This window comes from Entelurus aequoreus, linkage group LG06 (genome assembly GCF_033978785.1).
Source record: "Entelurus aequoreus isolate RoL-2023_Sb linkage group LG06, RoL_Eaeq_v1.1, whole genome shotgun sequence".
Taxonomy (NCBI): domain Eukaryota; kingdom Metazoa; phylum Chordata; class Actinopteri; order Syngnathiformes; family Syngnathidae; genus Entelurus; species Entelurus aequoreus.
Genome location: NC_084736.1, coordinates 43,910,697 through 43,982,785, shown reverse-complemented (window position 1 = coordinate 43,982,785; position 72,089 = coordinate 43,910,697). Strand labels below are relative to the sequence as shown.

Below are 72,089 nucleotides of genomic sequence, written 5' to 3'. Positions count from 1 at the left end.
ATATATATATATATATATATATATATATATATATTTATATATATATATATATATATATATATATATTAGTATAGTATATTATTATTCCAACAATAATAAGTATATTATAAATTATGAAAATAATACAATTATAATTGTTGTTAATGTAAGTTATGTTATATTAATATATTAACTATTATATATGATTACTATCAAATAAGTATAATTATTACTCAAATAAAACTGTTAATAATATGTAATGATTTTTATTATATTAATAATTATTTTTGTGTGTGTTATTTTTTATTGATTATACAATTAATATTGTTTGAAAATATACTATATTATTATTATTACATAATTACTATTTTACTACCAATAACAATAATTGTATTGTTATATAATTAAAAACGATTCAAATAATGATTGTATTATTATTTGTAGTTATTGCTTTGTTCTAAAAGTGAAGTTTAGCTAAGAAGTATCATGTAAGAATATAAATAAAGCTGCCTTCTTGTTGAAAAACTAATGCAAAAACTGAAATTTAATCCAAGTCCAATATCTTTTTAAAAAATAATTTAAAAAAAAAAGGTCAGAGAAGCCTGATTATGAATAACAAAATGTTTTCTTCAAATAATTAAAAATAGTGTTGCCAACAGAAGAAGAAAGGTCGACTTTTAAAATGCCATCAAATGTTGTGCTAGCAGACATTTATGGATGTACATTTTTATTATATTTAAAATGTTGGTACAGTTGCAGTAAAATAAGGAGATTGGACAAAACTGGAAAGTGCATATCTTTTTAAATATTTGGCTTTGTTTTCTGATTTTGGCAATGTTGTCATTGATTTACGTCGAAGTTCAACTGAGCCTTTCTGTTTTTTTGCTCTCTCACATCCTTTTTTCTCAATGCTTGGGGAAAAATATTACAACAGTATTTTCAGAATCAGAATACCTTTATTGTCATTGTATGGAAACAACGAAATTGGACAGCAATCCAGCTCAGTGCTTTTAAAACAACCTACATAAAATAGTCTTAAGACAACAAACAATAATAGAACAATTTAAAATGTAAAAACATAATAAAATGCTAAAAACATATTGCACAGTAGATCTCTATCAGAGGTAAGCAAGTTAATAAAGTGGTGAGTGTTCAGGTACGTGCAGAGTTTAGGGCAGTAACAGCTCTAGGATAGAAACTGTTTTTCAATCTATTTGTCCTTGCTTTGATGCTCTTATAGCGCCTCCCTGAGGGCAAGAGTTCAAGCCAGTGGTGACCTGGGTGGGATGAGTCCCCGAAGATGCTGTTTGCGCTCCTGTTGCAGTGTCTCTTATACAGCTCCTCTAGAGATGTAAGAGGACATGCAGTGATCCTCTGGGCCGCGTTTATGACCCGCTGTAATCTCTTTCTCTCTGCCACCGTGTAGCTAGAAAACCACACGGAGATGCCGTAGGTCAGTATTGACTCAACGGAGCAGCGATAGAAGGACAGGAGCAGTTTATCAGCCAGATCTATTTTCCTCAGCCTTCTCAGAAAATACAGTCTTTGCTGACCTTTTTTCTGGAGTGCAGTGGTGTTGCTTTTCCAGGTCATGTTGCTTGAGATGTTCACACCCAGGAACTTGCACTCTGAGACCCTTTCCACCTCCTCTCCCATGATGTAGATGGGCTGGATGGGCTCAGTGATTTTTTTCCTGAAATCAACAATCAGCTCCTTAGTCTTTGTGGGATTGAGAATGAGGTTGTTTTGGCATAGTGGTCTGACAGTGCCTTCACCTCTTCTCTATAGGCAGTCTCGTCCCCTTCCTTGATGAGCCCCACCACTGTAGTATCATCTGCAAATTTGATGATGTAATTGCTAAGATGGATGGGAATACAGTCATGGGTGTAAAGACTGAAAAGCAAGGGGCTCAAAACACAGCCCTGTGGGGCACCGGTGCTGACGCTGAGGGTTGAGGAAAGATGGTGTCCGACCTTCACTCTGAGGGCGGTCCGTTAGAAAGTCCTTGATCCAGTAACAGATCTGTTGAGACAGGCCTAACTCCAGCAGCTTGGTAATCAGTCTGCTTGACAGAATGGTGTTAAAGGCACTACTGAAGTCAATGAAGAGCAGCCTGACATAGCTTCTTGGCTTTTCCAGATGTGTAAGTGTGGAATGGAGAACTGTTGCTATGGCATCCTCTGTAGATCGGTTTGCTCTATATGCAAACTGGTGAGGGTCGAGTGTAGGTGGTATGAAAGCGGTGATATGGCTTCGGACCAGTTTCTCAAAACACTTCATGATGGTTGGTGTAAGAGCTACTGGCCGGTAGTCATTTGGGCTGCTGGCGTTTACCTTCTTTGGCAGGGGGATTATTGTGGAGGACTTTAGGCAAGGTGGAATCACGCCCTGTGATAGGGACTGGTTGAATATCTTAGTAAAGACATTCGCCAGTTGGTCCGCACAGTCCTTCAGAACCCTTCCTGTAACACCATCTGGTCCCGCCGCTTTCCTTGGGTTTACAGCTCGCAGTGTGCGCCTGACCTCCTGCACCTGCACCGTGAGGATGTCGCTGCCGTGCACTGGTGGCTGTGGTGAGGCTTCCGGTGTCTCCACCTCAAAACGAGTAAAGAAGTGGTTTAACTCCTCAGCCGATGAAGCGTCCCCTCTGGCTGCGGCGCGGTTGCTGGTTTTGTAGTTGGTGATGTGTTGGACCGCTTGCCACATCTGCCTTGTGTTATTACTGCTGAAGCGACCCTCAATCTTCTGCTTGTATGTCGCTTTAGCCCTCCTAATGCCTTTGTCCAAACGGATTCTTGACGCCTTGTAGAGTGCCTCGTCTCCATTTCTGAAAGCTCTTTTTCTTTTCTTCAACAGGGATTTTGACCACTCTGGTCATCCAGGGTTTCTGGTTAGGGTACACCCGGATACACCTGTCCACTGTGACTGTGTGATGTAGCCTAAAACTAGGCTGGCCATATTCTGAAATCCCAAAAAGAGGACACATATATGCGTGCCAAGGCGGGCAGCACGCCAAGGCCGGGACTTGGTGAAAATTGGCCAATGATACTCGAACTTGCTTTATAAATAATATACTTATTTAAATAAAGCATTTTTTTTCCTCTGTTGACAGCAGTGTTGGCGCTAGGAATTTTCAAAATGGGGTCCCAGGGTCCCATCAAGTCATAAAAATGGGGTCCCACAGTAAATTTTTGGGGCCCCACTTTTTTGTAAGCGTTTTGAAAAAAAGTGATAAACGCATGCATTATCCTGTTATATCTCACATTCTATATTGTGTTTTGGAAAAAGGTTGTCATAAACGTTACTTAATTCATTAAAAAATAATAAAAAAAGAAAACAAATTTGTATACATACTGTATGTATTTGTATACGTATGTATTCAGTTATAAACATTCATTCACTTTCTTCTTTCCGTCATGGATCTAAACTTTACCGCTGCTGGTAGTTTTTTCTATGTTTTTATTTAATAAGTTGTAGGTGTATTTATTTCAGAATAAAAGTGTAAGAAGTTTTTGCTTCGGTCATGAAATTATGATAATGGTGTGCCAGGGCATACATACATTTTATATTTAACGCTTAAATCTCTGGAGTCTACATCAACTTCAAATCTATTCCTCATTTCAAAATGTTGTATTTATTTATGTTGTTTTTTTGTTTGTTTGTTTTCCGCCCTTTTTTGTCAAACAATACGGCAAACACAAAATATGCAAAATCTTCCACCAAAAATATTTGTCCAAGTGGATTAATTGATGTGAAGTAATCGGAACCTTGGATAGGTCAATAATTCATAATAACATTGATTTTGATTCAAAATTATGTTTTGAGCAATGACAGTTTGAAAGAAAAAAAAACATCTTTGTTTTATTAGTCAACATTGCAACTTTTTCTAAAATTACATTTCACATTTAAGCTTTTTTATTTCACTTTTGTTATGTTTTTGTTTATTTTAATAGTATTTTTAGAATGTGCCGTGGGCCTTTAAAACATTAGCTGTGGGCTGCAAATGGCCTCCGGGGCACACTTTTGACACCCCTGCTATAGATAATAACAGATTAAATCTGATAAATCTATCGATAAAAAGCAGAGCCTAGCGACGCATGCGCGTTTATCATAACTCTCTCGCTCTGTGTCGCCGCCCCTCCCTCACGAATGCTGCTGCGCGCACACCTTCACAATTTGTTTGGTTTTTAACCCCTTCTTAACACTGGACGTACATTGAAAATACACGCAGCGGCAACCCAAACTCAAAATGCCGGACATTTGAGGCATTTAAGAAACTCCGCCCGGACAGGCTCGCAAAAGAGGACATGTCCGGGGAAAAGAGGACGTATGGTCAGTCTACTAAAACAGACGAGGAGTACATTTCCAGGTCCTGGTGTGCAAAGATGTCCCAGTCGGTGCTATCAAAGCAGTCTTGCAACTGCTCCGTAGCTCCATCTGGCCACGTTTGAACAGTCCTTGTTGTTGGGGGAGCTTTTTTCCTGAGGGGGGTGTATGCTGGTGTCATGAGCAGGGACATGTGATCTGAGAAGGCAAGGTATGGTAATTATATGGCCCTATAGCTCTGCTTTATGTTAGAGTGGACTTTATCCAGGGTGTTTACACCTCAGGTGGCACATTTTACGTGCTAATGGAATTTGGGCAGTACTACTTTAAGCTCAGCATGGTTGAAATCCCCCCTCTGGATGCTTGTTTAGCTGAAAGCTAATTGCGTCATACAAGTGAGTAAGGGCTGATCTAGCATTTGCGTCAGGTAGTATGTACACAGCAGTTACCATGACAACATGTTGCATACAGTAAAAAAAACATTTGAATTATGAGCAATGTTACAAAGATGACACTGTAAGCAGGGTTTCCCTAAGGGTGTATACTTCCTGTATTGCCATCACATGAACATATACTGTACAATATCAGATAGTCCCACCCTGAGTCCTCTATAGGATGAAGTCCAACTCTCACCTTGAATATTAATACCTGACACATCTAGCGTGACTCAACTGCTGATGAGACTGTACAATAACTGTAAACATGTCATTATTTAAGAAGCTAAATGCTTTGTTTCTTCTCTACAATTGCCTTTCTTTTTTTTTTTCCTAGCCTGTACTTGATTTGATTAAATTATTGTGTGGATTTTTTGGGTGTAAGACTCCATTTTTTGCTCTCACGACTTGTAAGAATATCAGAATTGTGCTAACTTTTCTGATGTCATCATGCTAACGTTAGCATGCTAATGTTTTATGCTATCGTGTTAGCTCATTTTAATAAATTAAACTTAAAAATCATTGATTTGATCCTTTGTGCTATCTTAGTAGAAGTATGCTATTTTTTTTATGTTATCATGCTAACATTAGCATGCTAATGTTTTATGCTAGCATTTTAACTATTTGTATTCATTCAGACCTTAATATCATGGATTTGATCCTTTGTACTATCTTACAAGTATGCTAACTTTTTTGATGTTATCATGCTAACATTAGCATGCTAATGTTTTATGCTAGCATGTTAACTATTTTTACTCATTCAGACTTAAATAGCATGAATTTGATCCTTAGTACTATCTTAGATGTATGTTAACTTTTTTGATGTTATCATGCTAACATTTGCATGCTATTGTTTTTAATGCTAGCATTTTAGCTCATTTTAACCATTAAAACCTAAAATTCATGGATTTGATACTTAAATGATAACAGGGTTGTACTTGTATAGCGCTTTTCTACCTTCAAGGTACTCAAAGCGCTTTGACAGTATTTCCACATTCACCCATTCACACACACATTCACACACTGATGGCGGGAGCTGCCATGCAAGGCGCTAACCAGCAGCCATCAGAGGCAAAGGGTGAAGTGTCTTGCCCAAGGACACAACGGACGTGACTAGGAAGGTAGAAGGTGGGAATTGAACCCCAGTAACCAGCAACACTCCGATTGCTGGCACAGCCACTCTACCAACTTCGCCATTATCCCAAAAGTATGCTTACTTTTCCGATGTTATCATGCTAACGTTCGACTGTTGAACAACTTAAGCTGTACATCAAGCAAGAATGGGAAATAATTCCACCTGAGAAGCTTAAAAAATGTGTCTCCTCAGTTCCCAAACGTTTACTGAGTGTTGTTAAAAGGAAAGGCCATGTAACAAAGTGGTGAACATGCCCTTTCCCAACTACTTTGGCACGTGTTGCAGCCATGAAATTCTAAGTTAATTATTATTTGCAAAAAAAAAAAAAAGTTTATGAGTTTGAACATCAAATATCTTGTCTTTGTAGTGCATTCAATTGAATATGGGTTGAAAAGGATTTGCAAATCATTGTATTCCGTTTATATTTACATCTAACACAATTTCCCAACTCATATGGAAACGGGGTTTGTAAAAAAAAGGAAGATTCTTGGACATTTGCAGTCCCTGTATTATATTGCAAGATTTTTTTTGTGATTGTCCAGGCCAAAAATTAATTTGCGGAAAAATTTGCAACGTTTTGATGTTGTTGTTTTTTCAATAACATCAAATGAATTAATCGTATTGTTGTCAATTATTGTTTTATTGTTCATAGTTAATATTTTATATCCCACGTAAAACAGGAGCGATGTTCATATGTTTGTCAAAGTTTGTTGGTGACGAACCCCAAGATGCAGAGATGATGGCAGGCATAGTGCGAGAAAACATGATTTAATTAAAGACTTTGGCAAAAAACAAACAAAAGGGAACAAACAAAGGGCGCGCACAAGGCGGAGAACAAACTAGGCTATGAACTAAAATAGCACAAAGGCTAACTGTGGACAAGAAACAAAAACACTTACTGTGACACGAAGGAACTATGACTTGAGAGGAGTGGACAAAAGTAGACAAATAGTGACAGGTAGAAGTGACAAGTATTATAATGACAATAATCCAGCAGTGACTGGAGGGCAGGACAGGTTTAAATAGGCAGCTGGCTGACTGGCACCAGGTGTGGCCACGTGCCAATCAGCCACAGCTGAGGGGACAAAGCACTCAGGAAGACAAACAGGAAACAGAACCAAAACAAGAGCGCTGACAGGAAATACAACTAATAGAGGAAAAACTAAAAACACAACCAAACTGTCAGGGGCAACCCTGACAGTAGCCCCCTTCCCATAACGGATACCAGACGTTCTTAGACAACCCCCCCCCCCACAAAAAAAACAAAAAAAAAAACAGTCCAAAGTCAAGGGAGGGTGGAGGGAGGACAAGGAGGTGGGCCGCCAGGCCAAGTGTCCCCGCAACCAGCGGGGAAGAGTCAGGTGGCGACGGCGTGTTGAACGCCACGGCAATTGGCGAGGCGGCTCGACCGCCGGCGTGGGAGGACCCACCGGAGACGATGGTGGCGGCGCCCTCTGCTGGCCCACCGGAGAGGGTGGTGGAGACCCCTGCTGGCCCGCCGGAGAGGGTGGTGGAGACCCCTGCTGGCCCACCGGAGAGGATGGTGGAGACCCCTGCTGCCCCACCGGAGAGGGTGGTGGAGACCCCTGCTGGCCCACCGGAGAGGATGGCGCCATCTCTTGCAGACCCACTGGGGTGAGTAGCTGTGCCTCCCCAGCTGCACAGCCACGCATAACCCCCCCCCCCCCCCCCCCCCCCCCAAGGGACGGATCCCAGACGTCCCCAGATAGGCCCACAGACGACAGGGGTGGGTGGTAGAGGGCTTGAAAAGCGGCCAAACTTTTCTTTAAATTAGCCATTAGTTCTAAAGCCTTGTTAAGCCTCTCTGCCATGGGCATCTCTGCGAGGTTTGTGTTAGGCTGGATTATTCTGTCAAAGTTTGTTGGTGACGAACCCCAAGATGCAGAGATGATGGCAGGCATAGTGCGAGAAAACATGATTTAATTAAAGACTTTGGCAAAAAACAAACAAAAGGGAACAAACAAAAGGCGCGCACAAGGCGGAGAACAAACTAGGCTATGAACTAAAATAGCACAAAGGCTAACTGTGGACAAGAAACAAAAACACTTACTGTGACACGAAGGAACTATGACTTGAGCGGAGTGGACAAAAGTAGACAGAGCTACAATGACAAATAGTGACAGGTAGAAGTGACATGTATTATAATGACAAATATCCAGCAGTGACTGGAGGGCAGGACAGGTTTAAATAGGCAGCTGGCTGACTGGCACCAGGTGTGGCCACGTGCCAATCAGCCACAGCTGAGGGGAAAAAGCACTCAGGAAGACAAACAGGAAACAGAACCAAAACAAGAGCGCTGACAGGAAATACAACTAATAGAGGAAAAACTAAAAACACAACCAAACTGTCAGGGGCAACCCTGACAATGTTGTTAATATTCAGTGTTTTACTGTTCATAGTTAATATTGTAAATCCCACGTAAAAGAGGAGCGACGTTCATATGGTAAATGGTAAATGTGTTATACTTGTATAGCGCTTTCATACCTTCAAGGTACTCAAAGCGCTTTGACACTATTTCCACATTCACCCATTGACACATACATTCACACACATTCACACACTGATGGAGGGAGCTGCCATGCAAGGCCCTAACTACGACCCAACAACACACACAGACGTGACGAGGTTGGTAGAAGGTGGGGATTGAACCAGGAACCCTCAGGTTGCTGGCACGGTCACTCTCCCAACTGCACCACGCCGTCCCCATATGATGTTTATATTATGTGTTTTATTGTTCAAAAGTTCATATTGTAAATCTCACGTAAAAGAGGAGCAACATTCACATGTTGTTAATATTCTGTTTTATTGTTCATAGTAAATATTGTAAATGCCACGTAAAAGAGGAGCGATGTTCATTTGTGGTTAATATTTAGTGTTTTATTGTTCATAGTTAATATTGTAAATCCCACAAAAGAGCGACCTTCATATGTTGTCAATATCCAGTGTTTAACTGTTCATAGTTAATATTGTAAATCCCACAAAAGAGCGACGTTCATATGTTGTCAATATCCAGTGTTTAACTGTTCATAGTTAATATTGTGAATTCCACGTAAAAGAGGAGCGACGTTCATATGTTGGTATGCTTGCTCTCTTTGTTTTGTCCTGTCTACACTTTTTTGAAACCTCTTTCTTTGCACTGTCCTCCAAATCTAAACATCAAACATGGAAATGATCAGCTGGACTCTCGACTCAATTGACAAAATCTTTTCAACGAGGAAAAGAGGTTCTGGGGAGCCTGGCTGCCCTGATGGAACCATTGCTGCAGGGTACATGAGAGATTCCTGGGATAAATGGAGAATCATGTGCCTCTCAGTCCTTTCCATCGAGGACGTGGAAGACATCTACCTATTTAGAACCGTGATCACGGGCCACCTGCTGATTGGGCTGGGCATTGCTCTGGTGTATCGTCAAATTCGTAAGACGATGGCAGCCACTCAAGGAGCCCAAAGGCTGTTCGTCGCAATGGAAGGATTGGGCCGGGCTGTGGGATCACAGTCTGGGGCGATTTCTGAACTGAATCGCAAGATGGATCACATCATGGAAAAGTTGATTGAAAGGGGAAAATTGGATATGAGGGCCGGCATGGAATAGAACAGACAAGCCATTGTAATGTCTGTTCGCGGAAAAACAAAATCCTAATCTATGATTTGACTCTCTCGAATAGCCTTGATGCAACAACTGGAGTATGCTGTTCTGAAAACATCCCCCCGAGGACTCCTCAATGATGGACGCTTTTGACCTCCCTCCCACCTCAACGACACCTGGAGTCGAACTTTTGCTTGCATGTAGAACGGCCCCAGGCCTATGGACACTACATCAACACACCCAATACAATGGGCATATACACACCCCCACCCCCACCCCCACCCCACGCCTTCACCACCGCTTGATTCCCCTTCGGGGTGATAGACGGCTGGCAGCGTAAAAGAGGAGCGACGTTCATATGTTGGTAATATTCAGTGTTTTATTGTTCATAGTTAATATTGTAAATCCCACGTAAAAGAGGAGCAACGTACATATGTTGTTAATATTCAGTGTTTTATTGTTCATAGTTAATATTGTAAATCCCACGTAAAAGAGGAGCAACGTTCATATTTTGTTAATATTCAGTGTTTTATTGTTCATAGTAAATATTGTAAATTCCACGTAAAAGAGGATCAATGTTCATTTGTGGTTAATATTTAGTGTTTTATTGTTCATAATTAATATTGTAAATCCCATGTAAAAGAGGAGCGACGTTCATATGTTGTTAATATTCAGTGTTTTATTGTTCATAGTTAATATTGTAAATCCCACAAAAGAGCAACATTCATATTTTGTTAATATCCAGTGTTTTACTGTTCATAGTTATTATTGTAAATTCCACGTAAAAGAGGAGCGACGTTCATACGTTGTAAATATTCTGTGTTTTATTGTTCATAGTTAATATTTTAAATTCCATGTAAAAGAGGACCGATGTTCATTTGTGGTTAATATTTAGTGTTTTATTGTTCATAGTTAATATTGTAAATCCCACGTAAAAGAGGAGCGACGTTCATATGTTGTTAATATTCAGTGTTTTATTGTTCATTGTTAATATTGTAAATCCCACGTAAAAGAGGAGCGATGTTCATATGTTGTTAATATTCAGTGTTTTATTGTTCATAGTTAATATTGTAAATCCCACAAAAGAGCAACATTCATATGTTGTTAATATCCAGTGTTTTACTGTTCATAGTTATTATTGTAAATTCCACGTAAAAGAGGAGCGACGTTCATACGTTGTAAATATTCTGTGTTTTATTGTTCATAGTTAATATTATAAATCCCACTTTTTTTAATTTTCATGTACATTTTGGGTGTCCCATACAGTAAAAAACTGTAAAAATCCATTCCGTTTTTTTGAGGTGGTCTGTCATCGGACATTGTGACTTTTGGTATTAGTGTTCCTGAAAAAAAGGGACCCAAACTCACATACTGTACAGCAGATTTTTACAGCTAAATGTGTAAATATCATTTATACACACACACACATTGGCCCCCCCAGACACATTTTTTTCTCTCAATGTGGCCCCCGAGTCAAAATATTTGCCCTGCTCTTAATTGTTCTTAAAAGTTTTAATTGTAATCCACCAGTCATTCTTTCACTGATATGGAAAACATGATTTAAAAAAATGTACGGTCTTAAAAACATTCATCCATAAATAGTCTTCACTTTAGTTGAAAACTACAAAACTAAGCACATTTTTCAGACATATTCAGGTGAGAATGTGTTTATTTTCCTGGGTTTCCTGGGCGTGATTGCTAACAACAAATAATAAAAGATGCATTTTTGGCCCTTTTTAAGGAGTGTTATGTATGTGCTGTTTAAGTTGTAGTGCTGTGTGGACGCATGATTAATTAATGTTCCTGCCGCCTTAACGAGGTGATGCCCATGAGTGGGCAGGAGGAAGGCGGCACTTTGATATCCTTCATTTAAATCTGGGTCAGCCATTAATGACTTCTTTCAGATGGGAAACATGCATCATTATCGCTTTCTAAAAAGAGGAATGAACTTGTGGGGACTCAGTGTGTGCATGTGAGTGTATGTGTGTGTGTATGTGTGGGTATGTGTGTGTGTGTGTGTGTGTGTGTGACAATGTTTAAATTAAACCTTGTGGGGACCCCTTTGTAGTGTGAGGACCACAGTCACCCCTCACGCTTCGAAGTTTGCAGCTTTATTTAATCACAGAATTTTTTAAATATTGATATAATTTTAATTAATTAATTTATTATTATTTATTATTTTTCGGTTTTATTCGTCAATTCGAAATAGTTTTGGTGTTTCATTAACTGGTAACATTCGGAGAGTTCAAGGGGATTGGTGTTACGTTTCGGTGTGGCGCTGTTGGCCTGGACCCCAGGGTGCAGAGACGACAGGAGAAGTGCAGGTACAATGTATTTATGTATAAAAAAAAAAAGAATTAGTGCAGCAGGGAAGTGTACAGGAAGCAGAGGGGAAAGTTGCATGATTAGGTGCAAAGCAAAAGGCACAGGGAACTGGGGATGGGTGCAGAATGGGTACTTTTATAGGCACCGGCCAAATTCTGTCGGTACTACAAGGTATCGATTCACGTAAAATCAAACTGTGCCATATTTTGACATCTTTTGTTGAACGTGACGTCACATCCGGTTGCGTCAATCACTCAAGCAAGACTCAGGACGGACTCAGCCAAACCCCCTCGAAGCAAAGTTGCAATTTTCAACACCAGCAATAATTCTTGGTAGAACATGCTCAAACATAAAGTAAGGCTCCACTCTTCCAAAATGCGCTAGCCTGATGCTAATTTACATTGAAATTGCCATAGACAGACTACTATTAGCGTTAGAAACTTTACATGGTGATTTCAACACCTCCAAATTAGGTGATAAAAACTACAAATAAGATGAATATTAAACTCAAACAGCTGATTTAATGAGTACAATACTTAAAGTATAAACACTATGTAAGGCGCAACATAACACATTAGGCTTAGCCTATACAGTACTGCCATCTAATGTCTTGGAAGTGCAACTGCATTGCAAATTAGACTTAAATGTAACCAGACAACAACTGGACACATTTTACATACATTTTTAAAAATATTTTTACTGCAAACATTTATTAACACAAAAATATAAAACATTGGTGCCGGTATCGATTCCCAGGTACCGGAAATCTGTACGGCATTGGTCCAAATGTGAACGGTACCCTTCCCTATAGGGAACCCTATGCAGCATGGAAGCAAACTTGGCAAAATGCTCCAGTCCAGTCCAGAAGACAGGTGCGTTCTGATCGCCAATTAGGGACAGGTGAGGGACAAGACAAGAGACGCGGCGGAGGCAAACAGGAAGTGGAAAACAAAAATAAAAATGCTGGACAGGAAATAATACAGAAAGTAAGGAAACTAATAAGTTTGACGGATGAACAACTTATAAAGGCAAGTCCTTGTCATATCAATGTATCTGTCAATATATGCTAAACTATCTGAACACAGCTTTGTGTTATTAGTAACAAAACATATTCTACGTAATTCTGCCCTAAACTTTGCATTTTCAACCACACGACTGTCTCTTTTAACTGCAAATATCAACACTGCAGTAGTGTTGGCCACTAAACAAGCATTTGGAAGGCAAACGCCTCGGAGTCAAATAACATGGTACCTGACACATGCTAACTTTTTTTATTTTAGTTTTTTTTTTTTTGCATGCATACATTACACAGTCATACAACTTGGTACTTGACACATGCTAACTAATAGTATGCTAACTTTATTTTTTATTTTTTGCTAATTTTGCATACATACACTTCAGAGTCATATAACATGGTACCTGACACATGCTAACTTTTTTTATTTTAGTTTTTTTTTTTTAAGCTAATTTTGCATGCATACACTTCATAGTCATATAACTTGGTACTTGACACATGCTAACTTTTAGTATTCTAACTTTTTTTTATTTTTTTTTTAGCTAATTTTGCATGCATACCATGTTCGTCCTTCGTTTTCAAAGATGACCAGGTAACTTCACGTTGATTTGTGTGTGTGAAGATGGCTGATGAGGCCAATCCTTGCGCGGAATGACCGGCTGCAGTGAGGGCAGGTTATGGCTGGGGGGCGGCTGGCTGAGAGGGAGGAACTGTCTCTGGTCTTGCGGAGCTGTCGCTTCTGTCCGGCTTCATGGATGCGTTTTTCCTCGAAGTCTGCTACACCATGCCAGACTGCAGAGCGCCAGTTTGAACGGTGTTGGGCATCGGCTTCCCAGGTCTCAGGGTCCAGACCACAGCCCTTGAGACTGGCCTTCAGGGTGTCCTTAAAGCGTTTCCGCTGTCCACCGCGTGAGCGCTTTCCATGGTGCAGTTCACCGTACAGGAGCATTTTTGGTAGGCGTTCATCTGACATGCGGCAGACATGGCCAGCCCATCTCAGCTGGGAACGCTTGAGGATGGCACAGATGCTCTGCATCTCAGCCCTGTGGAGGACCTCAGTGTCTGGGATCTTGTCCTGCCACCTGATGTTGAGCAGCCTCCTGAGGGATCTCATGTGGAAGGCGTTAAGCTGTTTAGCATGCCGGCTGTATACAGTCCATGTCTCACAGGCATACAGCATGGCGGGTAGGACAACAGCACAGTAGACCTTAAGTTTGGTCCGTAGGCTAAGCCCTCTGCGCTCCCAGATAAAACTGCGCAGTCGGCCAAATGCAGCACTTTCATGCGCTATCCTATGCATGACCTCCTCGTCGATGTTGCCCATGCGTGACAAGGTGCTACCCAGGTAGACAAACTTTTCAGCAGCTTTGAGGTCTTCACCATTTACACTGACGAGGGGCTCAGTGTACGGGTCTCCAGGAGCAAGTTGATGCATAACCTCTGTTTTCTTTGTACTGATGGTGAGTCCAAAGTCTAAGCATGCTGTGGCAAAGTTGTTCATGCTCAGTTGCATTTTCAGCTCGTTGGAAGCATTCAGGGCACAGTCGTCCGCAAAGAGGAAGTCGTGAACCTTGGTGGTCTGTACTTTTGTCTTTGCCTGGAGTCTTCGCAGATTAAACAGCTTGCCATCAGTGCGGTAGCGCAGGTCTATCCCCATGTCCCCAGACCGGAAAGCATCTGTCAGCATGGCTGAACATCATACTGAACAGAGTGGGTGCCAGAACACAGCCTTGTTTGACTCCAATTTCCACATGGAAAGGCTCAGATGATGCCCCGTTGTCCTGGACTTGTGCCTTCATTCCATCATGGAATTCACGGACCATGTTTATGAAGATGTTAGAGCAGTCAAACTTGGCCAATATCTTCCAGAGGCCCTCTCGGCTGACATTGTCGAAAGCCTTCGTCAGATCTATAAAGGTGGAGTATAGAGTGACGTTCTGTTCTTGGCACTTCTCTTGGAGTTGGCGAGCGGCGAAGATCATGTCGACTGTACCACGACCCTGCCTGAATCCGCATTGGCTCTCCGGTAGGAGGTCTTCGTGTTCGAGATGTACCGTCGGGCGGTTTAGCAGAATTCTGGCCAGGATCTTTCCTGCTACAGACAGCAGAGCAATGCCGCGGTGGTTGTTGCAGTAGGTCTGTTGCCCTTGCATTTGTATAGATGGACGATGGAGGCGTCTTTGAACTCCTGTGGCAGCTTCCCTTGGTTCCACATGGTTCAGAATAGGTCTACCAGAGGTAGTCCACCAGCTGTGTAGATTTCTCCTGGAATTGCATCAGCACCAGGTGCTTTGCCATTTAGAAGTCCTCTGATGGCTTTGATGACCTCAGCTTCCGTTGGTGGTTCGTCAAGGGAGGTGTGCAATGGCTTCGTCATTAATTGCTGAGGGGCGGTTGAGAACACCATGGAAGTGCTCAGCCCAGCGCTCAAGGATCTTCTCTCTGTCTGTGACCAGTGTGCTGCCATCAGCACTGAGGAGAGGAGGAGATCTTCTTGTTGTCATTCTGGTCTGCATAGGACTGGATCTCGTCAGATTTTCGGCAGAGCCAGTTGTCCTGCATCTGACGCAGCTCCCGCTGGATGGTTGCTTTGATGTTCTTGAGGGCAGACTGTTTTTGAGAGGATGTTGGATCACTGAGGTGGGCTTTGTGCAGACGATGTTTCTCCTGGAGAAGATCTCTGATGTGATCATCGTTCTCATCAAACCAGTCCTGTTGCCTGCATTGAGAGCAGCAGTGTAGATGGTGTCTCTGTACGCAGCCCTGTCCTCCTCGAGGTTCCCTGAGGGTTTCAGGTCCTGCAGTTTGCTGGTGAGCTCTTCAGTCAGGGATTGCTTCACAGAGGCATTGGTGAGCCTGGAAACGTTCAAGCGCTTTGGAAGTTTGGAACCTTGAGGCCTTCTGGGAGGATGGATCTTGATGTTCAGCTTAGACACAAGGAGCCTATGGTCAGTCCAGCACTCTGCACCGCACACCGCCTTTGTAACCCTGACATCCTGTCTGTCCCTTTGCTTCACAATGACATAGTCCAGTAGGTGCCAGTGTCTTGAGCGGGGATGCATCCATGAGGTCCTGTTGCGCTTTGGGAGGCTGAAAACTGAGTTGGTGATCAAGAGCTCATGTGCCGCACAGGTCTCCAGCAGAAGGGTGCCATTGCTGTTACAGCTGCCCATGCCATGTTTGCCGAGGACTCCTTCCCATGACTTGTGATCAGTGGCATTGAAGTCACCGAGGATGATGAGCTTGTCTCCCCTGGGCACTGCCGCGATGGTAGCGTTCAGGTCTTCAGAGAACCTCTCCTTCACATCGTCTGTGTTCATCATCGTGGGGGCATAGGCACTGATGAGTGTGGCAAAGTGTTTTCGTGGAAGAGGCAGGCGCAGCGTCATCAGGCGGTCACTGACGCCTTTGGGAAGTGCAGCCAGCTTACTGACCAAGTTGGATTTAATGGCAAAGCAAACTCCTGCCTCACGCCGCTCTGCTTCAGTGCAGCCTATCCAGAAGAATGTATAGCCAGCACCAGTCTCTGTCAACTGTCCCTCTCCAGCTCGACGTGTCTCGCTGAGAGCAGCGATCTGGATGCCGTACCGGTCCAGCTCTCTGGCGATCAGGGCAGTTCTCCTCTCAGGTCTTGATAGGTCACCAGCCCTATCAAGAAGTGTGCACACATTCCATGCGCCAAGGGTGATCGTGTCATTTTTTTCTTTTTTCTTTGTTTCTTACCGCTGGTAATGGGACTCCTGCCAGCTGCGGCTAGCTGGCCAGGAAGAGGTAAGGCAGGAAATTTTTGGGGCACCTTTTCTAGCCCGTTCCTCATGCCAGGAGGTAGGCAGTGCATACCTAAAGAGGGCTGCCTAGTCGCTCGGGGGGCTGCTGAAGTCCAGTGCTGCCTCAGTCATTGGACAGCGACCCTATGGCTCGAGCCGCCTGCGTGCGAGTTTGTGACTATGGCTTCCAGTGAAGTCCACACCTGCCACTTGGCCACGTGCCCGATGCCGCAGGACTTGGGTGAGGGTGGGGGAGATTGCGGGGGTTGTGTGTGTGTGAAGTCATGACTTGCGCGGTGCATTGGATTTAAGTGAGGGTGGGTTGCGCAGCGCCGACCTCACTCTCTCGCCCGAGTCCACCTGTATCCAGTGGCAAGACAGAGTCGAGACGGCTGGAGATGGATCCAGGTGCAGTGGATGGCCTGGACACATTATAGCATAACACATCCAGCCCGTAGCGCTCCACAGAGCCTGCTGGTGTCGCCATTCAGCCCGTTGAACCTCTGAGGGTTTCTTCCGCGCAGTCAGCCGAGAACCAGTCTTCTATCCTAGTGTGCTGGCTAGGCTAGGCCCCACGAGAAGTGCCATACAGGCATGCAGGAGGACCAGGACTATAAGTAGGGATATTTCCTTAGCTAGAGGACCCTTGCTGAAGTAAGGTGCTACCTCTCTACAGCCTGCGGTTGTAGTTTAACGTCATACCCAGGACGTTACACTTCATGCATACATACACTTCAGAGTCATATAATTTGGTACTTGACACATGCTAACTGTTAGCATGCTAACTTTTTTATTTTATTTTATTTATTTATTTATTTTTAGCTAATTTTGCAAGCATACACTTCATAGTCATATAACTTGGTACTTGACACATGCTAACTTTGTTTGTGCTAATTTTGCATGAATTCACTTCATAGTCGTATAACTTGGTACTTGACACATGCTAAGTGTCAGCATTCTAACTTTTTTTAGCTAATTTTGCATGCATACTCTATAGTCATTTAACTTAGTACTTGACACATGCTAACTGTTAGGATGCTAACTTTTTAAGCTAATTTAGCATGCGTACGCTTCTTAGACATATCTCTTTGTACTTGAAACATGCTTGAAACACTAAATTGTCAGATAGCTTGGTGCTTCTACCATGAATTGATTAACGTGGACCCAGACTTAAACAAGTTGAAAAATGTATTAGGGTGTTACCATTTAGTGGTCAATTGTACGGAATATGTACTGTACTGTGCAATCTACTAATAAAAGTTTCAATCAATCAATCAATGCATCATGCTAACTGATAGCATGCTAACTTTTTTTTAAAGCTTTTTTTTACATGCATACTCTTCATAATCATACCTGTATAACTTTGTACACGCCTTTTGTACAGCATTTTAGCTGTTAGTATGCTAACGTTAGCATTTGAATTCAGCTTGCACTTTTTAGCATCCACATACAATGTCCCCTAAAATTTCCTATTGTTTTTTTTTATGTAGTTTTTCAGAATGTGCCAATAAATAACAATCTACGGGTCACAAATGGCCCCCGGACCGCACTTTGGACAACCCTGGTCCAGCCAGAGCACTTATTATATAAATGCTAAGTCAAAAAATTTATGCAAATTGCACATTCTGAGAATTATTCAGATTTCTATGATTTTTCCAAGCCCAGCGTCCATTTTCCTCCCAGCTTTTGTACGAAGCTCGGCTGCTTCTTCACGCCTCTCCATCCATTCTGTCACTCCGCCGTAAGGGAGGGGTCAAAAGGTCACGGCAAAGTAGAGCGAGACAGCCGCGTGCGGAGTGGAGGACAATGCGTTGGCCAAGACAAACAAGAGCAGCCATCTGAGTGGAGGTCACTCAGCGTTGGAGGAGAAGTGAAAGGAACTAAAAAGCTCTCTCTGTGGACACTTCAGCCCACTCGGACAAACGCGTGGAGTACTCGGGTCAGGAAGGGAGCGTTTTTTGCAGCTTTTAAGCTAATGCTGATCTCCATTTAAAAAGCTCTTTAGTTCACATTTATAAATGACAAACCATTACACTTTTTTTTATTTGGTCAAGGACTTTTTTGCTTGAATGGACGAGCAGACACATTTCACAAAGACTTATTTACATCCAGCAGGGCTGGACACAACTTTATGTTCCCTGACAGGACTTCTCTGTTTTCATGGGAATATTCAAGTATCATTTAGCTAGAATCATGTATCTTCTCTCTATTGAGCCTAATATCTCTGCACATGAATAAAAAAATACATGAATGAATATATAAATTGATACATAAATAAAAATAGCTTCAAGCACACGTGAAGTGAAAACCATTTCAGAAGACTACCTCTTGAAGCTCATCGAGAGAATACCAAGAATGTGCAAAGCAGTAATCAGAGCAAAAGGTGGCTATTTTGAAGAAACTAGAATACAAAACATGTTTTCAGTTATGTCACCTTTTTTTGTTCAAGTACATAACTCCACATGTGTTCATTCATAGTTTTGATGACTTCAGTGACAATCTACAATGTAAATAGTCATGAAAACAAAGAAAACGCATTGAATGAGAAGGTGTCACACACACATGCACACACTCTGTATGAGTATTTACATATATATAGATATATACGTGTGTGTGTGTATATATATATATATATATATATATATATATATATATATATATATATATATATATGCATATACTATGTGTATATATGTATGTAGTATATATATGTATGTACAGCATACAGCAGGATTGAAATCTGTAAAACAGTACTCAATACGTGAGTGTAGAGTTGTATATAGTATACTATATATGTATGTACAAACCCCGTTTCCATATGAGTTGGGAAATTGTGTTAGATGTAAATATAAACAGAATACAATGATCTGCAAATCCTTTTCAACCCATATTCAATTGAATGCACTACAAAGACAAGATATTTGATGTTCAAACTCATAAACTTTTTTTTTTTTTTGCAAATAATAATTAACTTAGAATTTCATGGCTGCAACACGTGCCAAAGTAGTTGGGAAAGGGCATGTTCACCACTGTGTTACATGGCCTTTCCGTTTAACAACACTCCGTAAACGTTAGGGAACTGAGGAGACACATTTTTTAAGCTTCTCAGGTGGAATTCTTTCCCATTCTTGCTTTATGTACAGCTTAAGTTGTTCAACAGTCCGGGGTCTCCGTTGTGGTATTTTAGGCTTCATAATGCGCCACACATTTTCAATAGGAGACAGGTCTGGACTACAGGCAGGCCAGTCTAGTACCCACACTCTTTTACTATGAAGCCACGTTGATGTAACACGTGGCTTGGCATTGTCTTGCTGAAAAAAGCAGGGGCGTCCATGATAACGTTGCTTGGATGGCAACATATGTTGCTCCAAAACCTGTATGTACCTTTCAGCATTAATGGCGCCTTCACAGATGTGTAAGTTACCCATGTATTGGGCACTAATACACCCCCATACCATCACAGATGCTGGCTTTTCAACTTTGCGCCTATAACAATCCGGATGGTTCTTTATCCTCTTTGGTCCGGAGGACACGACGTCCACAGTTTCCAAAAACAATTTGAAATGTGGACTCGTCAGACCACGGAACACTTTTCCACTTTGTATCAGTCCATCTTAGATGAGCTCAGGCCCAGCGAAGCCGACGGCGTTTCTGGGTGTTGTTGATAAGCGGTTTTCGCCTTGCATAGGAGAGTTTTAACTTGCACTTACAGATGTAGCGACCAACTGTAGTTACTGACAGTGGGTTTATGAAGTGTTCCTGAGCCCATGTGGTGACATCCTTTACACACTGATGTCGCTTGTTGATGCAGTACAGCCTGAGGGATCGAAGGTCACGGGCTTAGCTGCTTACGTGCAGTGATTTCTCCAGATTCTCTGAACCCTTTAATGATATTACGGACCGTAAATGGTGAAATCCCTAAATTCCTTGCAATAGGTGGTTAAGAAAGGTTTTTCTTAAACTGTTCAACAATTTGCTCACGCATTTGTTGACAAAGTGGTGACCCTCGCCCCATCCTTGTTTGTGAATGACTGAGCATTTCATGGAATTTACTTTTAAACCCAATCATGACACCCACCTAGGGATGATGTTTGATCAGAAATTATCGAGTTCGAGCCTGTTATCGAATCCTCTTATCGAACCGATTCCTCATCGATTCTCTTGTCGAGTCCAGATAGGTTGTTGTATATGGAAAAAAAACACACAATATTTGGTTTAACAAAAGCTCACTTTTATTATATAAGAAAACAATTTAATCTAATAAATAAATAAATATTGACTTTTACCCCCCTAAAAAAATAAAATAAATAAATATCAACTGTTGTTACCCAAAGTATATTAAGTGTGATTTTTCAGAAAAACAAATATATACAGTAACACAAAAACAACCTGTCTCTGTGATCACTATAGGTGTATAAATAATAATATAGTGTTTAATAAAATCAGTCCCTTGGGCACAAAACTGAAAATAATACAACTCTCCAAAAAGTGCAATTCTGCTGCTATTTGACATAACTGTTTGTTATGATGCTTTGACATTTTTGCACTTTATTTCTTTATTGAAAGAAAATTCTATGAAGAGAAAAGTTGTTTGCAAATGTGGTTACAATGCTAAAAAATGAAAAGTTAAAGCTAAAAAAAGAAATACACTTTATTGAGTTAACATTATTTCTTTATATAGGGGGAAAGATGTTATGAGCTAGGGCAGGGGTTGGCAACCCGCGGCTCCGGAGCTGCATGCGTCTCTTTGACCACTCTGATGCGGCTCAGCTGCATACTTGCCGACCCCCCGATTTTCCCAGGAGACTTATGGATCTCAGTGCCTCTTCTAGATAACTCCCAGGGCAAATATAATCCTATTTTCACTGTAATTACTAAATTAAAGGCGTGCCCTAATTGCACTGCAGTAATTGTCCTCTATAGCATTTACAAACAGCGTGCCAGCCCGGCCACATGTTGTATGTAGCTTTTACTTGCACACGTGGGAGACAGCAAAGCATACTTACTCATCAGCCACACAGCTTACACTGACGGTTCCCGTATAAAACAACTTTAACACTGTTACATTACAAATATGCGCCACACTGTGAACCCACACCAAAAAAGAATGAAAAACACATTTCTGGAGAACATCCCACCGTAACACAACATAAACACGACACAACCAATACCCAGAATCCCATGCAGCCCTAACTCTTCCGGTCGAGATTATACACCCCCGCTACCACCAAACCCCCCCACACATCAAACCGCCCCCCCCTCCGTGCGTCGGTTGAGCGGAAGAGGTTAGTGCTGCATGTGATTCTGGGTATTTGTTGTGTTGTGTTTATGTTGTGTTACAGTGCAGATGTTCTCCAGAAATGTGTTTGTCATTCTTTTTTGGTGTGGGTTCAAAGTGTGGCGCATATTTATAACGTAACAATGTTAAAGTTATTTTATACGGCTACCGTCAGTGTAAGCTGTGTGGCTGCTGAACTAGTACGCCTTGCTGTCACTTACGTGAGCAAGCTGAAGCTGCATTCTACATGTGGTTGAGCAGGTACACTGTTCGGGCAGGCTGTAGAGGGCGCCAAAAGCAGTGCTATCACGCCCTGATATTCGGGAGTCTCCCGGAAATAATGAGAGTATTGGCAAGTATGACGCTATCAAGCACCATTCATTCAAAACTCGCGCCATTCATTCAAAACTCGCAGGCCGCACTAACATCAAATTTCCATATTAAAGTGCGTGCCGGTGCGTGTGTCTGAGACCCCTAGTTAACATAACACAAAACAATTTAAGCTTTGTATGCGGTGTTTTTCATTTTAAATTTTAAAACATTTTTTGTGGCTCCCATTATTTCCTTTAATTTGTGAAACTTGCCAAAATGGCTCTTTGAGTGGTAAAGGTTGCCAACCCCTGAGCTAGGGAATATAACAACTACGTTACCCAGCATGCAACGGGAGTGACGAGCATGCGCGGTAGCCCCGAAAAGTGTTGCATATCGTCACCAGGCAGCTAAGAATGAGGTTATTATGAGCACGCTGTGAAAGTAAACGTCAAGAACTCAGCCAACACGCCTCGTCTGCATGATTTATAATTAGACGGACAACACATATACAGTGTGATTTTGTTTTGTTTACAAGTAAAGAAAAACAAAAGTTAAAAAAGGGAGATGGCATATATGTATGTGCTGCGGTTGCTTTAAGAACGTTGCGACAGCTGCCGTAAAGGAGGTGCGTTGCTAGCCTGGTTGTTATGTTTCAGGTTGGTCGTAAAAGTGTTTGTGTATTTTTACCCTGCTCAAATTTCTCAGTAAAGTTATTCATTGGATTATGCCTTTTTGTTTTGAACTTTATTACACCTTGGACCGCTTTTTCCCGTCCATTTTTTTCCTGCTTTCCCTATTTGCGCCTAATGACTGAGCTACGTGACGCCATTTCTTGTGATGTCACATGGAGCATTTCTGGTCGGGACGGGATTCGTTCCGAGGGATTCGAATAAAGAACCAACTCTTTTTATTTACTATAGTGGTCTCGATAACGGGTACCGGTTCTCAAAAAGGGATTCGAGTCCAAGGACTCGGTTCATTTCTTATCAAACAACCGGGAAAACCGGTTTCGAGTATCATCCCTACACCCACCTGTTCCCAATTTGCCTGTTCACCTGTGGGATGTTCCAAATAAGTGTTTGATGAGCATTCCTCAACTTTATCAGTATTTATTGCCAATTTCCCAACTTCTTTGTCACGTGTTGCTGGCATCAAATTCTAAAGTTAATGATTATTTACAAAAAAAAAATGTTTATCAGTTTGAACATCAAATATGTTGTCTTTGTAGCATATTCCACTGAATATGGGTTGAAAATGATTTGCAAATCATTGTATTCCGTTTATATTTACATCTAACACAATTTCCCAACTCATATGGAAACAGGGTTTGTATATACTGTATATTTGTATATGTATATATGTATGCACATATATATGTACATATGTGTATGTATATGTGTATATATGTATGTATATATATGTATGTATATATACTGCATGTATGTATTTATATATGTATATATATATATATATATATATATATATATATATATGTGTGTTAGGTCAGGAAAAAACACAGAGTCTATATCATCCCTACAAGCCTGTTTTGCAGGTTTCCCCAATATTGAGCACTGTATAACGGATAAACCACAGAAACCCTTGTAAGTGTATGTGTGTGTGTGTGTGTGTGTGTGTGTGTATGCATATATATATATATATATATATATATATATATATATATATATATATATATATATATATATATATATATATATATATATATATATATATATATATATATATATATATATATATACTGTATATATGTGTATATGTATATATACTGTATGTATATATATATACTGTATGTATATATACTGTATGTATATATACTGCATGTATATATATATACTGTGTAAGTGTACGTGTATGTGTGCTGGAATGACACATGTGGCCCGTCACTCCTTTTTGACATGGTCCACCCCATGCTCTAAATGTGGCATACCACATAATTCAAACGTGGCCCACTACATCACTTAATGCGGCACGACAAATCATTTAAGTGGCCCACCAAATCATTTTAATTGGCCTGCAAAAGGCTTGGAATAATAAAAAAAAAATGTCTGGATAAATGTATTTGTTCTTTCCGTTTTGACAGAAAAATGTTGCACATATGTTCAACACTTTAATATTATCCGATATTCCAAGTATTTTTTTTCGTGATCAAAATAAACATATGCATACCTGCTTGTCATCTTGACTTACGATTTAAACGCAAGTTATCCATCAATTCATTAAAAAAAATGGCAATCAAACAGTTGCCTTTGCCAATTGTGTGACAATTGCGTTTATATTCATATTTAGTCACTGTTACATTAAAATTAGTTCGTTCTCCCTGAATATTGCATTCAATTAATGTGCCCGCGTTTTAAGGCGCTCTGTTACCATCTAGTGGTAAAATGTAGAAATACAATTTTCTTGCCTTACAATATTACTGTGTTTCAGTCGGTGTCCACTACAGTGGTGTCATGGCGCTTTGTCGCCATCCATCCATTTTCTACCGCTTGTCCCGTTTGGGGTCACGGGGGGTGCTGGAGTATGTCTCAGCTGCATTCGGGCGGAAGGCGAGGTACACCCTGGACAAGTCGCCATCTAATCGCAGGGCCAACACAGATAGACAGACAACATTCACATTCACATTGTACATTTTGACACGTACAATGTGTTGCCCTCAGTGTCCTATGATTATAATTCGTTTCGATCAATGTACTACTCGTTAAAATATGTTATTATTCCCCATACAACACGGAATAAAGAAATAAAGCATGAATAAAATATAATAATGATTTACATTGAGCCCAATTGGTTGCCATCTGCAGCCACCAGGGGGCGACGTAGGTTTTAATCAGTGCTGGCGCTGACAACCAGGAAACGAACAAGAGCCTTGCTAGTCTCGCTAGCGAACTTTGTCTCGAAAAAAAGCGTCAAAATGCTTCTTCAAACGGCCAGGCCGTTGCTGCTCCGCTGCGGAAGCTTTCCACTGGCTTGTACAAGATCATACTACGCCGAAAAAGTTGCGCGACTCGGCTCTCAGCCTGATAAACACTCTGCCGACTACCAGGTATGCTAGATGCTAGCCTTGGAGCTAACAGTCCACCTTGCTAACACTGTCATGGTCAACATGTTGACTTCAAACACCTAACTCTTAATCCATTGGAAAATGTTTCAGGACAGTTATAATGTGCATATTTGTACAATTAAGCCATCGTTATGTAACAGTTAAAACTCCGTTGAATGCTCTGAAGTCAGTAGTTTGTATATTGTAGGGAATGTCTACAGTGTCAATAAGCATCCTGACAATGTAGTCCATGCAAATCATAGGTCATCATGTTTGCTTTGTATATGCATTATATTATTCATGCTCTGTGTAACATTATGCACTTATTATTCATGCACATTATTCATCCCCAAATTCAAGACTCTCATTGGAAAAAACGCATTCTACTATTTTGCCACCACACAGTGGAATGCACTACCAACAGACCTTAAAATTCGAACTACCCTACTAAATTTTAAAACTGCCATCAAATCATGGCTCAGCTCAACCTCTACCTGATCTGAACCAAAATAGATCCCCAGCAACTCTTCGAAGCATCAAACAGGTTTATATGTGGTTATAGTCTATATATATTTTTTTTCTCAGTCTGGTTTGCACACTTTTGGAGTCAACATGTACATAGTGTCATGTACATAGTGTATATACCCCCCAATTATTTGTATATATTATTTTTAAAATCACCTGACATGTATACTGTGTATATGTACATAATTGATCAATTTTTAAACGTAATTTTTTATATATCTTTTATCATTGAATGTATCAAATGTAATGAATATTTAATGGACCGCAATGGAAACAAGCCTTTTGGCTTTTTGTGCCATCCATTTGCCTTTTTAAAGCATTACATGGATTCAATTCTTTAAGACGTCAATAAACTTCTCAATCAATCAATCAATCAATCAATCAATGTAACATTATTCACATATGAAAAACCCCTGTATTCCCACCTCCACAGTCCATAACTGCATATTAAGTGCATCATACCAACTTATATGCACCTGTATACTATAAAAGGTGTGTTCCTGGTTTCATCTTTTTATTTTTTTTATTTTCCAGGAGAATTATGAGCGAATGCAAGCTCTTGTTGAAGAATTGAAAAGCCGCACAGAGAAGATTAAATTAGGTGGGTGGTTCTGCAAATATATGATCATAATGGTTGTGTGGTCTCTATTTATGTTGTGTTTGCGCTATGTATAGTCACTCAGTATCTCATTTAAGCAACTATTTGTATATTCTAGAGGGACATTACAGTATAAATGAATCATAGTTATACTCTAAAGTAGTCAGTATACAGCGTGTATATCAGTATCAATGTTGGCGTTAACGCACTTTTTGTGTCTTTTTACGCATTGAAATCATTAAGGACGCGCATTTCCGGAAGTCTGGGCGTCCCCGAGACGCAGATTTTTAAAAACGTTTTTACCGACCCTCCGGTTTGCTTGTTTTTTTATCGAATATCACTTTCCGTCTGTGTTTTTGTTTTGATTATACTTGCCGGTGTTGTGCCAAAATGGGATTGCCTGCCAAAAAATTATTTCCTTAGCGGGAACGCGCACCGCTCGCTTATTAACCTGCATTGCTTGGCTCGTCTGTCCACAGCGGATTACTAGGTGTTAGGCAAACAGTTTATCTATGTGGTTATTGTAACGCTACGTGTTTGACATTATTTAAGCTTTTATCGTGTCTGGAAAATGACCGTTTGCCTTTTCTGCGGTATTAATGAGATTTAAAGGACTGTTGTTAGTCCGATGTTGATGTGAGAAAACCTCTTTCTTGTTTGGAAGATAAATACAATTTTAATTGTTATTTGACCCCGAAGGGAATAAGCAGTAGAAAATGGATGGATGGATTTCTTCATGCACATAACAAACATTTACAAAGTGTTTGGATGTATTAATTTATGTAAACAATTTATTAAATGTAATATTGCCTGAAAAAGAGTGAGTCAATGTAATATTTTGATATTTACACATCGCATATTTACACACGCATATTTTACTAGAATACCCTTATGAGCATTACATATATCAGAATCAAGTACCTACTGTGCTGTTTACTTGTTAAAATGCACTTTACAAAGCTAAAATCTAACCAAACGACCACTTTGTTGGGTGTCAAAAATTGATTTCAAGTAATATTTTGATACTGACACATCTTATGTTTGCATATTTTACTAGAATACCCTTATGAGCATTACATATATCAAAATCAAGTACCTACTGTACTTGTTGAAATACCCTTTAAATACATTTTTGACACCAGCAAAGTGGTCGTTTGTGTAGATATTTGCTCTAAAAAGGGTATTTCAACAAATAAACAGCACAGTAGGTACTCAATTTTGATATATGTAACGCCCATAAGGGCATTCTAGTAAAATATGCAGAGATGAGATGTGTCAGTGGTCCTCGCCCAGCCAGAGAACTTTGATTTTGGGACGGCAGCGGTAAAGTTTAGATCCATGAAGGAAAAAAGAAGGTGAATGAATGTTTAAACTGAATACATTTACATATGCAAAAAAATGTGTTTTCTTTTGTACTATTTTTTTTATGAATTAAGTAACGTTTATGACAACCTTTTTCCAAAACAATATAGAATGTGAGATATAACAGGATAATGCATACATTTATCATTTGTTTTCAAAACGCTTACAAAAAAGTTGGGCCCCAAATATTTACTGTGGGACCCCATTTTTATGACTTGATGGGGTCCCTGGGACCCCATTTTGAAAATTCCTAGCGCCAACACTGAGTATACAATATTTATTGAAAATGCCAGCATGCACTGTGACATTATGAAGCATCACATGATTCTTGGGTAATTTGGGCCGAATGGCAGACATGTTTTATTCATCATTTGACGATTATACCTGTATGTCCTTTAGGTGACTTCCATGATGCAAGTTAGTGTAAAGTGGTCACATAAGAGTCACTCAGTTTATTTCTGTTTCTTTACAGCAGGGGTGTCAAACTCAAATACAGAGTGGGCCAAAATTTAAAACTGAACAAAGCCGCGGGCCAAGGTTGAACAAATTAACCTTTTAATAGGGACCCAAACAAGTTTTGCATTGAATATTGAACAAGCAAGGCTTATATAACTTTATAGTGACATGCAAAATCGAGTTTCAAATAATAATAATAATAATTAAAAAATATCAATGGCATATCAAATACAATTTAAATAAAAATCGAATGCCTCTTTTCTATTTGCAGCCTTCTGAGGTAAATATCAACATTAACTTTTTTCACAGGCTAATAAATTTGAAAATAAAATAACAATGAATAAACCAACCATTCAGGACTTTAAACTGCTCAGTTTGCAACACACTGATCTAATCTGATGTGCCCAAGCCAGATACCTGCCATCTTTTCTTGTATGCTAGTTCATTAATGTCGGGGCTCAGGCTTTGAGCTGAGGCAACCTTCATTATTGAACGAAGGTGTTCATCAGTCATTATATCTCGTAGTCCACAGTCTTGGGGGCGTGCCTTAAAGGCACTGCCTTTAACGTCCTCTACGAGCTGTCGTCACGTCCGCTTTTCATCCATTCTAACAACGTGCCGGCCTAGTCAAAGATATGTGCGGCTTCTGTAAGCACACACGTGAATGCAACGCATGCTTGATCAACAACGATACAGGTTACACTGAGGGTGCCCATATAAATAACTTTAACACTGTTAGAAATATGCGCCACACTGTGAATCCACACCAAACAAGAATGACAAACACATTTCGGGAGAACATCCACACCGTAACACAACATAAACACAACAGAACAAATACCCAGAATCCCAAGCAGCCCTAACTCTTCCAAGCTGCTGGGGGGGGCAGAGTTTGACACCCATGCTTTACAGTCACTGGACTTTATAGACTTGCACATGGAGTTTCACTATGCCAAAGTCTATTGATGCTCTAATGCAGGGGGGGTCCAAACTTTTTCCACTGAGGCCCGCACACTTTAAAAATCAAAGCAAGCGGGGGCCATTTTGCTAAATTAAATTTTCAAAACCAATACAACATTTTTATTTTTTTAACCTTTAGGCTCCCCTCAAGTTTGGTGCCAGGGACCTAGAAGGTTCTCAGTCATAAAAATGTTAAAACATAAGTCTTATATATATTTTTTTTACACTTAAATCTTTAGATACATTTTAGAAATATCTGTTGATATGAAGTTAAGATTTTTTGATTTGTATGCACTTTTTGTTAAAGAAAACCCTGCTTTTTTTAAGGCACAATCACAAAATATGCCATATTTCCCCCACAAAAAACGTCAAAGTGGAATGTTTGATGTGAAGTACTTGGAGCATTAAATAAGTCAATAGTTTCTAACATTCATTTTGATTCAGTATTATTATTATTCAAACAACGGCAGATTAAAAAAAAATCCCGTTAAAATTCTCTGGGATCCAAAAGGGTCCCCCAAAAAGTGTCAAAAATAGGGCATACCGTACATTATTTTTTAAATTATTTTACTTTCAGCGCTTAAGTCTTTAGTGCAGTGGTTCTCAAACCTTTTTCACGGAGTACCACCTCAGAAAACTCTTGGCTCTCCAAGTATGACCAACATTTAAGTACAGTAGCATAGTATGCCCAAGTATTCATTAAAAACTAGGCTTTTATTTAACATTTAGTATTTTTGGCCACTGTAACATTACACACAGTTTGAACAGTAACACTGTGTTTGAATATAGGAAAATAAAACACTGTACTTAATAATGAATAAAATTGATTGCACATAATTGGCACACCCCTAGATGGAGAATCACTGCTCTAGATCAACTTCAGATCTATCTTTTGATGATAAAGTTGTTGTTTTTTATAGGTTTTATGTAGTTTTTGTTATAGAAAACTTGAGTTTTTTATGGCAAATGCACAAAATATGCTATATTTTACCCCAAAAATATTTCAAAGTGGAATATTTGAGCCTTTAGTAGGTCAATAATTTTTAACAACTAATTTTGATTCCTTAATATTTTTTGGTTATCGACAGTTTTAAAGAAAAAACTTTGTGTGTTATTAGAGCCAACATTGTAACTTTTTCTCGTTAGATTTCACCTGTATGCTCTTTTATTCCACTTGTTTTATGGTTTTTATTCTGTAATAGTATTTAGTTAGAAAGTGCTGCGGGGTCTTAAAAAATTAACTGTGGGTCGCAAATGCTCCCCAGTCCGCACATTGGCCACCTCCGCTCTAATGTAATCTCGTTAATACTTCTGATAATGACAATACATAAATGCATATTGATTGCAGGCGGGGGAGAAAAGGCCAGAAAGCTTCACACTTCCCGTGGTAAACTCTTACCCAGAGAGCGCATCGACAGACTTCTGGATCCAGGGTACTCTTAGAACTTACCGTCTTCACACAACACCAACATGTGCTTGGACTTGCTTCCACCAGTGACACCACATTGTTGTTCATCAGGACTTATTCTTGCGTTTGCAGGACTCCTTTTTTAGAATTTTCCCAGTTCGCCGCATACGAGTTGTATGGAAAGGAGGAGGTGCCAGCAGGTGGTATGATTACTGGCATTGGGCGAGTGTCAGGGTAAGTTTTCAACGTCATATTAAATGTTTCCACCCGACTCATCAGCTGGAGCGAAGCTGGCTGAACAGTTTGCTCCTTACTGCAACATTAGTTCTTTTGTCTGCTGCAATATACTTGGTAATCAATAACTAGGGCTGGGCGATACGGCTGAAAAATGTATCACGATATCATTTGAAACCTGGATGAAGGAGAACATCCGTAGACATATCACGATATAAGTGTTTTATATGGGTCGATATTGATATTTGTTAATATTTTTATGAGGTATCGCAGGATTGTCAAATCAGGGCCACATTGCAGTTATGGCTGCCCTCAGAGGGCCACTTGTACCTGGGAATAATATATCAACACAAATTGCCTCATTACACAATTTTGTTATTGTTACACAGTACAGGCCAAAAGTTTGGACACACCTTTCATTCAATGCGATTTCTTTGATTTTATGACTATTTTACATTGTAGATTGTCACTGAAGGCATCAAAACTACGAATGAACACATGTGGAGTTATGTACTTAACAAAAAAGGTGAAATAACTGAAAACATGTTTTATATTGTAGTTTCTTCAAAATAGCCACCTTTGCTCTGATTACTGCTTTGCACACTCTTGGCATTCTCTCGATGAGCTTCAAGCACACCTGTGAAGTGAAAACCATTTCAGAAGACTACCTCTTGAAGCTCATCAAGAGAATTCCAAGAGTGTGCAAAGCAGTAATCAGAGCAAAGGGTGGCTATTTTGAAGAAACTAGAATATAAAACATGTTTTCAGTTATTTCACCTGATGGCAGTAAAAGCACATACTTAAAACTCAAGATATGCAAGAGTTGTGCCGTTTGATCAACCGAGAGTTGATATATTGTTACACGTTGTTGTTCCTGCTTCTTAACACAACTTATTTTTATCTTTCGGGGTTATTTAGACCACAAACTAATGTTTATAATGTTTGCCAGGGTGGAATGTGTCATTGTGGCCAATGACGCAACAGTCAAAGGGGGGACGTATTACCCCGTCACAGTCAAGAAGCATCTTCGTGCACAAGAAATAGCCCAGCAGAACCACCTGCCTTGCATTTACCTGGGTAAGGTACCATTACTTCCGCTAGGGGATTACTGTATGTAATAATTTCCTGTTGGTTGGTTTGCCTGTCTGTCACTTAGTTGGTTAGCAAAATAACTCAAAAAGTTACGGCTGGATTTTCATGACATTTTCAGGGAATGGACAAAGTGGGAAAAGGAGCAAATGATTACATTTTAGGCCTGATCTGAATAATTTTTACTACATTACTTTACAATTACGCTTCTGTGTGTGTGCACTCAAGCGGCACTGCAGAGACAAAGGCCTTGTTCACACTGCGGGTCAATTCCGATTTTTTTGCCAATACGTGACCTGTATCAGATTATCTAATGTCCGTGTGAACAGTGCAATTCTGAATTTTTCATATGCGACCCAGGCCTCTTTCGTTATTGGAAATAAATCGTCAATATATTAGGGTTCTACGGTATACCAGTACTAATTAAGTACCGCGATACTAATGAATTGAAATCAGTACTATACCACCTTTTGAAAAATATCGGTACCGTTCTTTCATCTGAATGCCGCTGTGCGGCGGAGATTACAGAGCGAGGCACATGATGTTGAGTGTGTCAAAACGCACACACAAAGTGCATACAAGCAATAACATTGTAATGGGGAAGAATGGCAAAAATGACAATTCTACTGGTTAATAAAGAGTGTGCATGAAGTACAATATGGAGGTATTTGGGCTTCAAAACCAACAATAAAGGTGACGCTTTAAACAAGGGGGCGCCGAGCTGCAAGTTTTGCTTTAAAACAGGCCTCGCCAAACGTGGCGATTAGTATTACCACCTTTGCTTCAGACGTAGGTAAGCATTTAAATAATAATCATTCAGATCTGCACAATAGTTAGAAAGAGTGACAGGTAATAATATAGTTGTTACACCTGTTCTGCTGTTCGGCTAGTCAAGGAGCACAGGTCAAACGTTCCTTCCAGGGCAGATGTTTTCATCCGTGGTAACACCCTTCACTTTACTCGGCAATGGGTCTGCTAAGCTCCCCTTTCCGGTCAGAATGACGAGGCCGCCGATTTGTGACAATCTGGTTGCTTTATTATTAGTTCTGCATGACACAACCGGACCCGTTCATCACTCTACTGCGCAGTGCACTTTTTACCTTTCTCTCTCTTTATTCGCCCACTCACTCACTGACGTCACGCAGCCAACACATTGCCATTCTTGCAAACACACATACGCTACTCTCATAACATAGTTAACCAGCTCCCCTGCTGTGCACATGTAGATACGTAACATGTAGATACGCAACGAGTAGATACGCAACATGTAGATACGCAACATGTAGATACGCAACATGTAGATACATAACATGTAGATACGTAGACGCGCACACAGCTGCTTGGCTTGATGCCAAATATTAGCGGAGTTAAGACCGCCCAATTTGCGTCAACTAATGCAAGTGAAATGACTGAATTGTGTAACAAATTCCTACAATTTGTGTTTTATCTTTAACAAATGTGTTTTACCTGCTACATGATTTATTCATAGTTTTTTTTTTTGTTCTTACCAATAATTGCATTTTTCTTAAAGCACAGACCAGGAGTGGCAACCATAAATCATGAATAATTTAATGTGATGTCAGTAAAACTTTCTGTTCTGTTCTGTTCTAACCCAATCCTTGATTATGGTAGACTTCGTGATTCAATTTGTAAATTGTTCTTTGAGTGCAACAAGAAAAACAGACTGTGTTTAATGCCTTTTAATTTATATTTTAACCTTCTAAATTTGTTATTTGAGTGCAATAAGAAATAAATAAATAAATGATAAATGGGTTATACTTGTATAGTGCTTTTCTACCTTCAAGGTACTCAAAGCGCTTTGACAGTATTTCCACATTCACCCATTCACACACACATTCACGAAAGGTTTAATGTATTGTAAGATTTTCTGTTAAAATAAAGCCAATATTAAAATTTTTGTAGTTCCCTTTATTTGGAAAAGTATTCGAAAGTGTTGATATACATGTTGGTACCAGTACCAAATTATTGGTATCGGGACAACCCTAATATATATGCGACGCGTCCTCAATGTGCGTCATAATTATTTGCCAAAATAGTCGGTTACAAAAATAATTACAAAGCAGGAAACCGGTGACAATAAAATGTTTTAGGAACTCCCGTGAAAGTTCCACCACTCCTCGCCCAGGGACACGCTCCTCAAGCAGACATCGAAGCAAAATATCCGTAAAACTGCGAGAGCCAAAACATGTGTCCTCTTTCTCCTTAATCTTCTACACGCAATAATTTGGTTCAGAAAAAGTTGACTTTGATTGCAGAAAATCTTTGAAATTGCCACAAATGCGCCAGTACTGAGACCGACTAGAGTGGAATCCATGTTTACTTCCGTAACCACTGAAAGTATAAGATAGATTAGATTGCATTCACATTAGAAATCGCATTTTGTTTTGTAATGTGAACGGCCACTAAAAAGATCGGATTTGACAAAAAAGACAGTGGATGACTGACAAGAGTGTTCACTCTGTTTCTTTCATTCCGCTATAGATAGCTCAAAAAGTTATCTTTGGATTTTCATTGAAGTTTCAGCAAATGTCAGCAATGAAAAAAAAAACAAGTCATTAAATTTGGGGGCTGATCTGGATAATTTCTACTAAATTACCTGGTGTTTGCATTATGAGCTTCGACTTCTGTGTGTGTGTATTCTACAAGACCCCAAACCAGTGAAGTTGTCACGTTGTGTAAATGGTAAATAAAAGCAGAATACAATGATTTGTAAATACTTTTCAACTTATATTCAATTGAATAGACTGCAAAGACAAGATATTTAATGTTCGAACTGGAAAACTGTTATTTTTTGCAAATATTAGCTAATTTGGAATTTGATGCTTGCAAAATGTTTCAAAAAAGCTGGCACAAGTGGCAAAAAAGACTGAGGAAGTTGAGGAATGCTCATCAAACACTTATTTGGAACATTCCACAGGTGAACAGGCTAATTGGGAACAGGTGGGTGCCATGATTGGGTATAAAAGCAGCTTCCATGAAATGCTCAGTCATTCACAAACAAGGATGGGGCGAGGGTCACCTGTTTGTGAATAAATGTGTGAGCAAATTGTCCAACAGGTTAAGAACAACATTTCTCAACGAGCTATTGCAAGGAATTTATGGATTTCACCGTCTGCGGTCCGCAATATCATCAAAAGGTTCAGAGAATCTGGAGAAATCACTGCACGTAAGCGATGATATCACGGACCTTCGATCCCTCAGGCAATACTGCATTAAAAAGAGACATCAGTGTGTAAAGGATATCACCACATGGGCTCAGGAACACTTTGAAAAACAATGTCAGTAACTACAGTTTGTCGCTACTATAAGTGCAAGTTAAAACTTCAACAACAAAAAAAAGCTTCAAAAATTGATCTTCTCAGTTCCCAAACATTTACTGAGTGTTGTTAAAAGGAAATGCCATGTAACACAGTGGTAAAAATGCCCCTGTGCCAACTTTTTTTGCAATGTGTTGCTGTCATTAAAGTTAATGATTCTTTGCAACAAAAAAAAAAAATTCTCAGTTCGAACTATAAATATCTTGGTCTTTGCAGTCTATTTGATTGAATGTAAGTTGAAAATGATTTGCAAATCATTGTATTCTGTTTTTATTTACCATTTACACAACGTGACAACTTCACTGGTTTTGGGTTTTGTAGCATCCCGCCTACACCCACAGAGACAAAGACACTGGATGACTCGCATGAGCCTTCTCTGTTTCTTTCACTCCACTATATAAAGTTTTTAAAAGTTACGGGCACATTTTGAAGAATCTTTCAAAAAATGTCAGAAATGGGATAAGAAATACAGTATGTAATCACAGTCTGGAGTCAGGATTTTTTTACCATTGGGAGGAAGGTGCATTCTCTTTCTCATTCACTTTTCTAGTTGGTATTTGTTTAGTATAATAAACCCACGTGTTGTTTTATAAAACAGACCTCCCCTTTTTATCGTAGTCAGCGAATGCTAAAGCTCAGCATGTGAACTAATAGTCCCAAAAATCACTCACAACATGATGTTCTTGATGTCTGCAGTGGACTCCGGGGGAGCCAATCTTCCCAGACAGGCGGACGTCTTTCCCGACAAGGAACACTTTGGCCGCATTTTCTTCAACCAGGCCAGGCTGTCATCACAGGGAGTTGCACAGGTAATAAGAAAACAGGTCGTCACACTCGCCGCCAGATAGCACTGTCTCTCAAATTGTGGTGGAGGAATTGACAAAAGCGGGATCAGAGCTCACCGACATAGTCTGCTGATCCCGGGGCGTTCCCAGGCCAATGGGAGACATAGTCTTCCTAACGTGTCCTGGGTCTTCCCCATGGCCTCCTACCGGTCGGACGTGCCCTAAATACCTCCCTAGGGAGGCGTTCGGGTGGCATCCTGACCAGATGCCCGAACCACCTCATATGGCTCCTCTCAATGTGGAGAAACAGTAGCTTTACTTTGAGCTCCTCCCGGATGACAGAGCTTCTCACCTTATCTCTAAGGGACCCCGCCACCCTGCGGAGGAAACTAATTTCGGCCGCTTGTACCCGTGATCTTGTCCTTTCGGTCATAACCCAAACCTCATGACCATTGGTGACGATGGGAACTTAGATCGACCGGTAAATTGAGAGCTTTGCCTTCCGACTCAGCTCCTTCTTCACCTTCTTCACTCACTTGTGAACAAGACTCCGAGGTACTTGAACTCCTCCACTTGGGCAAGATCTCTTCCTCCAGATCTCTTCCCTTTTTTTAATAATAGTCACATTTTTTATTGCAACATTTAAAAATGAGCTGATTAGTTTAACTGTTGTCCATTTGTTATCTTGTTTTATTGTGACATTTTTTAGTCTCAATAACAACTGTGAGACATTAAATGGCAGTAGTGGATAATTTATAGTGAGTTGGCCAGTCAGTTGCGCCCTAAAACGTGGGTTAATACTGTAAGTATTTTAATTATTACGCACCAGCTGTTTGATTGTAACTAGCACCTTAGTTGTAGTTTTAATTAACACATTTATAGATGATAAAACTGCCATGTAAAATTGCTAAGGCTAATCAGTAGCATATCACTAGCAAAGCCAATGTATAGTCCAATCAAGCTAGCGCATTTTTGGAAAAGTGGAGCTTACTTAACTTATGTTGGAGCGTTTTTTTTAGTAAATTCCTCTGTTGGCAATGAAAATTGCAACATTACGTAGAGTTAGTTTGGCTGAGTCAACAGGCTCAAGGCTGCTGGAGTGATTGCCAAGTGCAGAAGTGCGCAGAGCCTGCTGATTCGGCAACCGGGCGTGAAGTTACGCTTAACCCAGGTACTGTAACATGGCACCATTGGATTTAAGTGAATCAATGGATCAGCAGGATTCGGTTGGTGCCAAAAACGTTCAGGATTCGGTACCTATCCCTAGTTGTTAGCCTCGATGTTTGCAAGGAATTCCATGTGGGGTTGGTTGTGACTAGAGATTAGATTTATGGCTCTTTGAAGGGAGCCAGATCTTGAGGAGCCGTTACTTTCAAAGAGCCGTTGAATAGACTGGCTCATTATTATTGTTTTTTTTTTTTTACAGCCACAGGTAGCAGTTATATGATAAAATGCACAACTGAATCATTTGAATTTACACCAATATTTTTTTATTGGTGGGAATTACCGGTAGTCTAAAATGTTGGCTAAATTTAAATTTTTGTTTTGTTAGCATTGTAAACATTTCTTAAGGTGGTGGCGGTGCCATATTCAGCGGTGACATCACTATATTGAATTTTCCCTGACCTTGAAAACTTTGCAGCACGAGTATTGAAGCAATACAGAAAAAAATACACAAATAACAAGTAAGAATAAAATGTATTTACTGTATGTATAGAAGATGTATAAATAAAACTAGAGTACATATTAAGACAATATAAAAATGTGAAAATAACATTATAGTGTTACCCTACCTGGTGTGCAGTGTTGGGACTAACGCGTTACATAGTAACGCGTTACTGTAACGCCGTTACTTTCGGCGGTAAATAGTAATCTAACTTGTTATTTTTTATATTCAGTAACTCAGTTACCGTTACTACATGATGCGTTACTGCGTTATTTTACGTTATTTTTTATGTAGTATCGGCTAAAAACTGAGAAGATCTGAGTGTGTTTTATTGGAGAGCTGCAGAAGATGAAAAATGTGGGAATTGTGGAACTTTGAAAAATGTCCCATTGGTTTAAATGGGAATTTCATGGAAAAGCGGTATTTTTTATGAAAATGCTAAGACTTCAATGTTCTTAATGAGTTGAAATGTTGGTGTTGAAATTTTCAGTCGAAATGTTGAAGTAGTAACATTTTTAATTGAGATATGGTATTAAGGAATTCCAGGAATTTCGGGAAAACCGGGAATGTTTCCAGTTAAAAAAACAACTTTGTTTTTTGTCCTGGTTAAGAGGAATGTTTTGTCGGTTAAATTGGGTTGAAAAATGTAAAAGGAGTGGTCGCCAGAAAAAAGGGTCTAAAAAGGGTTTGAAAAAAAAGGAATTCTGGGAATTCCTGGAATTTTTTTGAACTTGGAAAAGTGATAGTTTGAATGTCCAGGATGAGTGGAATATGTTGAAGGTGGAATGGTTTGAATCGGTTGAAAATGTTGAAATGGTGGAAGTTTGAAAAATGGCCAATTCATTTTGAATGGGAAAAATGTCCCGGAAAACCTGGAATTCTGGGAAATCTGAGAATTTTTGGAATTTGTCAAGGGAAAGCCCGCAATTCCCGAATAGGCTGAACAGTTTGAAGTTTGTCTAAGTCTAAGTTGGAACTGTGTGAATCGGATGAAAAATGTGGAATGTAGAGCGTGCCAAAATCAAGAGAAGAAGAAGAACAATAAATAGTTGAATTTTGGTGTAGAATGGGAATGTGTGAATGCTTTGGAGCATTCACACAACAACTGCGTTGCACCTTGCACTGCAAACATAGTTGACTTGTTTAAGACTTGAAAAGCAAGTGTTAATAAATTACTTCCCTACTGTGAGATGCTACATGATGTTAGTGGTGTACAACCTCTTGTGCTCATAAAATGGTCATAAAAATGCATTTTTTCACTTCATTTACACCAATTACACATAGTACCAATAAGAGTGCCGATGAATACCGGTATTAATAAGGGATATCGGTATCGATAGTATCCTAATGATATACACCCCTATTTATGACCTAAATAAATACTGTTAATATCTTACATTAACAAGTAGTTTTGTGTCTTTTGGTTCTCAGATTGCTGTGGTGATGGGCTCCTGCACTGCTGGAGGAGCATATGTTCCTGCCATGGCAGATGAAAGCATCATTGTCCGGAAGCAAGGGACTATTTTCCTGGGAGGACCTCCATTGGTTTGTTATTTTCTACGTTAAAAAATGTGTACTAAATATTTGTCGATGTCAGATTGCTTTATGGTTTTGCTTCAAGATATTTTAACAGCGTGTGTTCTGTTTGAAGTAACATGTCTGTTTGCATGTGTGTGTTTGTAGGTCAAAGCCGCTACTGGAGAGCAAGTTTCTGCTGAGGACCTCGGAGGTGCTGATCTTCACTGCAGGTGGAAAAACAACACTTGTTCTTGACGTCCCCTGGTCACATTTTTCATGCTAGATTTTCTCCTAACGACACAGAAAGTCCGGTGTAACAGACCATTACGCTTTAGATGATAACCACGCTCTTCATTTGGCGCGGAAGGCCGTACGAAACCTCAACTACAGAAAAAATCTTGAGGTAAGTTAGGTCGTAGCGTTTGTGTGGAGCATATTCGGGAAATAAGCTAACTTCAGGCGTTTTCATGTTCTTCAGGTGACGACAGAACCGACCGAAGCCCCTCTTTACCCTGCAGATGAGCTCTACGGCATCGTTGGAGACAATCTCAAACGGAACTTTGATGTCAGAGAGGTATAAATAGTATCTTTGCTGTTGATGGTATTAGACTATTTCAACCACTTACAATACGGTACATCGCATATTTTCAGTTTCTTATTACACCGAAAAGGAGTAGGAAGAGCCAGCGTTTATTTAATCCTAACCCTTTTCTGTTTCGTAGTGATTTTTCTACCACATTTGTCTGTAACACAAAGACATAATAAATCAAAGTTGTAATGAATAAATAGTTGTTTATAAATTGTGATTGACATAAGAAGATAGTCAATTTTTCCACAAGGTTCCAGATTTTTTTTTAATCAGGATTCTTCTTCCTTGTACTTTGCAAGCACTTAGTTTGAACAGTTTCAAAAATGCATCATTTTATTTAGTACATTGTACGACTTCACAAACGTTAGCAACATTAGCAAAGCTATGTGGTTTGCACTGCTAACATTACACTCACATTTTAACAGCAACATCATGCTTTGTAAGCCTATTCGCTGAAAGAAAACACAATTATAAAACTTACATCCTACATATCTGTATTATGCTGATAATTTTGTTATTTTTACCAAGCTGTCTTCCACATAGCTATAGGATGTTGTTCAAAGCCTAACCTTTGAAACTGACTACATACAGTAAACCGTTGTTTATTGCTGTTTATTGGTTCCAGGGTTGACCGTGGTAAATTAATTTCTGCAAAGTAGGAATTATTAATTAGAATTGGAATACTTTCATAAGTAGAGCATAAACAACTGTTTGTAATCTTCTAAATCAGTTTTTTTTAACATTATGTGATCCCACAGAACATGAACATGAAATAGAAGTCATTGAAAAACATTAAAAGTCATTAAATTGATTTTTCGAATATTAAGACCTTAAATGGCATTAAACACATTAAATTCGATGTCCAGAGGCAGCAGTAAACGGTGCCACATTTCTTTGACGTGACCAACAAAGCATCTTCTGCTATTGCCATGACGCCACCACAACTGACACCTTCTGCTATCACTACAGAAAAATAAATAAATCAAAATAAATTCTCAAATTAAACAAATTTCTGAGCCAATTCCAAATCATTAGAGAGTGACCGTTAAAGTAAACCTTTCAACTATTCAAGATTATTATTGTAAATGCTTACAGTTTTGTCTAAACAAACAATTGTAAGCTTTTGACTATATTTAATAACTATCTGCAGTAGGACATGGGCAATACATTTGTTTTAAGTAGCATTAAAAAAGCATTAATATACATTAAATTTGATTTTCTGATACCTGCAGAAACCCGAAAATAACACCCATATATTTACCTTGACACTCGTTTAATTCTAAATAATTATGCATGTTCGAAAAGCACTCAAACCATAAACCAGGGGTCACCAAGTTTTTTGAAACTGAGAGCTACTTAGATAGATAGATAGTACTTTATTGATTCCTTCAGGAGAGTTCCCTCAGGAAAATTAAAAACTTCATGGCTACTGAGTCATATGAAGGGCTACCAGTTTGATAGTCTCGTCTGAAATAATTTGTTCAGTTTGTCTTTAATTTTACATTATTAATAATGATTAATTATACTCCTCTACAAAACGCAAAACCAGTGAAATTGAAAACAGAATACAATGATTTGCAAATACTTTTCAACGTATATTCAATTGAATAGACTGCAAAGACAATATATTTAATGTTCGAACTGAGAAACTTAATTTTTTTTTGCAAATCATTAACTTAGAATTTAATGGCAGTAACACATTGCAAAAAAGTCGGCACAGGGGCATTTTTACCACTGTGTTACATGGCCTTTCCTTTTAACAACACTCAGTAAATGTTTAGGAACGGAGGTGACCAATTTTTGAAGCTTTTCAGGTGGAATGCTTTCCCATTCTGCTTGATCTACAGCTTAAGTTGTTCTACAGTCCGGGGTTTCCCTTGTCGTATTCTACGCTTCATAATGCGCCACACATTTTAAATGGGAGACAGGTCTGGACTACAGGCACGCCAGTCTAATACCCGCACTCTTTTACTCTAAAGCCTCGCTGTTGTAACACGTGCAGAATGTGGCTTGGCATTGTTTTGCTGAAATAAGCAGGGGCGTCCATGAAAAATACGTTGCTTGAATGGCACAATATGTTGCTCCAAAACCTGTATGTACCTTTCAGCATTAATGGTGCCTTCACAGATGTGTAAGTTACCCATGCCTTGGGCACTAATACACCCCAATACCATCAGAGATGCTGGCTTTTGAACTTTGCGCCTATAACAGTCCGGATGGTTCTTTTCCTCTTTGGTCCGGAGGACACAACGTCCACAGTTTCCAAAAAACAATTTGAAATGTGTACTCGTCAGACCACAGAGCACTTTTCCACTTTGCATCAGTCCATTTTAGATGAGCTGCTGATAAATGACTTTCGCTTTGCATAGTACAGTTATAACTTGCACTTACAGATAAGGCTGAAACGACGCGTCGACGTAGTCGACGTCATCGGTTACGTAAATACGTCGACGCCGTTTTTGTGCGTCGACGCGTCGCATAATGACGTCACACTACCGTCATGGCGAAGCGCAAAGCAGACGATCAAAGAAGACGATGCGAGCGGTGCGAGCGAGGGGGGAAAAGTATGCCAATAGTGGTCAAAAGTGTGGGAGTATTTCAATAAACGGCCTAATAATGTTGTTGTATGCACACTGTGTCGAGCGGAAATGGCCTATCATAGCAGCACAACGGCTATGAACGAACATTTGAAAAGAAAACCATCAACTAGTCAATCGTCCGCGCGAGCATACGTTGTCATCATTACACAACAACATGAATGTGTCATTTGTATCTGCTAGGGGTGTAACGGTACGTGTTTTGTATTGAACCGTTTCGGTACGGGGCTTTCGGTTCGGTACGGGGGTGTACCGAACGAGTTCTAAGCTAAAGCTAAAGTCTTAACAAGCTGCTTTGCTCCGTCTGCCTCTGTCTCAGCACGCAACATTGTCCCACCCACACAACCATCTGATTGGTACACACGCAGCATTGTCCCACCCACACAACCATCTGATTGGTACACACGCAGCATTGTCCCACCCACACAACCATCTGATTGGTACACACAAAGCATTATCAGCCAATCAGCAGTGCGTATTCAGAGCGCATGTAGTCAGCGCTTCAGCGTGGAGCAGATAGGTGTTTAGCAGGTGAGCATCAGGCAGTGGACTGAATGATAATAAACACCTCCCAGTCAACTACTAGTAACATCACTATGAGCCCGTTGACCTTCTAGAAACTTAAACTGCAGCTCAGCTCACTCGCAATCCTGGCTTGAGGTGAAGGCTAATTAGCTCTCAGTTCCAGCCACATCGACCCCTTCTGAGCGCCTATTTTCAGCTGCTGGGAATATTGTAAACAAGAAAAGAAGCAAAGCATGTAGACATGCTAACCTTTCTTCATTACAACTGTTAGACACTCACTGGAATGAGTAGAATTGGTTATTGTGTACTGTGTTGGACTGGATGTTTTTTTTGCACATTTTAAAAGCAATACTTAATGTTTACAGTGCTCCAGAATATTTAGATTGGCACTTTTTTGTATTGGATGTTTATCTTTATTTTTGCACATTTTAGCAAATAAGCAATACTTTCACTTTTGTTGAAATGTTTACACTGTTGTTACAGAATATTTCGTTTTACACTTTTTTGTATTGGATGTTTATCTTTAGTTTTGCACATTTTAAAGCAAAATAAGCAACTTACTTTTGAAATGCTTATACTATTGCAGAATATTAAGATTTGCACTGGATGTTGACTTTTATATTTGCACATTAAAAAGCAAATAAGCTACTTTTAATTTTGTTAAATGTTAAAAGTTTTAAATGTTTACATTGTTACAGAATATTTAGTCATGTTGTTGTCAATGTTGACTGAGTGGCCATACTTCTTTTTTTTTGTAAATAAAAGCCATGCCTTTTGAAAAAACGGGCCTACATTTATTTTTTTATCTTCATTTTGAATAAAAAAATAATCGGTAAAAGGAAAAATAATCTATAGATTAATCGAAAAAAATAATCTATAGATTAACCGATTAATCGAAAAAATAATCTATAGATTAATCGATAGAAAAATAATCGTTAGCTGCAGCCTTACTTACAGATGTAGCGACGAACTGTAGTTACTGACAGTGGTTTTCTGAAGTGTTCCTGAGCCCATGTGGTGATATCCTTTACACACTGATGTCGCTTTTTGATGCAGTACCGCCTGAGGGATCGAAGGTCACGGGCATTCAATGTTGGTTTTCAGCCTTGACGCTTACGTGCGGTGATTTCTCCAGATTCTCTGAAGCTTTTGATGATATTACGGACTGTAGATGGTGAAATCCTTACATTCCTTGCAATAGCTCGTTGAGAAATGTTCTTAAACTGTTGGACAATTTGCTCACGCATTTGTTGACAAAGTGGACACCCTCGACCCTCCTTGTTTATGAATGACTGAGCTTTTAATGGAAGCTGCCTGTATACCCAATCATGGCACCCACCTGTTCCCAATTGGCCTGTTCACCTGTGGGATGTTCCACTAAGTGTTTGATGGGCATTCCTCAACTTTTGTCAGTCTTTTTTGCCACATGTTGCAGGCATCAAATTCCAAATGAGCTAATATTTGCAAAAAATAAAGTTTACCAGTTCAAACGTTAAGTATCTTGTCTTTGCAGTCTATTCAATTGAATATAAGTTGAAAAGGATTTGCAAATCATTGTATTCAGTTTTTATTTGCGATTTACACAACGTGCCAAATTCACTGGTTTTGGGCTTTGTATATGAAGACACTGAGCACGTTAATGATTTCTCACAATTATCAATCAATCAATCAATCAGCTTTATTGTCCATTCTTACATGTACAAGACACATAAGAACTGAAATTACATTTTCGGCACAATCCCGCTAAGAGCAGACATACGTTACAGGGAGACAAGACGGGACCGCCAACGGATCAGCCTCACTTAGGCGCTCCTCAAAAAGGTGGGAAAAAGGTGACATTGGGGGGAGGGGGGAAGTAAAAAAAAATATCAGTCTGAGGCTGGACCCTCAGGAATGGTCCAGACTGAGTCCGAGGAAAAAAACCTCACATAGCATGGCACACATAAACAAGGTACATTTAATCACAACAACTCGCAACAAAGTCATCCAACAGGACCTTGGAGGCCAGCAGCTGCTGTTGAGCGCTGCTCAGCCCCCACAACCCCGGAGGAATAAAGCAGTGGTGAAGACGTTGATTTGGGGAGGGGTATGTGCGTGCATGTATGCCCAATTAACTTGGGTGAGATGTTGGATTGTCTTTATGGGCCGAGGCCGGCCCCAAGAGTTCAAGAGTTCAAGAGTCCGACCCAGGTGCTTTTGAAGAAAAGGGAAAGGTCAAAAGCGTCCATCTTTGAGGAGTCCTCGGGGGAGTGTTTTCAAACAGCCTGTTCCTCAAGGCCATTCGAGGGAGTCAAATCGTAGATTAAGATGTTGTTTTTTTTCTTCGAGCAGTCAAAACAATGACATTCCTGCTCTATATGCTGGCTCTGACAATTCCAATTTATTCTTTCTGTAACATCATCAAGATGGAATCTACCTTGCGATTCAAATCAGCAATCGCTCCAGTCTGTGATCCCACAGCACGACCCAATCCTTCCATTGCGTTGAACAGCCTGTTGGCCCCTTGAGTGGCTGCCATCGTCTTCCGAATTTGACGATACACCAGAGCAATGCCCAGCCCAATCAGCAAATGCCCTGCGATCACAGCTCCAAATAGGTAGATGTCTTCCACGTCCTCGATGGAAAGGACTGAGAGGCACATGATTCTCCAAGTATTCCAGGAATCTCTCACGTACCCCGCAGCAATGGTTCCATCAGGGCAGCCAGGCTCCCCCGAGCCTCTTTTCCTTGTCGAAAAGACTGTGTCAATTGCGTCGAGAGTCCAGTTGATCAAATTCATTTTGATGTTTAGATTTGAGGACAGCTCAAGAAAAGAGGCTTCAAAATAGTTCAGACAAGACAAAAAACAAAGAGAGCAAGCAGGGAAGGAGGGAGCGGAGAGAGATGCGACCGCCCTCACCAGTGGCAAGACAGAAACAATGACAACAAGGTGTAGGTTGATTGGCATCACTAAATTGGCCCTAGTGTATGAATGTGAGTGTGAATGTTGTCTGTCTATCTATCTGTGTTGGCCCTGTGATGAGGTGGCAACTTGTCCAGGGTGTACCCCGCCTTCTGCTCAAAAGCAGCTGAGATAGGCTCTAGCACCCCCCGCCACTCCAAAAGGGACAAGCGGTAGAAAATGGATGAGTGGATGGACAACAAGGTGGCAATATTCAGAAAGCTATCAATCTCAGCAATTGTTAAATTTTCAGACGATCACTTACATCACTATATTTCACTAACAAACCCTTTGAACAAACCGTGAAGTATGTTCCGCCATGTTTCAAAAAGTTATCAATTTTGTAATGGTAAAAGAAATCCACTTACATATTTTTAAATAAATGTTGTCTCATTTTGAACTAATGACCGAATCTGCTGCATTTTTAGCTAAATTGAACACAGTTCTTTAATATTTTAATACAAATTTGCCATGGCACTTACATGTTGCTACTGACAACATCTGGTGTCTCTTTCCTTGTTAGTGGGAAGACTGGCATTGCATGCTGTTCACCAGTGTACTGTAATCTGGTGTATAACTTTCTTTGACAACGTTACCGTCTGAAAAGGCTTTCTTCTTCATCAGAAAATGTGTAGCTCTAAATGAGGCTTTGTTTGCGTATTGTTACTTTTTCACCGGTTTCGTGAAAAATGACTGTTTGCTTCCCAAAGCTGCTTTTAGCTCACAGGCTTTTTGTGCCCGTAGTTTGCTTCCCGTTGGGTAGTTAGCATCAATTCTGTACACTGCTCCTGGAATTTTAATTTTCCTGAGGGTACTCTCCTGAATGAATCAATAAAGTACTATCTATCTATCTATCTGGTAGCTTTTGTGACACATAGTGACACATTGTGCCGCTTCGCCGTCGCCACAATCAAGCACTTAGGCATGGAGACTGTTTCTACAAACGTTTGTGAAAGAATGGGCCACTCTCAGGAGCTTAGTGATTTCCAGCGTGGAACTGTCATAGGATGCCACCTCTGCAACAAATCCAGTTGTGAAATTTCCTCGCTCCTAAATATTCCAAAGTCAACTGTCGGCTTTATTATAAGAAAATGGAAGAGTTTGGGAACAACAGCAACTCAGCCACCAAGTGGTAGGCCACGTAAAGTGACAGAGAGGGGTCAGCGGATGCTGAAGCGCATAGTGCAAAGACTTTCTGCACAGTCAGTTGCTACAGAGCTCCAAACTTCATGTGACCTTCCAATTAGCCCACGTACAGTACGCAGAGAACTTCATGGAATGGGTTTCCATGGCCGTGCAGCTGCATCTAAGGCATACATCACCAAGTCCAATGCAAAGCGTGGGATGCAGTGGTGTAAAGCACGTCGCCACTGGACTCTAGAGCAGTGGAGACACCTTCTCTGGAGTGATGAATCACGCTTTTCCATCTGGCAATCTGATGGACGAGTCTGAGTTTGGACGTTGCCAGGAGAACGGTACATTTCGGACTGCATTAAAGTGAAATTTGGTGGAGGAGTAATTATGGTGTGGGGTTGTTTTTCAGGAGTTGGGCTTGGCCCCTTAGCTCCAGTGAAAGGAACTTTGAATGCTCCAGGATACCAAAACATTTTTGGACAATTCCATGCTCCCAACCTTGTGGGAACAATTTGGAGCGGGCCCCTTCTTCTTCCAACATGACTGTGCACCAGTGCACAAAGCAAGGTCCATAAAGACATGGATGACAGAGTCTGGTTTGGATGAACTTGACTGGCCTGCACAGAGTCCTGACCTGAACCCAATAGAACACCTTTGGGATTAATTAGAACGGAGACTGAGAGCCAGGCCTTCTCGACCAACATCAGTATGTGACCTCACCAACGCGCTTTTGGAAGAATGGTCGAACATTACTATAAACACACTCCGCAACCTTGTGGACAGCCTTACCAGAACCGACATCATATTGAACCCTATGGGTTAGGAATGGGATGGCACTTCAAGTTCATATGTGAGTCAAGGCAGGTGGCCAAATACTTTTGGCCATATACTGTATGTTGAATATGTTTAAAAAATATCTGCATTAGGGAAACCTCAAACTTCAAAGCGCGATGTGGCGAAAGACGACTGTGTTTGAACACCTCAAGTAGGTTTGGTGGTTATAAACAGGCTCTAGGGCAGGGGTGTCAAACGTATGGCCCGAGGGCCGATTCAGGCCCGCAGACAGGTTTTATCCGGCCAACGGGATGAGTTTGCTGAGCCGAAATTTCTGAATGAAAGAAATTGCTGTTCTAAATGTGTCCACTAGATGTCGCAATAGCAATTCTTTGTATCTTTGTAGATTATGCTAAATACAAACCCCGTTTCCATATGAGTTGGGAAATTGTGTTAGATGTAAATATAAACGGAATACAATGATTTGCAAATCATTTTCAACTCATATTCAGTTGAATATGCTACAAAGACAACATATTTGATGTTCAAACTGATAAACATTTCTTTTTTTGCAAATAATCATTACCTTTAGAATTTGATGCCAGCAACACGTGACAAAGAAGTTGGGAAAGGTGGAAATAAATACTGATAAAGTTGAGGAATGCTCATCAAACACTTATTTGGAACATCCCACAGGTGAACAGGCAAATTGGGAACAGGTGGGTATAAAAGTAGATTCCATGAAATGCTCAGTCATTCACAAACAAGGATGGGGTGAGGGTCACCACTTTGTCAACAAATGCGTGAGCAAATTGTTGAACAGTTTAAGAAAAACCTTTCTTAACCAGCTATTGCAAGGAATTTAGGGATTTCACCATCTACGGTCCGTAATATCATCAAAGGGTTCAGAGAATCTGGAGAAATCACTGCACGTAAGCAGCTAAGCCTGTGACCTTCGATCCCTCAGGCTGTACTGCATCAACAAGCGACATCAGTGTGTAAAGGATATCACCACATGGTTTCAGGAACACTTCAGAAACCCACTGTCAGTAACTACAGTTGGTCGCTACATCTGTAAGTGCAAGTTAAAACTCTCCTATGCAAGGCGAAAACCGTTTATCAACAACACCCAGAAACGCCGTCGGCTTCGCTGGGCCTGAGCTCATCTAGGATGGACTGATACAAAGTGGAAAAGAGTTCTGTGGTCTGATGAGTCCACATTTCAAATTGTTTTTGGAAACTGTGGACGTCGTGTCCTCCGGACCAAAGAAGAAAAGAACCATCTGGATTGTTATAGGCGCAAAGTGGAAAAGCCGCATCTGTGATTGTATGGGGGTGTATTAGTGCCCAAGACATGGGTAACTTACCCATCTGTGAAGGCGCCATTAATGCTGAAAGGTACATACAGGTTTTGGAGCAACATATGTTGCCATCCAAGCAACGTTATCATGGACGCCCTTGCTTATTTCAGCAAGACAATGCCAAGCCACGTGTTACATCAACGTGGCTTCATAGTAAAAGAGTGCGGGTACTAGACTGGCCTGCCTGCAGTCCAGACCTGTCTCCCATTGAAAATGTGTGGCGCATTATGAAGCCTAAAATACCACAACAGAGACCCCCGGAATGTTGAGCAACTTAAGCTGTACATCAAGCAAGAATGGGAAAGAATTCCACCTGAGAAGCTTAAAAAATGCGTCTCCTCAGTTCCCAAACGTTTACTGAGTGTTGTTAAAAGGAAAGGCCATGTAACACAGTGTTGAACATGCCCTTTCCCAACTACTTTGGCACGTGTTGCAGCTATGAAATTCTAAGTTAATTATTATTTGCAAAAAAAAAATAAAGTGTATGAGTTTGAACATCAAATATCTTGTCTTTGTAGTGCATTCAATTGAATATGGGTTGAAAAGGATTTGCAAATCATTGTATTCCGTTTATATTTACATCTAACACAATTTCCCAACTCATATGGAAACGGTTTTTGTATTTAGCATAATCTACAAAGATACAAAGAATTGCTATTGCGACATCTAGTGGACACATTTAGAACAGCAGTTTCTTTCATTCAGAAATTTCGGCTCAGCAAACTCATCCCGTTGGCCGGATAAACAGTAGCAGTGAGTTGAATGAACAGGATACCGGTACACCACAACTGATGGACAGGAATACTTTAAGGGGGAAGAAGAACAGAAAGTTTGACTTAAAGTTCAAGCTAGCGGTTGTCAAGTATGCGGAGCAGAATTCTGGTTTGGCAGCGGCCAGGCAGTTTAACGTTGACCCAAAACGTGTACGAGAATGGAAGCAAAAAAAGAGAGAACTACTATCTCAGTCGGCTATCGATAGAAAACGGGCTCGCTCATCTGGTGGAGGTAGGAAGAAAGTGAGCGACGAGCTTGATGCTAATTTGTGTCAGTTGATACATCACGTATGCTGCTTTATTTAAAACTTGGAGTACTGTAGCCTTTATTTCATTTAAGTGACAGTATTATTGTTCTGTTTTGATGGTGGGTTTTATACTTGAGTACTTGGTACCATAATTTTATTTTTCCCGGTAGGCTGCTTTATTTAAGAAGTGTATTTATTTTTAGTATTGGTTTTCTATTTGACAATTGTTGCACTACTGCCATGTTGAGGCCTTGTTGATCTCTTGTCTTTTGATAGCCTACCTCATGTTGATCTCTTGTTTTTTTGTTCGTATATGTTTACAATAACTTTTACATTTAACGTTTTTTTGTACGAAAAAAAAATACTGGACAGTAACCATTGTAACCAAATAATGGCCTGGTGCAGGCTGGTGCAAAAATAAATAAAAGCCATGTCCTAATAGCCGCCCGGGGTCTGACCCCGTTTTGTGAAATAAACGCCCGGGCTACTATTTGGTAATATACAGTAATTTATTCAGAAAGTATAAATAATGACAAATACAGATAGAATACGATTAACCGCAACATGTTAGTGTAAAAAAACCAAAACAACAACATTATGATTTGTACATTTTCAGAATGTGCTTGTTCTATTTTTAAGCGAAGAAAACAATCTGAAGTTGTTTTTATTTTTAAGTTATTGTGCCGTGATTTTACCAGTCCGGCCCACTTGAGAGTAGATTTTTCTCTATGTGGCCCCGATCTAAAATTTGTTTGACACCCCTGCTCCAGGGACACATGTTCCAGTATATTATCATTATAAAGTGCATTTTGCACAAGGCTTTAAATTGTATGTATTTATTGTCTCACAGGTTATTGCCAGAATTGTGGACGGAAGTAAATTTGACGAGTTCAAGGCGTTTTATGGAGACACACTTGTGACAGGTATGTTCTGTTGGTCTTATTTCTTATTTTTGTTTAAAGGAACCCACTATTATACTCTACAATATGCATTGCTGCAATGTGACTTTAAATATTCCCATGCAGGATTCTCCAGAATTTTTGGTTACCCTGTCGGAATAATTGGCAACAACGGAGTTTTGTTTTCAGAGTCTGCGAAAAAGGTGAATATTGTTTGTTGCTCAGAGTTATGTGCACATTTTCAAAGAGTCAGACTCTTTCCTAAAAATGCCAAGGACTTACAGACTCGATTCACTGTGCTTCTTGCAACAATGAATACCAATATTTCTCTCTTGAGAGCACATGAACCTAATAGATGATTTGTTCTGACCATTTTTAGTGCAGGTGCTGGTACAATAAGCTCTCTAATTGCGTTTGTCTGGGCCAGCTCCTGAATAGTATGGTAATAGCGTTGGGTTTGAAAGCCGCAGCCCATTTTCATTCAACATCGCTCACTTAATTTGCCAAGCAATTCTGCCGTGAACAGAGCTGAACTGTAGCCACCCCTAAAACGGATGAGGGGCCGAGTGTGTTATTACAGACCTTTTCCACTGCATTCTGAATTCCATGACAACAAAAAAATATATATATACTACATTCTTCTATCTGTGTGTGCCTGTGTGAGCATTCGGCGTTTTATCAGCGTGATTGCCGTTAAATGTGGTGCTTCAAATATGCCTGGCAAGCACATCCAGAGAAAATCAATACCGCGCCTGCATTTGGAGATGTCCTCACTGAAGACACAGTCGGCCTTCTGTGATGCTAAATGCTTCACTCCGCAGAGCTGTTTGTGTTTGTGAGCGGCAGCCAAGAATAGATTGGATTCATGTCATCGCGGGTCACGCCACTGTTTATTTTCTCTGTCACATTTCCCACTTTGTTAAGACAACCACTCAACAAAGAGCGTGTCTAGACAGTTCTTTTTGTGAGCTTACTAAATTTACATTTGTTTTTTTTTTAGGGGACGCATTTCATTGAGTTATGTTGCCAGAGAAACATCCCTCTTTTATTCCTACAAAACATAACAGGTGAGCTAATATCTCTGTGTCTTCATGTGTTGCTGTATATTCACATTCACAAAATGAAGTCATATATCATGTCACCTACTCAGTGGCATAGTGGTTAGAGTGTCCGCCCTGAGATCGGTAGGTTGTGAGCTCAAACCCCGGCCAAGTCATACCAAAGACTATAAAAATGGGACCTACCTCCCTGCTTGGCACTCAGCATCAAGGGTTGGAATTGGGCGTTAAATCACCAAAAATTATTCCCGGGCGCGGCCACCGCTGCTGCCCACTGCTTCCCTCACCTCCCAGGGGGTAATCAAGGGTGACGGGTCAAATGCAGAGAATAATTTCGCCACACCTAGTGTGTGTGTGACAATCATTGGTACTTTAACTTCATATCAGTGGGGCAAGTAAATATTTAGTCAGCCACCAATTGTGCAAGTTCCCCCACTTAAAAAGATGGAGAGGCCTGTAATTTTCATCATAGGTACCATATTTTCTGGACCATAGGGCACACCGGATTATAAGGCGCACTGCTGATGAGCGGGTTTATTCAGGTCTTTTTTCATACAAAAGGCGTACCGGAGTATAAAGCGCATTAAAGGGGTCATACAATGATTTTTTTCTAAATGTAAAACACTTCCTTGTGGTCTACATAATGTATGTAATGTAATGTATGTATGTATGTAATGGTGGTTCTTTGGTCAAAATGTTGCATGGATGATGTTTTACAGATCATCTTAAAGCCGCTTTTTGACAGTCGCTTCAGGATGCGTCGTTTTGTGGGCGCTCTTATTTACGTGGCTCACCTTCGACAGCGTCTTCTTTCTGTCATCTTTGTTGTAGTGGTGTAGCGTGCAAGGATGGGAGTGGAAGAAGTGTCAAAAGATGGAGCTGACTGTTTTAATGACATTCACACTTTACTTAAATCAACAACGGAGCAGCATCTCCTCATCCGTGGCTCATTAGTGCAATAACGCCGGAAATGTGTCCCGTGAAAAACCGTCCGACTGGCACACTCTAATAACGTGGGTGAATTATGTAAACTCACTACACTGGTAGTTTTTAGCGCTTCCAAAGCGAGATATAAGTAAAAACTTTATGCTACTTTATATTAGAAATGGCAACAGCAGAGGGTGAATGGCCCATAACAAGAAGATAGTGAAAAAGAAGAAGCTTATCGACTACGGTATCAGTGGTGGATTTGCGCAAATTTTCAGGACTTATGTAGATCCCAAATACACATCAACAGGTACCAGAAGGTAAGAAAAGTTGGTTTTGCATAATATTGTGAAACAAAACGCCAGATAATCTGTCTGTCTGCTAATCGGTGCCATTTTGCGGTCCTTATACACACACCATAATTATATTTGTATCTCTGACTACGGTAGCCGTAATGGGCTGACAATCCATCAAGCGGTGCGGCTTCAAAGTCATACTAAAACATTTTGACAGATTTTTGAGTGCCGTGTGTAATGTTCCTTATTTTCAATGGAACATTTAAAGTTTTGGTACTGTTTGCTGGTGTCATATTGCAGTCTACACGTATATCTTGTGTGTGACTGCCATCATGTTGCAGTCTACATGCATCTCTTATGTTTGACTGCCATCTACTGGTCACACTTATCATTACACCATGTACCAAATAAGATTGCTTCGAGGTCGGTAAGCACAACCCGAATTATTCCATACATTAGGCATACCGCACTCTCGATTTTTGAGAAAATAAAAGGATTTTAAGTGCGCCCTATAGTCTTAAAAATACGGTACACTTCAACTATGAGAGACAGAATGGGGGTAAATAATCCAGGAAATCACATTATAGGATTTTTAATTGATTAATTAATGAATTCCTCTGTATTTGGTCACCTACAAACAAGCAAGATTTCTGGCTTTCACAGACCTGTAACTTCTTCTTTAAGAGGTTCCTCTGTCCTCCACTCGTTACCTGTTTTAATGGCACCTGTTTGGCCTCATTATCAGTATAAAAAACACCTGTCCACAACCTCAAACAGTCACACTCCAAACTCCACTATGGCCAAAACCAAAGAGCTGTTAAAGGACACCAGAAACTAAATTGTAGACATGCACCAGGCTGGGAAGACTGAATCTGCAATGGGTTAGCAGCATTTGGATGATCCAGAAGAGTATTGGCAGAATGTCATATGGTCAGATGAAACCAAAATAGAACTTCTTGGTAAAATCTCAACTTGTCGTGTTTGAAAGAGAAGGAATGCTGAGTTGCATCCAAAGAACACCCTACCTACTGTGAAGCATGGGGATGGAAACATCATGTTTTGGGACTGTTTTTCTACAAAAGGACGAGTAATACTGATCCATGTAAAGGAAAGAATGTATGAGGCCATATATCGTGAGATTTTGAGTGAAAACCTCCTTCCATCAGCAAGGGCATTGAAGATGAAACGTGGCTGGGTCTTTCAGCATGACAATGATCCCAAACCGCCTAGGCAACGAAGGCATGGCTCCGTAAGAAGCATTTCAAGGTCCAGGAGTGGCCTAGCCAGTGTCCAGATCTCAACCCCATAGAAAATCTTTAGAGGGAGTTGAAAGTCTGTGTTGCCCAGCGACAGCCCCAAAACATCACTGCTCTAGAGCAGGGGTGTCAAACTAATTTTAGCTCAGGGGCCGCATGGAGGAAAATCTGTGCACACGTGGGCCGGACTATTAAAATCATGGCATTAAAACTACAAAATATTTATTTGTCATACTTTGCCAAAAATAGAACAAACACATTCTGAAAATGTTACAATAGAATAGAATAGAATAGAATAGAAAGTACTTTATTGATCCCTGGGGGAAATATAGAAAACAATACTGGCAGCGGTAAAGTTTAGATCCATGAAGGAAAGAAGAAAGTTAATTAATGTTTATAACTGAATTAATTTGCATACATTTGTTTTCTTTTGTATTATTTTTTTAATGAATTAACGTTTATGAAAACCTTTTTCCAAAACACAATATGGAATTGGAGTTATAACAGGATAATGCATACATTTATCATTTGGTTTCAAAACGGTTACAAAAAAGTGGGACCCAAAAAATTTACTGTGGGACCCCATTTTTATGACTTGATGACTTGATGGGGTCCCTGGGACCCCATCTACCGCCAACACTGATGGAGTATTGGTGTGTGCAAAACAGCAGCCTGCGGGCCAGCTCTATTACTAATCAAATAATATCCCGGGGGCCACAGATTTGGCCCGCGGGCCTTGATTTTGTCACCCCTGCTCTAGAAGATATCTGCCTGGAGAAATGGGCCAAAATACCAGCAGCAGTGTGTGAATAATAATAATAATAATACCTGGGATTTATATAGCGCTTTTCTAAGTACCCAAAGTCGCTTTACATGTTAAAAACCCATCATTCATTCACACCTGGTGGTGGTAAACTACTTTCGTAGCCACAGCTGCCCTGGGGTAGACTGACGGAAGCGTGGCTGCCAATTTGCGCCTACGGCCCCTCCGACCACCACCTGTCATTCATTCAACATTCATTCACCGGTGTGAGTGGCACCGGGGGCAAGGGTGAAGTGTCCTGCCCAAGGACACAACGGCATGGTAAGAGGCGGGGAGCGAACCTGCAACCCTCAGGTTTCTGACACGGGCGCTCTACCCACTACGCCATGCCGCCCCATACCTTGTGAAGACTTCCAGAAAACGTTTGACCTCTGTCATTGCCAACAAAGTGTATATAACAAAGTATTGAGATGCCATCCATCCATCCATTTTCTACCGCTTGTCCCGTTCGGCGTCGCGGGGGTGCTGAAGCCTATCTCAACTGCATTCGGGCGGAAGGCGGAGATTAACTTTTGTTATTGACCAAGCATAATTTGCAAAAAAAAAATATTTAAAAATCAGACAGTGTTTTTCTGGATTTTTTTTCTCATTTTGTCTCAGGCCTCTCATCTTTTTAAGTGGGAGAACTTGCACAATTGGTGACTGACTAAATACTTTTTTGCCCCACTGTTTAATATTGTCATTCATCAGGACATTGACTCGATCGCAGCTGGACTGTTCAGATTGTCTTAGAAGACGTTTCGCATCTCATTTATTTGCAGACTTCATCAGTTCATGCTCACAGACTTGGATTGGTCAGATCTAATTTGAGCGCTTAGTGCTAAAACGTAAACGGATTATCATTGTTATGATGGAATCCTCTAACTCAGGGGTCGGGAACCTTTTTGGCTGAGAGAGCCATGAAAGCCAAATATTTTAAAAATGTATTTCCGTGAGAGCCGTCTAATATTTTTTAACACTGAATACAACTAAATGCGTGCATTTTTAAGTAAGACCAACATTTTTAGCGTATAATAAGTCTCTTATTCTTTTTAATAACAATGTTATTCTTAAGGTAACCAATAATAAATACATTACTTCTTACCATTAATGCGACTTCTGGTGTTGTATGGTTTTGCTGATGGCTTTGTAGTCTGGTTGGTACGTGGTTATTTTTAACACTGTGATTACCAGCGGAATTATTGATTACTTATCGTGTTAAGCAATGTCAGATAAGATTTATCCGAGAGCCAGATGCAGTCATCAAAGGAGCCACATCTGGCTCGAGAGCCATAGGTTCCCTACCCCTGCTCTAACCTGACTCTCGCCAGATCCTTGTAGTTCGCTGAGCTCTACACAAGAATCTGGGCTCGAAGGCAATGCAAACTCCTTCAAGATAGCAAAAAATAATGAACCAATCAGGACCGCCGGGCGGGATTTCATAGGTGTGACGTAGCGCCGAAGCGACTGTTTGATTCAAACTACAATGGCGGCACACAGCGAGGAGTCGTGTGCTGACACTGATTCTGCTATTGCAACTGTTTTGTCGAATCTATCGAATATTAATTCTTTAAAAGATGAACAGAATGGTTTTGAAGGCATTTATTAACTTTTCGCTCTGTCGTATATACAGTATATGTCGGCTGTTCTGTTTTGGATTTCCCAGCGTCGCTCTCATCAGCATCACGGGTTGATTTCGATGTGAATGGTTGAAGTAGCACGTCATTCAAGATAACGGACAAGTGGTTTATCCAATCACATACAATGATTTTTTTACAAGGCCCTGCCTTCTGAAATATATCTCCTCATGAAAAGTCCCAGATCCTTGAGTGGAGCTCAACGTACTACGAGGATCTGGTGAGAGTCAGGTTAGGAATCCTCCTCATTGGCAATGCAGTATTATCTGGCAAAACGACAGGGAAGCGAAACCTCCACTAGCACAAAGACAGTCCTGAAACTAAAAAGGGCCTATGTCCTGCGTGCACTCTTTGGTTTAAGGTGTCTCCATAGCCCCCATGGCCATTAACACAACTGAATAAAATGCTGGCGAAGGTGATTCCATCCTAACGACGGCTGTTTTGTTGACAGAGGTGACACTCCTTTACATTTTGGCATATTTTGCACCATCTTGGGAGTGACACCTGTGCCAGTATAAAAGCAATTTTTAGGATGGAATCCCCCTCGTTAGCAGGGTGAGATGCCGGGAAAGAGCAACCTCTACCAGCACAACAACAGTGTTGAAACCAAAAAGGGTCCATGTCCTATGTGCCAATGTCCGGTACTTTTTGGTTTCAGGTGCACCCATAGCCATTTATACAACTGAATAAAATGCTAACAAGGGGGAGTGCACCCTAACTACGGCTGTTTTGTTGACCTGTTGACACAGGTGACGCTCCTTTGCATTTTGGCATATTTTGCACCACCTTGGCAGTGACACCTGTGCCAGTATAAAAGCAGTTTTTAGGATGGAATCCCCCTCAGTAGCAGGGCGAGATGCCGGGAAAGAGCAACCTCTACCAGCACAACAACAGTGTTGAAACCAAAAAGTGTCCATGTCCTATGTGCCAATGTCCGGTACTTTTTGGTTTCAGGTGCGGCCATGGCCATTGATAAAACTGAATGGAATGCTAACAAAGGCGAGTCCATTCTAACGACTGCTATTGTGCTGACAGAGGTGTCACTCCTATTGTGGTAAAAACAGCTGTTAAGATGCAAAGGGGCGTCACCTTTGCCAACCCAACATCAGAAGTTTGGTTGGAATCCCCCTCGTTAGCATTGCAGTAATCTGAGGCAAAACGGCCACTGTTGAGGTACAGGGAAAGAGACACTTGAACCAGCACATCAACAGTGCTGAAACCAAAAGGAGCTATGTCCATGTCCTATGTGCCAATGTAGGGTACTTTTTGGTTTCAGGTGCCCCCATGGCCATTGGTAAAACTGAATGGAATGCTAACAAAGGCGAGTCCATTCTAACGACTGCTATTGTGCTGACAGAGGTGTCACTCCTATTGTGGTAAAAACAGCTGTTAAGATGCAAAGGGGCGTCACCTTTGCCAACCCAACATCAGAAGTTTGGTTGGAATCCCCCTCGTTAGCATTGCAGTAATCTGAGGCAAAACGGCCACTGTTGAGGTACAGGGAAAGAGACACTTGAACCAGCACATCAACAGTGCTGAAACCAAAAGGAGCTATGTCCATGTCCTATGTGCCAATGTAGGGTACTTTTTGGTTTCAGGTGCCCCCATGGCCATTGGTAAAACTGAATGGAATGCTAACAAAGGCGAGTCCATTCTAACGACTGCTATTGTGCTGACAGAGGTGTCACTCCTATTGTGGTAAAAACAGCTGTTAAGATGCAAAGGGGCGTCACCTTTGCCAACCCAACATCAGAAGTTTGGTTGGAATCCCCCTCGTTAGCATTGCAGTAATCTGAGGCAAAACGGCCACTGTTGAGGTACAGGGAAAGAGACACTTGAACCAGCACATCAACAGTGCTGAAACCAAAAGGAGCTATGTCCATGTCCTATGTGCCAATGTAGGGTACTTTTTGGTTTCAGGTGCCCCCATGGCCATTGGTAAAACTGAATAGAATGCTAATGAAGGCGAGTCCATTCTAACAACTGCTATTGTGCTGACAGAGATGTCACTCCTATTGTGGTGAAAACAGCTGTTAAGATGCAAAGGGGTGACACCTCTGCCAACACAGCATCAGAATTTTGGTTGGAATCCCCCTCGTTCGCATTGCAGTAATCTGAGGCAAAACGGCCACTGTTGAGATGCAGGGAAAGAGAGACTTTGACCAGCACAACAACAATGCTGAAACCAAAAGGAGCTATGTCCAAAAGTACTTTGTGCTTTCAGGTGCTCTCATGGCCCCTGGTACAGATGAATGGAACACTAAAAAGGGCAATTCCATCCTAACGACTGCTGTTGTGCTGACAGAGGTGTCACTTCTATTGTGGTGGAAAACAGCTGTTAAGATGCAAAATGAGTGGCACCTCTGCCGACACAACAACAGACGTTGGGATGGAAGCCTTCTTGTTAACATTGGAGTAATGTAAGGCAAAACGGCCTCCACCAGCACAACAACAGTGCTGAAACCAAAAGGTGTCTATGTCCTATGTGCCCGTCCCCACAGGCCCTTGCTGACAAAGGTGTCACTCTTATTGTGCTAAAAAACGGTGTTAAGATGCAAAAGAGCGACAACTCTGCCGGCTCAACAGCAACTGTTAGAATGCAACCATCCTGGTTAGCATTGCAGTCATGTGATGTGAAAGGGCTGCTGTAGAGATTCAGGGAAAGCGAGACCTCTACCAGCACAATAGTGGTGAAACCAAAAAGTGTATATGTCCTATGTGCCCATCCATAGTTTTTGGTTTCAGGTTCCCCCATGGCCATTGGTACAACTGAATTCAATGCTAACCAGGGTGATTCCAACCAATTGATTGCTGTTGTGTTGACAGATGTGTCGACCCTTAGAGCAAAACCACTCATGTCGAGGCATGGCATATCTTCTAAAAGAAGGGAGCTCCTTGATACATACTTTGCATACTTAAAACTTATAGTTAGATTAATACCTTTTTTTTTTTTGTGTGTCAATGTTATATCTGACTATTATGGGATCTCATGACTATATAAAAGTGTACCTAATGTAGTGTTGTTGGAGTACACAAGTTGATTTCTGACCTCCCTGCCAGGTTTCATGGTGGGCAGAGAGTATGAAGCAGGAGGAATAGCCAAGGATGGCGCTAAGATGGTAACCGCTGTCGCCTGCGCCAACGTACCCAAGATCACGGTCATTATTGGAGGCTCGTATGGTGCAGGAAATTACGGCATGTGTGGCAGAGCCTACAGGTAGGAGGTCACTGTATTTGTAAATTTTTAATTTTTTAATTTTGTCATGGTAAATGGGTTGTACTTGTAATAAAAAAAATACAATCATGTGTGCTTACGGACTGTATCCCTGCATACGGACTGTATCCCTGCAGACTGTATTCATCTATATTGATATATAATGTAGGAACCAGAAATATTAATAACAGAAAGAAACAACCCTTTTGTGCGAATGAGTGTAAATGGGGGAGGGAGGTTTTTTGGGTTGGTGCACTAATTGTAAGTGTATCTTGTGTTTTTTATGTTGATTTAATTTTTTTTTTTAAATAAATACAATTGTTTTTATTTTTTATTTCTTGTGCGGCCCGGTACCAATCGATCCACGGACCGGTGGTATATACAGTACTGTATATCAAACAAACATAACAACGGGGTGATTGATCAACTTTTTATATATTAACAAGCCAAAACCTCGACGACAAGCTGCTGTCTTGCCCATAAGCGCACACACAGAAGTCCCTTTGCTGCCCCACAAATGATTAGAAATCGCAATTTGTCTTTAACAACCGTATTGCTACAATAAAAAACATTTTAAAAAAGTGAAATCCACTTACATTAACATCCGCAAAAGAGGAGCTGGCGGGAAAAGAGCAGACAGACAGAGGGAGAGATAAGAGGGATTGGGGGGAGGGGCCGCTGAACGGGAGTAGTTCTTCTCCTCTACTGTGAAAAAGGTCTGCTTTGGCGTTTTTTCCAGAAATGTCCGGACTCGTCACCATTAAAACTTGCTGTGGTACGAAGCCTGCTTCATCGATTCCTTCATACTTGTGAGCGCCAATAATGTATTTTTCACAAAACGTTTTTTTATTTTTTATTCCACTCCGAATCCTTCCTTCCTTTTCACACTTTTTGGGACTCCTATTGAGTTAGCAAAATGGACGAAACTTGTCAAAAGGCGGAAAAAGCCAGAAAAGGCACACTTGCTGAGCCTGCATGCGGGACACAAAATGAATGAATGAATGAAGCGTTCATACACAAACACATGGTTCGCACACCGAGGCATGATCTAAAAGTTTGTTAATCAAAAAGTTTGCAAAGCAAGGGGGTCGTCAATCGAAATTCCACTGTACCAGTATTAATTTGACACAGATATCAGATAATTTGTTAACAATACCCAACCCTTCTTTGAACTTGTTGATTATCATGACTGCCAACAATATTGCCACGTCAAAAACACGTTAACAGACCCATGCTCTCCTTATTTTGCAGCCCTCGATTCCTCTACATGTGGCCCAATTCCAGGATCTCCGTCATGGGCGGAGAGCAAGCTGCCACCGTTTTGGCCACCATCACCAAGGACCAACGAGCCAGAGAAGGAAAGGAGGTAATGTGGAGCATTCAAAGGTCTTCTATTAGCCAAGAGCGTTACCATTAGGGTTTCTTTTTTTCAATGCTTTAGCTGCTTTTATATAAAGAGCCAATTACATAATGTTCTAATGATTCTAATTAGTGCTGTCTAAAGCTTCAATTAAAATGTGTAAGGTGTGCTGTGAGGGATGTGACAACGGCATTAATAGCTTCACAATGACACCTCAATTTGGCACTGATTAATAAAACGATTAGTTAATTATGATATACGCCTCCATGACCATTGTGAGCATCTGCAAGAGTGTCCTCAAAAGAACCAAATAGGTACAGCTTTGTAAATTCATGCTCTCATCTTTGATTTAATGTCATCATTTCTTCCCTCTGAAAAGTTCACAGCCGAGCAGGAAGCCGCCATGAAGGAACCCATAGTGCGGCGTTTTGAGGAAGAAGGAAATCCCTACTTCTCCAGCGCTAGGTGACGTATGACTTTAAGACATTTTATTATATGTTGGCTCTTCACAGGTACCAATTAAAAATAATGAGAACTAATCTGTTTTAGGGTCAAACGGTTGGCATCATTAAACCTTTGTTATCTTTACAGGCCGTCTTTAAAGGGGCTGTTTGCAACTTGCTCAAAGTAAAAAATGTTCAAACCACAGAATATGACAAGAACACCACAAGCTTACGTTGCCATTAGTGGCCTAACTGCGTACGTGCGTGTTTTTGTATTTCTACCCTTATTGAGACATCAACAAGGAAAACTACTTTCCATATGAGGACCGGTGAACAAGTTAGGACCGAAGTCATGGTCCCAATACGAAAAACCATTGCATCTAACAGAGAATGTCTCATTTGCATCCCTGGTGGTGAAATCTATCAACATTAGGGTGGTCCCAAAAATGAGGGATTTTTCAAATTGCCTGTGTGTTGGTTTTAAAAGTGCTCCCCCTCTGGTCAACATATGAAATAAGTGTGTGTAAAAATTTTAAGTGCTCCCCCTCTGGCCGACATATATAATAACAAGTGTGTGTAAGAAATTGAAATGGGCCCCCTTTGGCCAAAATTAATAAAAAAAAACAAAATATATGTATTTACAGACATACTGTAATAACTTGATGTAAATAATGAAGATTAAAAATCAATTACAAAAAAAATTTTTAACAAAAAATAATTAACGAAAAGCTTACCTTTTTTATATTTTATATTTGCATAATTTTTTTATTATACATATATATATATATATATATATATATATATGTATTATTAATGTTGTAAATACAAATCTTTATATATCTAGAAAGGGTGGTCCTAAAGAGGTAGGCTTTTTTCGGAGGTGTGTGTGTGTGTGTGTGTGTGTGTGTGTGTGTGTGTGTGTGTGTGTGTGTGTGTGTGTGTGTGTGTGTGTGTGTGTGTGTGTGTGTGTGTGTGTGTGTGTGTGTGTGTGTGTGTGTGTGTGTGTGTGTGTGTGTGTGTGTGGTGGAGGGGGGTAGGTACTCGAGCTGATAGGACAACTTTAACAAGTTTGAATTTTTAGAATGTTTTTAATCCTTATTTAAAGACAGATCGTGAAGTTATTTACTTACGTGTGTTGGTTCAATTTGTGTAGATGGCGGCGCGTGTATAACTACAAAAAACCTGATGTATCCTGGGCACCTTGTTAGTGTGTAGTGATGTTAAAGATGATGTAATCACTATATTTATGATTAAATGTGGTATTATTTTGCAGCGGCACACGCACGTCGGTGCGCTTTAGGCTCTCAAACATTCAAGATGCATCCTTGAGCCCTTGTTAGTATGTGCTAATTTTAAGAATAATGTACACTTCACTGCACATGTGCTATATGTTGGTGATCAAACATGTTATTATTCAACGAGTGTTGGGTTTCAGCAGCACAGGCGCGCATTAGGCACTTAAAAAAAGATTCATAATGTTCCCAGGGCTCTGTGTAAGTGCAGGATGGTTTTAAAGATGTGTCACTGTATGTCTAGTATATCAAAATAAACATTATATGAACAGCTTTTGCTGCTTTTCCAGGGTTCTGATTGGGCAAAATGTGAATGACAGCAGGTGTTTGGTTTGCCTGTGGACAGAGACAGTTTGAAACTACACTCGTGTGGATGGAGATGGTTTTAACCCCGGATATGTGTTTGTGTGGACATGGCCTAAATGGTTAAAGTGAAGCCTCTTGTCAGTCATCCGCAATCTTTGTTTGGGTATGAGCAGCGGATCCGCTAGCTTACACACACAGAATACATGGACATCGCCTCGCTAGTCGCGACTCATGAGTGAGAGGCACTGCTAAGCTACACATGCTAGGAGGGAAAAAGGTGATGACAAAGCCAAATGTCCCTGTGTGGGAATATTCCATCGTCAGACTTAATGAGCAACTTGAGCCCATCAGCACGGACGAACAGTAAAAGTACGCCGTGATGGCATTGGCAACGGAATAGACAACAAAACTTAAAAAGTTACCTTTTGGTCATAATAAAGATTACATCACATATGTTGATGATGATTTGACCTCTGCGTTTCTATATTTTTCCATAAAACTTTTGTTTGGAACCACAATAGACTTCAGGAAAGTTTCCAACGTTGTACTGCAAAATGACCTGTAGGAGGGCTGCACCATTTTGAGAAAAAAACTTAATTGCGATTTTCTCTTCAAAATTGCGATTCGATTTGCAATTTTTATATTTTATACATAAAAAGGCATACAACTTAAAAAATAACATGTTACTTTTAGACTGTCAATCAACATATTCTATATGCCATGTTTTACTACAAACAATTATTGGCTTTATGCAGACAGGGTCAGAGCTTTTTTCTACATCATGTTCTTAAACAGAAGAAAAAAAACGATAAAAACTACACAGTGTTTATAATGTCATGTAATCATAATATATAATAATAATGCAAGTAACCATTTAAAAGGAATTCAAATTGTATTTCTCATTACTGTAGAATTGTTTACAATTGTATCGTAATTGAAAGGCCAATAACTTTATCCTAAATAAATAAAAATACCGTATTTTCCGGACCATAGAGCGCACCGGATTATAAGGCGCAGTGCTGATGAATCATCTATTTTCTATTTTCTTTTTTCATATATAAGGCGCACCGGAAAAAAGGGCGCTTTAAAGGACTCATATTTTCTTTGATTTTTTTCTGGATGTAAAACTAGGAAACTTGTGGTCTACATAACATGCAATGGTAGTTCTTTGGTCAAATTGTTGCATAGATTATGTTTTACAGACCTTCTTCAAGTAGCTTTCTGACAGGATGCGCCGTTTTGTGGGAGGTCTTATATACGTGGCTCACCTTCGACAGCGTCTTCTCCCTGTCATCTTTGTTGTAGCGGTGTAGCGTGCAAGAACGGGAGTGGAAGAAGTGTCAAAAGATGGAGCTAACCGTTTTAATGACATTCAGACTTTACTTCAATCAATAACGGAGCAGCATCTCCTCATCCGGAAACAACAACAAGGGCGTGAAAAACCGTCCGACCGGAACTCTCTAATAATTAAAGTTCCTTGGGTGATTAATGTACACTCACTACACCGATATGTTTTAGCACTTTCATGGCAAGTTTACTGACAGATATAAGTAAGAACTTTACACTACATTATATTAGAAATGGCAACAGCGGAGGATGAATGTCCCATAACAAGAAGATAGAGAAAAAGAAGAAGCTTATCGACTACGGTGTCTGCACAGACGACAAAGGGAGACGCACAAATTTTTCAGGATTTATGCAGATCCCAAATACAGAGCAGCAGGTACCAGAAGGTAAAAAAAGTTGCTTTTGCATAATATTGCGAAAAAACCCGCCAGATAATATGTCTTACCTTATACACACACCATAATAATACTCGTATGTTGAAGCACAATAAAATCCATCAAGCGGTGCGGCTTCATAGCTTACCAAAGTCTTACTAAAACATTTTGATACATTTTTGAGCGCCGTGTGTAATGTTCAATATTTTCAATGTAACATATAAAATGTTGGTGTTGTTTACTCGAGTCATCCATCCATCCATCAATTTTCTACCGCTTGTCCCGTTCGGGGTCGTCATATTGCCATCATATTGCAGTCTGCACGTATCTGTTATATATGACTGCCATCTACTGGTCACACTTATCATTACACCATGTACCAAATAAAATTGCTTCAAGGTCTATAAGCAAAACCAGAATTATTCCGTACATTAGGCGCACCGGGTTATAAGGCGGAGTTTTGAGGAATAAAAAGGATTTTAAGTGCGTCTTATAGTTCGGAAAATACGGTAAGTGCATTTTTTCCCTGTTTGAAAAATTTGTTTGGACGTTCTCTTTTTGTTTATTGCTATCGCGTGACGACTTTTTCGCTTTTCCGTCCATGTTGATGGGCTCATATTGCCCCTGTGTTTTGAAGCTGAAATATTCCCATAACAGGACATGGAGCTTTATAATCAAATTTTTTTCCTCCTATTTTGTGGCACTTCTCACTGGCGAGTCGCCAGGCTCTCTGTACTGCGTGTGTGTTGTGCCCCGCTCTCGTCTCCGCCCAGACAAAGATTGTGAATGACTGAAAAGAGGGGTCACTCGGTTAAGTTAATTTCAACTTTGTGCATCAGAATGATGAACAAAGTAAGACGTCTTTCTACCTGTTTGAAGCGAGACAAACCAACGCAAGGCTCAACAATTCTGATTGGCGTACATGGCCGTCACTCAAATGCCAGTGTAGGAAGGAAAAAAAAAACTCAGCCTCTTGCGGGTATTTACCGCACCCTGATGTCGATTCGATTTGGATTATTCCTGCAGCCCTAACCTGTATTCATATATTCATGACAAAAGCCTAAGATGACAGTTTTAATATGGTTTGTTTCCACAGACTGTGGGATGATGGAATTATCGATCCTGCCGACACCCGCCTGGTGCTTGGACTTAGTCTGAGTGCGACACTGAACGCACCGACCAAGAAGACGCGCTTTGGCGTGTTTCGAATGTGATGTGCTGATTGAAGCAATGAGTGTGGACATGTATTATTCTCACAGTATAGCAGAACTCATTTGGATGAAAAGATGTACAGTTTTTCTGTGGCCAATGTCATTTTGTGCCTTAACTGTTACAACATGTAAAGTTCCTAATTATGAAATGCAAATATTGAAACTTGTCCAAACAAAAAAATACTTACTGATGATTTTTTTCTCAGGCACATCAGTGTTGAAAAGTAGTCTTTTCCAAAAACTAATTGAACGCGAAAGCTGGTATCACAAGGGGGCGCTGTTTAGCCGTGGCTGTCCTCTTGAAGCTGAAGGAGAGACTAGATGAACTTGGCTGTTGACAGAACAGCTGCCTTGAGGAAACTTTTACAAAGATGATGAACTTTTCTCTTGAAGATTTGATAATAGCGTAGATAAGGGGTGTCAAAACGTTTTCCACTAAAGGTCGCACAGAAAAATCCAAAGCATGCAGGGCCCATTTTGATGTTTTTCATTTTCAAAACCAATACAACATATAGATTATTTTTTTAACCTTTAGGGCTCATTTCAAGCATATATATATATATACGTGTATATATATATATATATATATATATATATATATATATATATATATACATACATATATACGTGTATATATATATATATATATATACACACACACGTGTATATATATATATATATATATATATATATATATATATATATATATATATATATATATATATATATATATATATATATATCAATGACAATAGGTAATATATAAATGTGTATATATAAGCTTGTCCCTTTTGGGGTAGTGGAGGGTGCTGGAGCCTATCTCAGCTGCACTCGGGCGGAAGGCGGGGTACAAGTCGCCCACCTCATCGCAGGGCCATCACAGATATATGTATGTATATATGTGTGTGTGTGTATATATATATACACTACCGTTCAAAAGTTTGGGGTAACATTAAAATGTCCTTATTTTTCAATGAAGATAACTTTAAACTAGTCTTAACTTTAAAGAAGTACACTCTATACATTGCTAATGTGGTAAATGACTATTCTAGCTGCAAATGTCTGGTTTTTGGTGCAATCTCTACATAGGTGTATAGAGGCCCATTTCCAGCAACTATCACTCCAGTGTTCTAATGGTACAATGTGTTTGCTCATTGGCTCAGAAGGCTAATTAATGATTAGAAAACCCTTGTGCAATCATGTTCACACATCTGAAAACAGTTTAGCTCGTTACAGAAGCTACAAAACTGACCTTCCTTTGAGCAGATTGAGTTTCTGGAGCATCACATTTGTGGGGTCAATTAAACGCTCAAAATGGCCAGAAAAAGAGAACTTTCATCTGAAACGCTGCACTCGTTTATATATTTAGTTTACTACCCTAAAAGAGGATGCGTTACCCGGCCCGGAGGAAGCCCGGGGCCCTCCTCCGGAGCTAGGCCCGGAGGTAGGGCTCGTCAGCGAGCGCCTGGTGGCCGGGCTTGCCACGGAGCCCGGCCGGGCACAGCCCGAAGAAGCTACGTGGACACACCATCTTCTCTGCCACGTGGGCCCACCACCCGCGGTCGGAACCAGTGGGGTCGGGTGCGCTGCCAAGTGGATGGCGGTGAAAGTGGAGGCTCCGGACGGACCAATTCGGGGCAGCAGAGGCTGACTTTCGGGACGTGGAACGTCTCTACGCTGGTGGGGAAGGAGCCTGAGCTGGTGCGAGAGGTGGAGCGCTACCGGTTGGATCTGGTGGGGCTTACCTCTACGCATAGCAAGGGCTCTGAAACCACACTCCTGGACAAGGGATGGACCTTGTTCACTTCTGGAGTTGCTCAGGGTGTGAGGGCACAGGCGGGTGTGGGGATACTCACGAGTCCCCGGCTGAGTGCCTGTACGTTGGAGTTCACCCCAGTGGACAAGAGGGTCGCCTCCCTTCGCCTTAGGGTTGGAGGGGGGAAAACTCTGACTGTTGTTTGTGCATACGCACCAAACAGGAGTTCAGAGTATTCAGCCTTCTTGGATACCTTGCATGGGGTCCTGTATGGGGCGCCGGCAGGGGATTCCATAGTCTTGCTGGGGGACTTCAACGCGCACGTGGGCAATGACAGTGATACTTGGACTGGCGTGATTGGGAGGAACGGTCTCCCTGATCTGAACCTGAGTGGTGGATTGTTATTGGACTTCTGTGCTAGTCACGGACTTGCGATAACAAACACCATGTTCAAGCATAAGGATGCTCATAGGTGTACCTGGTACCAGAGCACCCTAGGCCAAAGATCAATGATCGATTTTGTAATCGTATCAGCTGATCTGAGGCCGTATGTTTTGGACACTCGGGTGAAGAGAGGGGCTGAACTGTCAACTGATCACCATCTGGTGGTGAGTTGGGTTAGATGGCGGGGGAAACCTCTGGACAGACCTGGCAAACCCAAGCGTGTAGTGCGGGTGAACTGGGAACGTTTGGAGGAGTCCTCTGTCCGGAAGGACTTCAACTCCCACCTCCGGCGGGACTTCTCTGCCATCCCTGTGGAGGTTGGGGACATTGAACAGGAATGGGCAATGTTCAAAGCCTCTATTGCTAAAGCTGCAGATGCGAGCTGTGGCCAGAAGGTCTTAGGTGCCTCAAGGGGCGGTAACCCTCGAACACCCTGGTGGACAGTGGTGGTCAGGGAAGCCGTCCGACTGAAGAAGGAGTCCTACCGGGGTATGTTATCCCAGGGGACTCCGGAGGCAGTTGCAAGGTACCGACGGGCCCGAAGGGCAGCGGCCGTGGCTGTGGACGAGGCTAAGCAGAGGGTGTGGGAGCAGTTCGGGGAATCCATGGAGAAGGACTATCGGGCGGCACCAAAGCTGTTCTGGAAGACCATACGGCACCTCAGGAGGGGGAAGCAGGGAACCATCCAAGCTGTGTACGGCAAGGATGGGACTTTGCTGACTTCAAGTGAGGAAGTCGTGGGGCGTTGGAAAGAGCACTTTGAGGAACTCCTGAACCCAAATACATCAGACACACCCTCCCTGATAGGAGCAGGGCCTGAGGATGATGGGGGATCGACGTCGATCTCTCGGAGTGAAGTCACTGAGGTAGTTAGACAACTCCACAGTGGCAAAGCTCCGGGGGTTGACGAGATCCGTCCAGAAATGCTGAAGGCTCTGGGTGTTGATGGGCTGTCTTGGTTGATACGCCTTTTCAACATTGCGTGGAAGTCTGGGACAGTGCCGAGGGAGTGGCAGACTGGGGTGGTGGTTCCCCTTTTCAAAAAGGGGGACCAGAGGGTGTGTGCTAATTACAGGGGTATCACACTACTCAGCCTCCCTGGGAAAGTTTACGCCAAGGTACTGGAAAGGAGGGTCCGGCCGATAGTCGAACCTCAGATTCAAGAGGAGCAATGTGGATTCCGTCCTGGTCGTGGAACAACTGACCAACTCTTTACGCTTGCGGGAATCCTGGAGAGGGCCTGGGAGTATGCCTATCCAGTCTACATGTGTTTTGTGGATTTGGAGAAGGCGTATGACCGCGTCCCTCGGGAGATCTTGTGGGAGGTGCTGAGGGAGTACGGAGTGAGGGGAACCCTGTTGAGGGCCATCCAATCTCTGTACAACCAAAGCGAGAGTTGTGTCCGGGTGCTTGGATGTAAGTCGGATCCGTTTCCAGTGGGGGTTGGTCTCCGCCAGGGCTGCGCTCTGTCACCTATCCTGTTTGTGATTTTCATGGACAGGATTTCTAGGCGGAGTCGTGGCCATGGCGGAGAGGGTATACGTCTCGGGGGGCTAAAGGTTGCGTCACTGCTGTTTGCAGATGATGTGGTCCTGATGGCACCTTCGGTTCGTGACCTTCAGCTCTCACTGGATCGGTTCGCAGCCGAGTGTTCAGCGGCTGGAATGAGGATCAGCATCTCCAAATCTGAGGCCATGGTTCTCAGCAGGAAACCGATGGTTTGTACAGTCCGGGTAGGGGACAGGACTCTGTCCCAGGTGGAGGAGTTTAAGTATCTCGGGGTCTTGTTCACGAGTGAGGGAAAGATGGAGAAGGAAATCAGCCGGAGAATCGGAGCAGCTGGGGCAGTATTGCAGTCTCTCTGCCGCACTGTTGTGACGAAACGGGAGCTGAGCCAGAAGGCAAAGCTCTCGGTCTACCGAGCTATCTACATTCCTACTCTCACCTATGGTCATGAAGTGTGGGTAATGACCGAAAGAATAAGATCGCGGATACAAGCGGCCGAAATGAGTTTCCTCAGAAGGGTGGCTGGCATCTCCCTTAGAGATAGGGTGAGAAGTGCAGTCACCCGAGAGAGACTCGGAGTAGAGCCGCTGCTCCTTCGCTTGGAAAGGAGCCAGCTTAGGTGGTTCGGGCATCTCGTGCGGATGCCTCACGAGCGTCTCCCTAGGGAGGTCCTCGTTGCACGTCCCACTGGGAGGAGGCCCCGCGGCAGGCCAAGGACCAGATGGGGGGATTACATCTCCTCTCTGGCCTGGGAACGCTTCGGGATTCCCCAGGAGGAAGTCGCAAATGTTGCTCTGGAGAGGGAAGTCTGGGGGTCTTTGCTGGAGCTGCTGTCCCCGCGACCCGATTCCGGATAAGCGGTTGAAGATGGATGGATGGATCTGAAACGCGACAGTCTATTCTTGTTCTTAGAAATTAAGGCTATTCCACAAAATTGTTTGGGTGACCCCAAACTTTTGAACGGTAGTGTATATATATATATATATATATGTATATATATATATATATATATATATATATATATATATATATATATATATATATATATATATATATAAATAAAAGTTCAACTTCACAGGTTAACTTGATGTTTAACTTACAAAGAAAAAAGTGGCATTTACAGGACACTTTGGTGCAGCTGCAGTGCATTAGAAGGTTGGAAGGTACAAAGTCTGCTGTACTTAGAATTGGCAGCAGAAATAACTTCCAGACCCCATACTGTGTGTGTGTGTGTGTGTGTGTGTGTGTGTGTGTGTGTGTGTGTGTGTGTGTGTGTGTGTGTGTGTGTGTGTGTGTGTGTGTGTGTGTGTGTGTGTGTGTGTGTGTTTGTGTGTGTGTGTGTCATACGCGTAGACTCACACGCACACACACACACCGCCTACTCCAGCATCTACCACCAATTTTTTTAAAGCCGGTTTACTGGCCATCCTTTCATCCTCTTTCATCAAATGTCCCCGAGGGGAGGTATTGAAAATGTATGAGCCTAAAAAAACTTTTTTCATGGAAATAAGGAAACCTCATACATGTAAAAGTAACAAAAATCATTATGCATTTCTTTTCTGCTCTCCATGGTTCTCCTGAAAAGACGAGGACACCTTAAAGTAATGTAAAATTGATAGGCTGCGAAAGGGACAAGCGGTAGAAAATGTGTGGATGGATGTTTTATGTCATTTTTGACAAAGAAAACCCGTGTTTTTTATGGTAAAAATACCAAATAAGCCACATTTCCCCCCAAAAAATGTTCAAAGTGGAATATTTGATGTGAAGAAATTGGAGCATGAAATATGTAAATAATAACATTGCTTTTGGTGCATTATTATTTTCTGAACAATGACAGTTAAAAAA

The 72,089-nt window shown here is 41.0% G+C and overlaps 1 protein-coding gene across 1 annotated transcript; it reads left to right on the top strand.

Moving 5' to 3' along the window:
* The first annotated feature begins 25,011 nt into the window (after window positions 1–25,011).
* Window positions 25,012–66,721, top strand: LOC133651560 (methylcrotonoyl-CoA carboxylase beta chain, mitochondrial-like). Its single transcript, XM_062049530.1, has 17 exons — window positions 25,012–25,238; window positions 26,295–26,361; window positions 30,485–30,569; window positions 30,677–30,778; window positions 31,728–31,855; window positions 35,902–36,014; window positions 39,088–39,201; window positions 39,340–39,404; window positions 39,478–39,577; window positions 39,653–39,748; window positions 50,967–51,039; window positions 51,142–51,218; window positions 52,016–52,082; window positions 60,052–60,208; window positions 61,457–61,571; window positions 61,945–62,030; window positions 66,424–66,721. Exons 1-17 carry the CDS (start codon window positions 25,107–25,109, stop codon window positions 66,539–66,541), a joined length of 1,695 nt encoding a protein of 564 aa, XP_061905514.1. The 5' UTR covers window positions 25,012–25,106; the 3' UTR covers window positions 66,542–66,721.
* Window positions 66,722–72,089: the final 5,368 nt, after the last annotated feature.

What these genes read in the sequence shown, in the direction of transcription:
- LOC133651560 (XM_062049530.1), top strand. Translation starts at nt 25,107, where the DNA reads ATGCTTCTTCAAACGGCCAGGCCGTTGCTGCTCCGCTGCGGAAGCTTT. An exon ending in GGTGCTGATCTTCACTGCAG is followed by an intron (nt 39,405 to 39,477) that starts GTGGAAAAACAA and finishes CTAACGACACAG; the next exon opens with AAAGTCCGGTGTAACAGACC. An exon ending in ACTACAGAAAAAATCTTGAG is followed by an intron (nt 39,578 to 39,652) that starts GTAAGTTAGGTC and finishes CATGTTCTTCAG; the next exon opens with GTGACGACAGAACCGACCGA.